Source organism: Peromyscus californicus, unplaced genomic scaffold (genome assembly GCF_007827085.1).
Source record: "Peromyscus californicus insignis strain IS unplaced genomic scaffold, ASM782708v3 Scaffold_10__1_contigs__length_136768540, whole genome shotgun sequence".
NCBI lineage: Eukaryota > Metazoa > Chordata > Mammalia > Rodentia > Cricetidae > Peromyscus > Peromyscus californicus.
Window position 1 is genome coordinate 100,505,637 of NW_026294391.1, and position 72,089 is coordinate 100,577,725.

General features: G+C 41.9%; 2 protein-coding genes and 1 pseudogene across 3 annotated transcripts; 2 read left to right on the top strand and 1 right to left on the bottom strand.

The window, feature by feature from the left end:
• Positions 1-5,914: 5,914 nt before the first annotated feature.
• On the top strand, positions 5,915-13,693 carry Pgrmc1 (progesterone receptor membrane component 1). Its single transcript, XM_052738122.1, has 3 exons — positions 5,915-6,342; positions 9,612-9,767; positions 12,358-13,693. The coding sequence occupies exons 1-3, from the start codon at positions 6,015-6,017 to the stop codon at positions 12,459-12,461; spliced, it is 588 nt and encodes a 195-aa protein (XP_052594082.1). The 5' UTR covers positions 5,915-6,014; the 3' UTR covers positions 12,462-13,693.
• Positions 13,694-16,020: 2,327 nt separating this feature from the next.
• On the bottom strand, positions 16,021-54,976 carry LOC128110292 (A-kinase anchor protein 17B). Of its 2 annotated transcripts, XM_052738120.1 has the most exons (7): positions 54,588-54,976; positions 46,407-46,508; positions 34,803-35,571; positions 29,840-29,970; positions 22,996-23,230; positions 22,546-22,614; positions 16,021-20,267 (listed from the first exon to the last, which is right to left on the bottom strand). In XM_052738120.1, the coding sequence occupies exons 3-7, from the start codon at positions 35,553-35,555 to the stop codon at positions 18,624-18,626; spliced, it is 2,832 nt and encodes a 943-aa protein (XP_052594080.1). In that variant the 5' UTR covers positions 35,556-35,571; positions 46,407-46,508; positions 54,588-54,976; the 3' UTR covers positions 16,021-18,623. The 2 variants fall into 2 exon arrangements, with proteins under 2 accessions (XP_052594080.1, XP_052594081.1); XM_052738121.1 differs by lacking the exon at positions 22,546-22,614.
• LOC128113511 (riboflavin kinase-like) lies at positions 30,433-34,792 on the top strand (annotated as a pseudogene).
• Positions 54,977-72,089: the final 17,113 nt, after the last annotated feature.

Below are 72,089 nucleotides of genomic sequence, written 5' to 3' on the forward strand. Positions count from 1 at the left end.
TTGTACCCAAACTTTGGAGGGAATAGAGATTTTAAGAAGTCTCCTTTTCTGCAGATTCTGTTGATCCTTACTAAAGATTGAAACACAAGTTCCCTAGAGACTCCATCTTTATCTACCTGATAAAAATTAAGTCTACCCAAATGTGTTTTTCTATATAAAATCTCTGTAGGTCACCTTTGCCCAACTGCGTGCCCACCTCCCCCTTACTATGTCTATGACATGCCTCTGCCATGAATTCTTTCTTTGAAAGGTAAGAGCTTTGCATCGCTAGCCAGGACACAGAGCCTCACAAGGAGCTGGAGCTCAACAGAGACTAGCCACGTGGAAAGAGTTGGGCACATCCTTTTGGGTCTCCATCATGGAGGCAACCATCACTGCTCCTGCCTAGAGACTTAATACCTAGTTGGAAGCTGCACCATTTTGTTTTCTGTTCTTTACATTGTAAACTTTTCTTTTGCCTTTTTTACAATAATGAAAATAATTTATGCCCACTCATAAAGAATAAAGCAAAAATTACCATAATCTCATGCTCAAAGACAACTATTATTAGCTTTTAGGTGTATCTCTCTCAGCTTTGTCCCCTTCTATATGTGTGTATGACATAACGCAATGTCACAGTCAGATAAATTCGATTCCACAAATATTTACCGAGTACCTACTATATTTCTGGTATTGTCCTAGTTTTTAAATTTTAATAATTTTATTTTATGTGTATGAGTATATAGACTTGCATGTATGTCTACACACCACTTGTATGCCTGGTGCTGAAAGAGGCCAGGTGAGGGCATTGGATACCCTGGTTGTAAGCCACCATGTGGGCTCTGGAAATCCGACCTGGATTGTCTGGAAGAGCAGCCAGTGGTCTTAACCACTGAGCCATCTCTTCAGTCCCCAGGTACTGTTCTAAATACCGGAGAGACAGAAGTAAAGAAAATAGACACAATACCTGTTCTTGAATAATTCATATTTAAGTCAAAGAAATTAACAAAAATGAGAAATGATACTTATATTATTAGTAAGCAGTAAACGTGATGAGGTAAAGTAAAATGGAAGCCAGGGGTAATGGAGGACATTTCTAATTCCAGCTCTCTAGAGACTGAGGCAGAAGGATAAAGAGTACAAGATCGGTCCGGGTTAAATAATGAGTTCCAGGCCAGCCTTGGCTACATAGTAAGACTCTGTTCTAAAATGAATGAATGAATGAATGAATGGGGAAAAGAGATGAGTGGAAGGGAATATTTCCTGAGTGGAAAGTGAGGGTGTGGCCTGTGATGGAATCTGGAGAAGAGTATTCCAGGCAATAGGAATCATAAGTAGGATCTCTGACTTAAAACTATGCCAAGTTGTTTAAAGGCTACTGGGGAGGCCACTGTAGCTGGTGCACATGCATCAGGGAAGGGAGTGGGAAGTAAGGGCCTAAAGCTCTGCACGTAAGAGTAGGGAGGATTGAGCAGATTCTCCTAAGTCTTGCAGGATATTGCTAGGACTTTTTTTTCCCTATGAGATGAATAAACATTTGGGGATGTTTAGGTGGTTCCCATGTTTTCCATATCATATATCATGCTTTGTAATTTTCCTACATCAATATGTGTCCAGATTTTGGAATATGTCCCTAGGAAAAATCCCTAGAAGTTACTGTCTTTGTAAAATGTTAAGAATGATTTGAAGATTTTGTTGCATATTGCCAAGGGGCTTTCTAGAAAACCTATACCCAGTTACAACGTGAGTGAGTTCAATAAACATTTGAGCGCCTACTACATAGTCTAGGGACTTGAAGTAGGTTAGGGAACAAAACCAATCTTGCATTCTAGCAATGTCCTTCTTGCCAGCATGTGTCAGAATACTTGTCATGCTATATGCCTGCCAACTCCAAGTATTTCCATTTTTAAAAACTCCAAGGGGAGAGAAAAGAATGTACAAAATAATTTGAATGGTGAAAATGATACACTGCTCCTTTGGATTTGATTTGTACTGTGGTTGAATTGTTTCCTATACATTTTCTAACTAATCAGCCAATTGTCCTAGCTTTCTTGAAAAATCCTTTAGAACCATGGAAGATGATTTAAAGGAGGCAGTTTGAAATGACTAAAAGACTTAACATGTATTTTGGGTCAAGTACATAGTATCTAGGGATTGCTTTCCAGCCACAAGTTCATACAATGGAAGTCTGATGTTATGAGGATTGTTTTAAAGCAACAAGCTTCCTTGGTTATGTCTAGGTAACTTGAGAACTGCCACCCTAGATTACGCCTGTCCATCTATCACCGATTTGAACAAAAGCCAGAAAGGTTAGGCACTTTTGAACAACCTCAGTGTCCCCATGTTACTAGTTGCCCACTTCATTTAACATTAAATCAAAGCATGCATATTTTTTAAACTGTATCACTTGAGGTTTTAGAGTGTAGATTTTCTATCCTCCACATAAAGCAAAACTTTCTTTCCTGGTTTTGGAAAGATGGCTCCAAGGTTAAGAGCACTTGCTGTTCTTCCAGATGACCCCAGTTTAGTTCCCAACATGCACATCCATCTGTTGCGCCAGTTCCAATGTTATCTGCTGCTCTCTGTGGGTACCAGGCATGCAAATGGTGTACATCCATAAATGTGGGCAAAACACTCATACACATAAAATAAAATAAATATTTTCTTTTAAATTTAAAAACTTCCTTGCTTTAATCCGTTCCCTTTCTAGAAGGACGTTGATCTGAATATCGAATCTCTAGCCCTCCATACAATTTCTACACCTTTAATAGTAGTTACCTTGGAGAAAGGAGAATGAAGACTGACAAGAGGGGATTTAATTTTCTTCTATGGTTTTCCACAGTTTGAACTTGAGCAGTCTTGTTATACAGCCCAGGCTAGTCTTGAACTCAGATCCTCCTGTTTCTACCTAAAGACTGCTGGGATTAAAGGTATGTGACACCAAGACTGATCCATAATTTCTAACCTCAAACAAATATAAATTCAAAAAGTTCTAGCAGGAGTTGTCTGGGGTGCCTAATGGCTTCCTTTTTTATTTTAAAAATGGTATTTGTATTCGAAAAGAGTAAATCAGTATTTTGTTATTTGAAATTGCTTCCAATATGGTAAAATAAAATTTGTGTGTGCCTGAGTTTCATTTTTGTTATTGCTTTCACTCTGTACATTTAGGTACTTCTTAAGTTTGTCATAGTGAACATGTATAAGCATTCTTTCTTTTTTAAAATAAACCATTTTCCCCAATGCTTAACATGACATGTGCAGCTGGTTGTCATGGTGCAGCACTCCAGAGGCAGAAGGCAGAGGCAGGCAGATCTCTGAGTTCGAGGCCAACCTGGTCTGCAGAGCAAATTCCATGACAGCCAGGGCTACACAGAAAAACCCTGTCTTGAACAACAAAGAAAGAAAGAAGGGTAGGGGAGAAAGGTGACGTGTGCACCTTGTGAAAAGTTAAGAATAACGTTGTTTGTTTTCAGGCTTCCCTTTACACATTTTTAAGGATGTCATCAAATTCACACGGTATATAGTTTTGCAACCTATTTTTTCTCCTAAGACTGAAATGTAAATAATTTCCCATGATGTGATGATGTTTGAATGGTCCAACTATGATTTTATCACAATACAAAGTGAATTAATTGGCCACTTTTTTGAAGTTAGACATTTGGGTTGTTTCCAGAGTTTCAATATTAAAAATGAATGTGTGATGAAAATCTTCCTAATGAAATCTTTGTCATCATTCTAAGCAGGATGAATTCCTAGAAACGGGATTACTAGGACAAAAATTGTATTTCTAGAAGTGGGTTTCACGAACAGGAAACACTTACGGATAACAAAAGTTGATGCTAACGTCTACTCTGTCACTAAGGTATGGTATGGGAGTATCCCCACTTTCTTTCCAGCATGTTGTCCTTTTCTGCTCTTTACACCCTTCATATAAAAAGGCGGTAGGTAACAATGTTGTCTCCATGTTTCCTTTTAATTACTAGCAAAACTGAACATTTTTCATATGCTTCTTCACCACTGACATTCCTTCATTTTGACTAGAGGATTTGACTAAGTATTTTCTTTTCTTTTTTTTTGCCATATGTATGCATGTGTGACATGTTTACAAGTATACATGTATTATGTAGGTGGTGCATTTGTATGGATGCCAGAGGTTGAAATGTAGTTTCTGCCTCAATTACTCCCTACCTTAAATATTGAGACAAAGGATAGTCTAGCTAACCTGTCTCCTACTCCTCAGCTCTGGGATTAAAGACCAGCTGCCCAACCTTCCATCCTGGCTCTTATACGGGTACTGGGGATTGGAAATCTGGTCCTCACACTTGTATGCCCAGGGTTTTGCCTTCTAAGCCACTTCCTCAGCCCCTTAAAGATTTTATCAATTAAAATGAGCACTTAAAGATAGAAATTTTGCCTTATTAGTTTCAAATAAAAAGTATTTTTCCCACATTTGTTATTTTTTTTTAAATGTCTTAGCTGCTCATGGTTCTTTTTAAAAGGGGTAATTGGATTCTAACCATAGCTGAGTGCTCCCAGTTTGAGCTTGTTTCATGATGATTAAGTTGAAGCCTTTTGACAAAAGATCTGGAGGGGCCGGTTCAGCTAATCCTAAATTTAGCTCTGGGGAAAAAATGTGTGGGCTGGATATAAAGATTGTTTCCCTCACTACACTTTAAGAAGATGAGGGTGGGGTAAACAAGGGATTAAAGCAGTCTTTGCCAAAATTTTTGAGAATTTAGACAATTCTCTGTACAAATCTCTTGCATGGTGGTGGTGGTGGTGGTGGTGGTGATGGTGGTGGTGGTGGTGGTGGTGAACTATGTACAAGTCAGCAGAACTCTATGGAAAAGTACTGCTCTGGTCTGTAGATGTGTGCATGGCTTGGTTTTAATTATTCTTCTCCTCCTCTTTCTTCTGTTACCCTTTCCAAGTAACAATAAAAAGGGCAGCCAGATTAGTTCTCTGAAGAGTAGGGACAACCCTTGTTCCATAGAGGCCTGTTCCCATGCATCCTGTTAGCACATCAGAGGCCTAGGTATCTAGGAAGATAAAGGCTAGGGTCCTTCCAAACTCCAGCATTTGTCAGGGGTTATACTCAGGGTTGCTATGACTGCCAAGGATAGCCTGGACAGACTTCAAATAGAAGCATGTTGCCAAGCAAAGAGACATTATTCTGGTATTTTTATAAGGAAAAAAAAAAGCTCAACAAGAGAATGCCATTTGCTGATGCCTTGTGACTAAGCGTAATCGATGGCTACAAAAGGAAAAAAAAAATAAGAACAAACGCAAAATCTGGCCCCAGATTTTAAAGAATTGACAGGCCTCTGACATGAGTGGCTGTCCTTTGGGTGTGAGCCCGTAGCTTTTAGGCAAGAAATGGAGGACCATCCCAAAATGGATATTCTTAACTGAAAACGGAGGTCTGTAAGGTGGGAAAGGAGTTGAAGGCATGATTTTTCAGACAGCTCCCTGGTCCTGAGGGTATGGCCAGGGGAGGCTGTATGAGGGGCTTTGAAATGGGAGAGAAGAAAGAAAAACGCGGCCCCATTTTTAACAGACGTCATTTGCAGTGAGGAGCAGGCCTTAGAGGCCTTCAGAGGCAAGGCTCTCCCAGGGGGTCGGCAGGAAGCTACCCACTGTACCCACCCAGGAGACTTCGCTGTGTGGCGGTGAGCTGCAGTAAGCTCCGAGGGAGCCATGAAATTGAGGCAGGGGGCCAGCAGGTACAACTGAGAGGTGGGCTAGGCTTTGTGACCTAGCCTTTCAGAAGCGGGGGGGGGGGGGGGGGGGGAGCCAAGACCCCGAGGCTACGTAGAGGGCTTAAGCAGAGGCCGAGCCTACCAGCGAAGGGCGGGGTGCTTAGGTGGCTGCGAAGGGCGTGGCGTGGAGGCCCCGCCCCCTCACGGCCCCGCCTCCCCGCGAGGCTTTTCTTCCTCCGCCACCGAACGCCGCACGCCACTGTTCGCCGAGAGGGAGGAGAAAGCGGAGTGTTCCGGAGCTCTGCCTAGTTGGGCCCAACCTTTGCTCCAGAGATCATGGCTGCCGAGGATGTGGTGGCGACGGGCGCCGACCCTAGCGAGCTGGAGGGCGGCGGGCTGCTGCACGAGATCTTCACGTCGCCTCTCAACCTGCTGCTGCTCGGCCTCTGCATCTTCCTGCTCTACAAGATCGTACGCGGGGACCAGCCCGGAGCCAGTGGCGACAACGACGACGACGAGCCACCCCCGCTGCCCCGCCTCAAGCGGCGCGACTTCACCCCTGCCGAGCTGAGGCGTTTCGATGGCGTCCAGGACCCGCGCATTCTTATGGCCATCAATGGCAAGGTGTTCGACGTAACCAAAGGCCGCAAGTTCTACGGGCCGGGTACGGAGACAGGGCCAGGGACCCCGGGAGACAAAAGAGGGTCCGCGGGCGTGGAGTGGGGCAGGGCAGAGGCAGAGGGAGGTGGGACGCCCCAGAGGGAGGACGGAGGGAAGGCGGGCGGCTCCCCGAGCGGACGAGGGCTAGAGGCGCTGGGGGGGGGGGGGTACATACGGTGGGGGGATGGGGTGCCCGGGAACGTTGAGGCTTGGAAGCCGCGGGTGGGAGGGACAGGGAGGCTTGAAGGCCCGGGATGCTGGGGAAGTTTTCGAAGGTAGCAGGGCTTTGGCGGGTGTTGGGGGGGGTGGTGTCCTGGAAAAAGGGGGAGTCTTCGGACTTAGAAGGAAATGAAGGTGTCTCCAGAGAGGCCCAGACTCTTGAGAAGACGTGGAGGCCGATGACGCCGGAGGAGCCATGGTGGAATGTAAGGGTGTGTAGACAGAAAGTGGAGAAGGGGATTAGTGTTAGGTAGAAGCATTGTTCCTGGCAGAGAATGTGTGTGTGTGTGTGTGTGTGTGTGCGCGCGCGCGTGTGTGTGTTGTACACTGTGTGCATGCGCGGTGAGTGCGTGTTTGGTGTGCACCGTTTGTCTGGTTGGGGGGGGCGCTTGGAATGTGACGTGTGTTTGGTATGTGTATGTACGTGCTGTGCTGTGTTGGGTGGACTGAGACTGGAAGATGAACAAGCGAACCAGCTTGATGGAGAGGAGACTACGGATGCCTTAAAAGCAGAATGTGGGGCACCATAGTAACGTGGCAAGCTGATCAGAAACACCATATTTAGTGTATAGTGGGGTGGGGAGACTGAGAGGTAAAAATTTTTAAATAAAAATAAAAGAAATCAGGAGTGGGAGGGAGAAGTGGGAGGGTCCTGAGAAACAATAGGGTAAGGCTGTGAAGCCCGATGGGTGGGGGGATTTCAGGAAAAGCCAACCAGAGGGAAAACAAGGAATGGACGACTGCGGAAGTGTTGGAAAGAGCCCCCAGAGATGAGGTTTTTCCAACCCGGATTGCCTGTCACAATCACCTGATGCTTGTGAAAAACACAGATTCCTGGCCTGACCAACCATAGCCACAGTTACACGGGGGGGGGGGGGGGGGGGGGGGGGGGGGGCGGGGGGGGGGGGTGCAAAAAAAATCTACATTTTAATACTGTGCTGTAAGCGAAATTGGGAATCATCCAGATTTGGGAAGCTCTGCTTTCTAGAACATTTGGAGAGGAAGAAGAGGTTTTAGCTCCTCCAATATGGATTCCTCTAAGCACTAGGAACTCAGGGGGTGTGTTCGCATGCTCATTGGTCTAAGAAAGAGAAGAATAGCCAGGACTAATCCAAACCAGACATACCCACTCCTTTAAGTCTCCAGAGTCCAGACAATCAAAATCACATGTTTCTTGGTGAACCCTCACCCTTCCTTTTTGCTTTCAGACATTTTAGAAAATCGATTTTCTGTAAGCATGTAACTGCAAAATGATATGAAAACTACATATTATTTGTCACTATAGCAGTACATTATCAATATACAATCATGTAAATACCTGTATTATTGAGCTAAACCATAAAGCAGTCAGAACAAATGCGTGGGGTATCGACATGTGGTTGTGGTTTGCAAAGTCATCACGAGGAGCCTCGGTGCTTTCAGAGAGCACAGCTGGGAGTCAAGCGGCCTCCATTCTAAACCAGGTAGGTTGTAGTTTGCAGAGTCATCATGAGGGACATCGATGTCTGCACACGAATAACTACAACTGGAAGTCAACCAGCATTCTACATTCTAGAATGTCACTGACCAGCTGTGTGACCTGGTACAATGCATAGTTGTCTCGGGGCCTGTTTTCCCTTGGAAAAATAGGCAAGCACAGCCCCGTGTGAGGTTTCCGAGTCCCTGCTCTCCTTAATGATGGGGCTCAGGAACAGTGACAATATATATCATAGTGGAAATATTTTCTGTTACAGAGTACACCTAAAAATTATTCATTTGAGTGCCTGGTACTATGGGCACAGTACTGTTGTAGGCAAGTAACAATGAATGAAACACACACATCTCTGCTCAGCAAGCATCATCTAGTTAGTATGCTTTGTGGTTAACAAAATATATTCTCCAAAGATATTAATATTTGCCTTAGATCTTGGTTAAGTATGCATTAGCAGTCCAGGGACCATAATTTCTAAAATGGTGGAGTCCAAACCAAAATAATTTGTTTTCAAGCATTAGATGCTTCTATTTCCATTAGCAGTATACATTTGTGAAAAGCATGTGAAGCTATTTCTTTTAACTTAACCTCTAGTGGCAGCATGTAATGATAACTAAAAACGGCCCATGTTTTAGAATCTTAATTGCATTTACAAGTTGACCATAAGGGCTTGAAGTATATCTCAGCAGTAGAGTGCTTGCCTAGAATATACAAAGCTCCAATCCTACCCAAAAAAAAGGTCATAAAATTTATCTAATATGTAAGAAAAACAGTTGGGTTGCTTAAGGTTTCAGATGACCACACCATAATGAAACAAAATTAATTCTCCTAGTTGGTATAATAAAGTACACTGAATTCTTTTCATTTGCTTGTGTAATATTTAAGTAAGTCTAAACAATTAGGTGAATACAAAATGATCCACTGCTCTCAGACAAAAGCTTGGTATGATATTATACATAAGAGCATTTTCCAGGTTTTATAGGATTATTTGGAGGCACTGATGGCAGCCTTTTTTCAGTGAAAATTTTAGTTTTTTCACAACTCTTTGTGCTTATCTTTATGTTTATACTTAAAAACAGTACCTAAACTCATTTCCTTTGTTTTTAGTTCTTATTTTTTGACAGTGAAGGTTATATAACATGTGGATAGACTTTTGAACCACTGATATTTGTAAAATTATTTCTCCTGCAGATGTCTCAGGGCTTGAATCTTACGACCAAAGATCATTTAAAACATATCAGAATACATTGATAAGGAAATGTTTTCTTTACACTTTAGTGGTTAAGAAACTTTGACTGGCTTGGCTCAAGCACCTAGAATAGAGCCAACCTGTAGATTCAAAGTCCTCAAGCCGAATTCTGACTCATCTACACATTTTTATTGAATTTTCCTTATTGAAGTGATGGTAAATCTTTCAGTGTCCCTTATGTAATGATCAAAGTGTCAGTATACAGCTTAAGAGTAGAATTTGACATTTAAAAGGAGGCTTTCAGTGCTGAGAGCAAGGAAGCCATCTTCTGTATTTAAGCCACAGAGAAATGTCTAGTAAAGAATCTATCTTTGGTTTCATTTTGTTTTTAAAGAGGGGCCATATGGGGTCTTTGCCGGAAGAGATGCTTCCAGGGGCCTTGCCACATTTTGCCTGGATAAAGAAGCACTGAAGGATGAGTATGATGACCTTTCTGACCTGACTCCTACCCAGCAGGAGACCCTGAGTGACTGGGAATCTCAGTTCACTTGTAAGCATTTCTTTATATTTTGTCTGGATCAAATTTCTACCTGTAGTGCAGATTCATGATCAAACAATAGTTATTACTAAGCACCCTGAAACTTGAGTGCATTTTGATAGGCTCCTGAATCTTGGATTGATCAGGTTTGTGGCATAAAGTAATGGTAGCAGTGCTGAGTCATTCGCTGCTATGATGGCACACCAATTTTTAGCTTGTCCTCTGCAGAAACTTGGACTTCTGATGGTGATGTGTAAGTTTTTGCATAAAGGTATAGCGATTCCATATTGGGTGTGTAGGGAAAGGACAGTGGCCCTCTTGCCTACAGGAAGAGAGATTTTCATAAGCCCTCTCTTGGAGCACTTACTGCTTAAAAGCAGCCCACAGCTCTGTTGAAGAATGGGAGACTTGTATTCTTCCAAACAGCTTCTCATTGAACCTGATTTAGCCTAACTATAAATTAGGTCTCATCTATAAATGCTGCTTATAATCTGCCCGGCAACAATGGTGCTTGCATTGTTTTTAAAGAAACACTGGTTTCAGGCTCATGCTGTGTGGGGGAGGGGGTAAAGTCTTTAGAAATAAGGTAGAAATAAAGAGTTAAATTCAAATTATGAGAATGCAGGGATTGGCTTCAGTTGAACCTCAGTCCCAAGGGTTAAATTATCATTTTAAGATTACTTAATTGCCACAGATTTGAACTATAATAATCCTTGCCAGATTTTCTGAAATGTACGTGAAGACCATGACCACTTTGTTTGAGGGAGCTATTTTGAGGTGGAGGGAAGATTTTTATTTACTGACCCCCACAATCAGTTAAATAGTACATACTCTTTTGGCTATATCCAACCATATTTTTTATTTCAGAATAACCTGATCAGAGTTCTTCGTTAATAATTAGCCAGATGTGACACTACCTTTTGAGTTTGGATCTCGAGCAGACCAAGTATAGCTTTCAAGTCAGGACGCAAATCTTTGGACTTTGAAAACAACCCAGCTACCTAACATTGTCACTAACATTTGCGTCCCAAGATGCCTTTGTAATCCTAGTCTTCTATATGAAACTAATGAGTTATAATTTATAATCCTCAAAGCTCTGTGTTCTAGAGCTTTCTAGCATCAGTGGAAAACAGGTGATAATTTTCTTTATGCCCACCACCCCTTTCATCTAGGACTAGCCCCAAGATCCTGTTGTGACACCTCGGCTGTACTCAGTCTTTGTGGATTCCCCATAAGCAGGTTTCCCAGGTGCCACTTGGCTTTTATTTATCTTGCACAGTCCCAAGCCGCCGCCACCCCCTCTATGCTCTCTTCAAATAGGGAAGTTTCAGTTGTTCCCAATGATTATTTCACATAAAAGCAGCTTTAGTTACCTGTTGAGAGAGGTTAGTTACTCCTCTCCTTCCTTCCCATTTCAGAAAGGAAATGTGCATTAACCCTGTATTCACTTGGTTATAATGGAGCTTGCTGGTTCTGATTCCACACCTAACTCTCTTGTCTCCAACATCTTCAGTCCCTTCCTAGTCCCTTGCCATACCTTTAACTACCCATAGCTTTTTCCCATGCTGGGAAGTCTGTCTCCTGCTGTCCGTACCATTACTGTCTAACACATTCTCCAAGTTGCCCCTAAGCACTGCTTCCACTTTCTGTCCCCCCTTCCTCCACAGCTAGACAGGACTGGATTCTTGTCCAGGGATCATTTCCCATCTGTGGGTCTCCTGTCATGTGGCCCTCCAGAGTGGCTCCCTTTTGGCAGTCCTCATTTTAAAGGTTTACAGGCTGCCCAGTTGCCGTTTCATTAACGGATGTTTCCAGTTTGGGTTTGGTTTTTGGTTTTTTTGAAGCTATCTCATATCCTTACCTTTAATTCCTAAGGACCTTACCCTACTTCGTGGTCTGGTTCATTCACATCTGGGTCTGCATACCAGACCCCTGGCCAGCCTTCTCAACTGCTCTTCCTGAAACCTGCCCTTCCTATCTTGGTGATAACGTCGCTGCCGGAGTACTATTTTGCTGTGTCATTCTTTCCCTTATAAACTTTTGGAACCTTTGCCACTTATAAAAGTTCAGGTTTCTCAGGCTGGCTTTTCAGGTCTTTCATAATATTCCCCCACACTGATCAGCCAGACTTATCTCCTATTTCCAAATGCCAATTCAACTCCTGATGACTTGTTCTTACTGGCTTCCCAGATATGCCCAGGCTTGCCTGTGTACCTTTGGATGTGTTTTCTTTTTTCTGGAACTATCTCTCACTCAAAGTTCGTCCATACATTTTCCAAAGCATGTTTTTCTCCCATGAAGTGCTGCTCTACAGCCCCCTAATTCATAGTGTGGTCTTACTACAAATACTCCTTACAGAGTGCTCAGTTCATTTTGATACTACCAGACATTGCTTGCTGCTTTATATTTCTGTATTCGGGACAAAACTCTTCATTGCATTTTTGGCAAAGAGTATGATACAATTCTTTTATATCCTTCAAGACACCTAACATGTTGCTGAGTATGTTGTTTGGACCTCTTGTAAATGCTTTAAAATGTAGTGGGGGTTTGTGTGTGTAAAGCATGAGAATGACCATTTTTGCTTTCTTCTCTACCCTTCCAGTCAAGTATCATCATGTGGGCAAACTGCTGAAGGAAGGGGAGGAACCTACTGTGTACTCAGATGATGAAGAACCAAAAGATGAGAATGCTCGGAAAAATGATTGAAGCATTCAGTGGGAGCATATCTATTTTTGTATTTTGCAAAATCATTTGTAACATTCCAGTCTGTCTTTAAAACATGGTGATTTCAATATTTAGAAACGTTTTGAACTTGCTGTAAATTTTTTTAATTAACATCACTAGTGACACTGATAAAATTGTCTTAGAATGCATGTTTGTGTCACAAATCCAGAAAGTGAACTACAGTGCTGTCCTGCAAATGTTAATGCTGTTTTGCTTCTATCCGTAGTTAGAACAAGCTGAATTTCAATTTGATTTTCCTGAGAGAGAGCGAATACTTGGCTATTTCCACAAACTGGTCAAAATGGTAAATGTCCACAAACTGGTCAAAATGGTCAATGTACTAAGAATGAAGGATCAACTTTGAGTCATGCTGTTCTATGAAAACAAGCCCATTTTACTCAATTGACTTAACTGCATGATTTTTGTTTTATCTACCTCTAAAGCAAATCTGCAGTGTTCCAAAAACTATGGTATTGATTCTAGAGAGAAGTCCAGTAACAAAATGAAAATTCCTTGTTGGGCTTAGTTGAGACAAACACATTTCCAGTGTTTCTGGCCTGATGTAACTGTCCTTTTCTTCATGTGGACACTCTCAACACATACAGTAACTATCACACACGCACAGTAACTGACAGCTGGGACTAAAACAGCATCTGAACATTCAAAGTAGAGCTTTGCAAAAAAAAAAAAAAAAAAAAAGCCCGTAAATTACATGAAGATCGTGGGTCTGGCTTCCCAGTTCTGTTGCTTGTAGCAGGGCAATGGTTATGTGGTTATTTGACCAAATGGGAAATTTGAGAGGAACATACAGGGCAAGAACAGGTGTGTGCTTTTCAAAAAGCCTTCACCGTCATCTCTGAAGAATGAGAAAACACTACATGGCATTAGCTGAGTGATTTTTAAAGGAAAACACATTCCTAAGGTAACAGTTGAATCCTTATGTTGTTACAAAATTGTAGTCACTTCAAAAGTAGTAGTCAAGTGTCTAGGTCTCGGATAATACTCTTTGGTTATTACTAAACCTAGCTTAAGTAGATTCTACAGTTGTATAAATTTGTAAAAGTATTATATGAACAACTAGTGAGGTTTCAAACTCTCGTAATTGTAGTTAAATAGTCATTGTATTTTCTTGTGAGCCGTGTTTAATGGTTTTACCTCAAATCAGAAACAAAATGAAGTGCTTGGGTCAGTTAATAAAAAGATTTTGCCCAGTAGAGTGTGGCTAGCTTATTTGAATATTTTAAACCCAAGAGCTGGGGGGTAGGGGGTAGTGCTTGCAATGGCTGGCTATGGACATGCCGAGGCTACCGCACTCAGGAACTCCCAGCAGCTGTGCTGACCTGCTCATCGGCCAAAGTTCAAGAACCAATTGAAGAGAAGCTCCTGATCCCACGCTATCTGAGGAGCTATTGGTAGTTGATGGCCAGTAAGGTGGGCATAGCCAATTTTCTTTGAAGGTGTGACCACTAATAGATTACTCATGCTCCGGCACCTTACACCCACACACATACAGGCAGCACTAATTAGATGGAGTGGGCTATTTTTTTAAAGACTAGGGGACATGTTCGAGAGGGTCCAGGAGAGTTGAAGTTTAGATATGGTCATAACACACTGTTATGTGTTTATATGTGTCAAATTCTCAAAAAGATAAATTGTAAGAAATTTAATAAATCATATTTAGTCATGTGACTTTAGCTTAACATTGAGTTTAACTTTTGGGTGTTAGGCTTCTGTGTGTACAAAGAGGAACAACTATGTAACCCTAGCACTGGGAAACTGAGGCAAGAAAAGTTAAAGGCCTGCCTGAACTGCATAGAAGGAGGGAAATAGAAAAGAAAGGAAACAAGTTGAAAAATAGTGAGCTGAACTATATTGTGACTTGTCAAATTCTGCCTCTGAGTCAGCTTTCTAAACTGAAGACTATAACAATGTTATTAAGAAATGTTACTACTGGAGGCACTGGGGTTACCAAATGTTAAAGGAGTTTAGGGGGTTTATGGCAGGAGTATTTGGCTTTTGTTTTCCTAAATATTTTTATTCTTTGGGAATTTCATACACGCCATGTGTTTTGATCATATTCACACACACACCCCACTTTACCCATAACTCCTATCAGACTAACTCCTATCCCTTCCCCAAAATATGCCCTCTTCAAAAACAAGTTCAACTTATGCTACCCATAGGCAAGGGGCCATTAACTAGAATGTGGTCGACCTACCAAGGGACATGAGTTGCTTGGTTTTTTATTCAGAATAAGCATCCACACAGTCCTTAATGTTTCAGAAAGAGCTTGTGAAACCCAACAAGGAACATTACAGCTCTAAAGTGCACAGAGTTAAAGGCACAGTCTATCTTCATTATATAATACTTGGAAGAAGTTTGCTATTTTATGTACAAATACAGTTAACTCTTGAATGATCAAAGACAAATTTTGGGCCTAAGCTCCTTGGACTAGACTCCCCATTCCACATCCATTTCTTTGTGGACATCTATAAACTTTAAGTTTCACACACAACTGAGGGAATAGGATGAAATGGAATTCTCTAGAATCAATTTTGCTACCATTGAACAGCACTGATAAAACATACTATGCCAAATATGGTGGCATACACATGTATTCCCAGCACTTGGGAAACTGAGGCAGGAGGACCAGGATTTCAAAGCCAGCCTGAGCTACAAGTAAGATCCTGTCTCTAAAAAATGTGTGTTTATCCTTAAACAGGACATCTATATTAACCCCACCCACCATCACCACTAAGGTTCTGGGGTCATCACTTAAGAGAAGGCAGAGAGAACCTAAGAGCCAAAGGATGGGGAAGAATGCTGGGAAATGCTGTCTTCTGGACATGCCCTGGCCATCACTCCCCCATGCACTCAAGCAGCTCTGCTTACCTGCGCAAGGTCAAGCCAGTCAAAATTCCAGGATAGATGGTAGAGGTGATCTCCAGGCCCCACCCTATACTGAGGAGCTATTAACAGTGGATAGTTGCTTGGGAAGGGGGAATCATTCTTTGAGGGTGTGGTCACTGGTAGGTTTCCCACAGTCCAGTGGGTGGCCGATTCACATATGCGCAGCACTAACTAGACTTAGTGAGTTCTCAAAAAACAAAAAGACATTAAATTGGAAGGGAGTGAATTAGGGAGGAAAACGAGGGGAGATGGAGAGAAGTGGGGGGGGGGGCAGATTAGAACATATTTCATTATATACCTGTATGAAATTCTCAATAATTTTAGATGTACCTAGAGGAGGATAATTTTGAGTCTAAATATGATTTTGGTTTATCCAAAATGAAAAAGAAACTGTTTTTTTTGTTCTATCAACTCTGAGTCAGTTCCTATCATAAAGGAGAGGTAGAATTAAAATATTGAAATGGGTTGGAAATGTTATGGGTGTGCATTGATCTAGCCAGTCAATAGTCACTATTGACAATTTTATTTTTTAATATATGAAAATTAAATATGCATTTCTCTAACAATGCAAATAAGCAAATAGAGCGACATTAGTGCAACATATACTACAGATAGAAACTTCTCCCCAAAGTGGAATCAATCACCATTTATTTTAAAATCAACACATTAAACAGTTTTGCAACAAAAACACATTGATTTGGTTGTGTTTTCAAATTACCTAGGTTACATGGCTTTCTACCTGAGAAATTCAAACAAATGAACAAAGTACATTTACAGGCTTTTCCTTTACAGGATTAGCAGCACATACAAGGAAAGCATACGAAGACTCCTATTTAACTAAAAACAACTCAGGCCCTTGTTTGATAAGACAAAAAGAAGATACGAGAAAATACTTTCCACAACTTAACAACAATATCCAGAAGAAAAGTAGTCGTAACAGTTTGTCCCATTACATTCTTTACTAAGCCGCCGAATGACAAGCACAAAGCTAGCGATTACGTTTCTTGTGTAAGGCCTACACCGAAAAGAGGTTGACACCAATCTACAATGCATTACCACAGACAGATACGAAACTCCGGGGTTCAGCAAAAGTGGCCCCAGGAGAGCATTCAGCAAACAAATCGAACAGGACAAAAGTGCTGCATCTATTACAGAAAAAACTCTGCACATGCTGCTGAACTCTGCAATTTTATTTTTATTTTTTTACTGAGCAAAAATGCCTAAAACCTCTCAAGAAAAATTATCAAATGAGGGAAGAAGTTGAGTGGGTTTTGTTTGTTTGTTTGTTTGTTTGAAAACAATCAGCTGTTTTCTATTACAAACCCATAATGTATTTCGTTTCAATGGAATAAAATGGTGGGGGGGGGTTGGCAGATTTTTATTGGAGGAGAATAATATGTTGCCAGAAAACTGTCTGACAAAATATGAGCTGTAATTTCGAAGGCTACTTTGGGCAACAGTACTTTGAACATGAATAGTCATGAAGTCATTGCTAGTCCTCAAAAACAAAACAAAAAAAGGCACTCTCAACCCGTGAGCAATCTTTTGGATTGGACAAGTCAAACCTAGTTTTAACAGTGAAACCAATCACTGGCTTGAAAGTGGGATTCAACATGAGAGGCAGCACAATATTCATTTGTTTTTATATTAGTGATACATGTGGATCTGTAACACTCCTTTCTGAACTTTGAAGTGGTTGAACAAACCTCTCTTCAAATAGGAATATGCAGATCAATGAAACAACCTGTGGCTTTTACTTCAGGTACATCATAAGATTTTGTAACCGCTTTAGACACAAGGCTGCTCAAGAGGCAGTTTATGGGCACACAATGTGACACACGATGGTAAGTAACCCCACTGACTGGCATCCTGCCTGCCTCCACTAGCAGATGTGTTCCTGCAGAATGTCAAATGGAGACTGAAATGAAATTGCTGCCCTTCACTGCGTCTGTGGATTCCAAACAACTATTCCTGTTGCAGGCAGTCTCTAATTGCACGAATCACCAATCGCCAGGTCAGGTATAGCTTTGCTGGGAAAATGAAGGTCAACTAACTGCCCTGAGGTCCTGAATCCAAGGTAAGGCAGAAAGAGTCGGCCAAGCTTTCTACAGAACGTGCACTGTACTAAGGGGTAAGTCTTCAGGAATCTACAAATATCTCAATTTAAAAACGTATTTAAGAAGTCCAAAATGAGTCAGCAAAAAGATAAATTGCTTATTTAACATTGTTTACAAATTCTGCACACATACAATTTTTCCACAGCTAGAAAACTATGGACTTTTCTTAATTCTTCCTAACTCCGTGGCATTGTTAAGGACAGAGGAGGCACTTGCTACTGTTTTACAAAAGTCAGTTTGGGGGATATTCAGTGACTTTTTACAAACTGATGTCACCCAACCCTGAGTGAAAGGATTACATAGCCTGAAATAGAATACTGTCAAAACTTTTCTTCCCAAGTGCCATTATTGATGCTCCAGGATTTTTTGATATTTCCTTTTGCAAATCCCCCTGATTTTATAAATTCTATCCTGGTGCTTTATTTTTGTATGGAAAGATATGGGGTTCATAAAACAAACAAGAAAAATTCTAATGGTCCCATCTATTTACCCATCAAAGGGTAATCGGCCCTTTTAGATTCTTCCTCTTCGAGTACTGTGAACATATTCATTTCCTTCGGGTGGGTATTCATGAAATTCTAAAGCCATGAAATCTATTATAGGTTCTAGCCTCTGGATCTCTCCTTTATCTAGAATTGTTATGAAGTAAAATTCAGGAAAGTTTGTTACCATACATAATGCTTCTGACCAAATCTACGAACACATCAAACGATGCCCATTTGTCCACCATTGTCCTCTTTGAAAACAGATGACGCATGATGTTATGACAGCAAAAGAGCCACTGAAGGTTAGTCAGCCTTCTTAATGCTAGTCTGCTCCTTTACTGGTACCAAATTAAAGCTTGAAATACAATCTGTCCTCCGATCATGAAGTTTTGCAATGACATTGTTTCACCAAGCTTCAGAACCGGCAGGTTTTTTATTTCCAAAGCTTGCTGGCATACCTGCTGTCATTTTGATCCACACTTGAAACTTTGGCAAGAGGAACAAGCTTTGGCACTTGACCCTCTTCTAGTTCTTACTCTGTGGTTGCTAACAACATAGCTATATTTGGTTTGAAGTTTTTCTTTTCGTCAGTTGTTTCTTGTAAATAAGGGTGTTCCTGATCAAAGTGGCCGTCAGAACATTTTAAAATACAAAGAGCCAGAGTAGCTGTCTCCCAAGTAGCTTCCATACTCAATGTGCTCCTGGTTGTCATCATGACTGACATAATAATTACCAGAATCAAGCATGTAATCTTCAGAACTTTCATATCTTTTAAACCTTCTGACATCCTGGTTATATTCCGACTTCCAAGGATTCTGCCTTTTTCTGGAGAAGTATCCCAAATAGAAAGCTCTAGCACGTTTTGGTGGCATTAATGGCATATGAAAGGGTCTGTATTTCACATTCTGGCCAAACGCACCGCTGGTGACCCTCCTCCTCTTTCTTGCGATGCTCTCTAATTCATCACTGGAACTCGATTCATGGTAGTAGCCTTCGTCAAACATGGATTTGGGGGCTATTTTTTCTCTGGGTTTGCTTGTGTTCTTGTCAACTCGAACGGAATCACATTCATCCTCAAGCCATGAATATCTCAGTTCATACTTGGACCTTTTACCTGGAGCCCTACCTTTGCGTTTAGAGGATTTTTCCTCACTATCATGCTTGCACTCTGAATACAAGGTCTGCTGACTTGGCCTAGATTTCTGCTTGCAAGTCATGATTTTGTCAGTACCAAGAGGTCTTTTTTCAGGGGAGCTACTATAAACAGCCACAGACCTTTCTTCCTCCTCTTCGTTTATGCTAAGAGTTTCACTGAAGCACTCGGAATCACTACTAATCTCCTCCAAGAAGTCTGCCAATGGCAAACCTACGTCTACTGACCTTAACGACGAGGAAACTGGACTTTTTCTTGTGTGTTGAGAATCTTTGACTCTGTGGTTATGAATCTTTTCCACGGGATAGCTTTCTCCATCCGTTGGGGACAGGTGATCTTCAGTCTCACTTGCTATGTCCTGGCAATGGTTTTTTAATTTCTTAGTAAATTCTTTGGCATAATTGACCTTCCCTGTCTTTTCTGACTTGTTCTCAGGATCCTTCATATACACCTTTGGCCAGTGCTGCTCTTGATCCTGTTCTTTCCCTTCCAGGCTCTCCACTTCACTCAGACTAGTTGAGTGGCACCTCTGCTTTCTCAAATTAATCTGAAACCCATCCCCCTTGGCGTAGACGTCTCTCTGCCACTGACATGTGCTTGTGAGGTGACTTGCTTCAAAGCAGAATCGGGCATATTCTGGAGTCTGATAATAGTTTAAGAGATAGTCAATAAATTCATCTGTTTCATAGATCTTCTGTTTCCTGCCATGGTTTATCACAACTTGTCTAGAAGAATGTGATTCATTAGAACTTCTGTGGTCTTCTTTTTCAAGGGATTGGTCAGGATTCATTGTACTCTGCAAGGAATTCTGGTCAGAAAACGAACTGTGATCACACCCATCAGTCAGCACTTTCCCAGTTTCATCTTTTCTGGTTGAGTATCTTATTTGTTTCATCCCGGGGCTGTGTGAAGATTTCTGTAACTGGGCCTTAGTTCTTTTCTTTGCTTTTTGTTTTTGTTTCCTGTTAGACTTGGGAACCTGATAACTTGGCCTTTCTTCCTGATCCAGAGGATGCACAGTGTTTAGTTCTTCTTCCTCTGGAGCTTTCAATGCAGTCCCCGGGGCGTGATGAGCTTCAGGCTTCATAACATCAACCTCCTGTGGGTTACACTGTGTGGATCCCTTGAAAGAAAAAAGATTCAATGATCTCTCATGAAAACCCAAACAGGGCCAGCAAGATGGCGCAGCAGGTAAAGGTGCCTGCTGCTAACCCTGACGACCTGAGTTCCAACTTAGAGACCCACAGTGAGAGGGAAGAAAACCGACTTCAGTTCTCTGAAGTTGTCCTCTGACCTCCACACACATTCACACACAAAATAAATAAGTGTAAACAAAATTCAACACAAAGAGATTGAAATTGTCCAAGAACTGAGCCGGTGTTGCTCTAAAGAAACCCAGACTAGGTCCAAATTAGGAATAATACCAGTACTAAATTAAATGTCTTGATCTAATATGAGCTGTTTTTACTAAATCTGTGACCATTCTTATGGCATGGCATTTAAAGTACCTTGCTCTTTTTAACCCAGACTCAGAAGGACAAACATGGTATGTACTCACTCATACTAGATATAAAGCAAAGGATAACCAGCCTACAACCCACAGCTCCAGAGAAGCTAGCTAACAAGGAGGACCCTAAGAGGGATGCATCGATAACCCTGGGAAGGGGAAATAGATGAGATCTCCACGAGTAAACTGGGGGTGGGGAGGGTAATGGATGGCGAAGAATGGAGGATGAGACCATAAGGAAATGGGAGGTTCGAGCTGGAACAGGGACAGAGTGGGAGAGCAAGGAAAGAGATACCATGATAAATGAAGACATCATGGGAATAGAAAAAAACAAGGTACTGGGGAAGTTCCCAGGAATCCACAAGGATGACCCCACCTTAGACTACTAGCAATAGTGAAGAGGGTGTCTGAACTGGCCTACTCCGGTAATCAGATTAGTGAATACCCTAACTGTCATCATAGAGCCTTCATTCCGTTACTGATGGAAGCAGATACAGAGATCCATGGCCAGGTGCCAGGCCGAGCTCCAGGAGTCCAATTGATGAGAGAGAAGAGGGATTCTATAAGCAAGGGACATCAAGATCATGATGGGAAAACATACAGAGATGACCAGCCACACTAGTGGAAATGCATGAATTGCGGACCAATAGCTGTGGAGCCCCCACGGGACTGGACTGGGCCCTTTGGATATGCAAGACAGTTGTTTAGCTTGAACTGTTTGGGGGGCCCTCAGGCAGGGGGTTCGGGATCTGTCCTTGGTGCATGAGCGAGCTTTTTGGAGCCCAGTGCCTAGGGTGTGATACCTTGTGCAGCCTTGGGGAGGGGCTTGGACCTGCCTCAACTGAATGTACCAGGCTCTGCTGACTCCCCATGGGAGACCTTGACTTGGAAGAGGTGGGTTGCGGGTGAAGGCTGGGGGACAGGAAGAGGGAGGAGGGGGCAGATCTGTGGTTGGTATGTAAAATGAATAGAAAATTTCTTAATACTAAAAAACTGACAAGCCTACTGTTTTAGGTTTTACAATAGGTGCTAGAGAAACCAAGAGGAATAAGGAATGCTCTGTAGCCCTCACAGGAAACCCTAGCACAAGAAAAGACACATGGGTGAAATGTGTCCAGCAAGGTCCACTGAAACAATAAACTGCCCCTCCATTTCGTATTCCAATCATTTTTCTATGGATTGCAAGTTGAGGATGCCTCAGAATTGAGCCTCATTAAGATGGAAGATAGGGGACCAGAGATACAGTTTAGTAGTATAACACTTGCACCTTACAAAGTCAGAAAAGTAAGGCAAAACACCAAGTAGAAAATATAGCTGTGCCCACAGATTTGCCTGTGGTCAAGTCTGATGCAATGTGTTCTGCAGAGCTGAGGAGTAGGGGAACAACAGCCTGCATCCCCATCCCCAGGAAGGTTTGCTGTCACACGTCAAGTCACAGCACCCCCTATTAACCTGTAATCAGTGTAAGTATTAATGGGTTCTAGAATTAGGTTCTATACCCATTTAAAGAGGTGGATTCTACAAAAAGAGTCCCACTTGGATGTCATTAAGATAAACTAAAATCCAATCTAGCTGGGCTTGCTACCAATAATCCAAGTGTGAGATTATTTTTTCTGATCCTGCTTTCACTAAGTTTAGCTATCTATAGTAACAAGCAGGAGATCAACATGGCAAATAGACATAAAATTCACTTGATAGAATAGCAACAGCTGTCATCCTTCCTATTTAAAACACTGCATATGGACTTCTAAACAAACACTTCCAAAACATCTCTGGCTTTTATTCCAAGGTATCTGATTCTGGCTATCTCTAGGAGCCCATAAAGGGAGAGAACTGTCTTAGATAAATGAAAATCTGTGAAGAAGGTAATCTGTGAGTTAAAAAAATCCCTTACCAGATAGTTCAGGACAAGGCTAATATGAGCCTGACAAGGCTCGAGGTTCTTCTCCCTTTTCACCCAAACCTGTTACAGATGGATGGATGAATACAGTTAATAGAAGGCCACAGATCTAACAGCCACACCATGCCCACCCTTTGATTCCCCCTGCCATTTCCCCATCATATCCATTAGGAACTCAGAAAAGAAGATGAAGTAGCTAAAGTGTTCTGAACGCCATCCTGAAGTTTAGAAGCATGAGCTGAGGGCACAATTGAGTCAGCGCTGTCTTAGAGACTGGTTCTGGAAATCCATGACGGGGGTTATGTGGGAGCCATTGATTTAAAGGAAACCCTATGAATGCCTCAAGTCTGCCCCACAGTGGAACAGTACTTAAAGCCAAAGGTCGGGGCTCAGAAAGACTAGTACCCACCAAAACTGAAGAGAATAATTGAAAAACAGCCTTACTGCAATTTTCTTCAGGAGTACCCGGAGCAAACGCAGGGCCTCAACACGCCTCTGAGCCAGCAAGTACTTCCTCTCCTCCCACTCCTCTGAAGAATCCAGCTCCTGACGAGCCTCAGCCTTGGCTTTCACCTTCTCCTTTCTTTGCCGGTGTCTGTCTCTTTCCTTCAGAGCTCGCCTCCTGTCCCTGGCCTTCTTTCTCTTCTCTTGAGCTTTTCTTACTTCGTCTTTTCTTTTTCTGGACAAAAATTAAGATTCATCATTCATTCAAGCAATAATTATTAGCCATTGAGTCTCACTCCCATCCCCCACCCTGGAGAATGAATCATTTAGGTTTCTAGAAACCTATGACTGGTAGGTAACCTTGGGGCCTATAACTGACAATTCATGGTAAAATAATAATAACCAGGGGCTAGGGAGAGAGCTCAATCAGTAATGTGATTGCCTTATAAGTACAAGGACCTACTTGTACACAAGATTCTTCCTCAAAAAAACAGATGGACAGCATCAGAGGAATGACACCTGAGGTCCTCTGGCACACACACACACACACACACACACACACACACACACACACACACCCCTGTACAAGCACATACATAAAAAAAAATAAAACATATGCCCCCTAAAATCCATAAAACTTCAGTCAAGGGAAAAGACACAATTTTCTCGGTAAAATACAAATGTGTAAAGGATACCTTAGAAACAGGGAAGGAAGGAAGGAAGGATGGGTGGATGGAAGGAAGGGAGGAAGGAAGGATGGGTGGATGGAAGGAAGGGAGGAAGGAAGGAGAGGAACGAGAGCTTTGGCCCTTTTCCGTAATGCCGTGAAGGAGAACAGGCAAGAAAATGAACAGCAGATTCTCTTCTGAAGGCAGAAAAAAGGGAGATGGTCTGAAATCACAAAACTAGGACAGCTGAAAAGCTCAGAAAAACAAACAATGGATGAAACCAGTCCACCCAGCTCCCTGGAGTCTCAGACACAGCAAGCTCTGATAAAACAGGGAAGGCAGTCACAGCCACACGAGAAGGCTACAGTTCTCCCGAGCCTTAAATCCAGGTGGAGGATTTAGTGTGACAGTGATTCCTCCTGGAAGATAGAGCTGCCATGGCCCATCCTTTGGAAGGCTACAGTCAAGTGTCATCTTGAGTGGAGGCCTACCATTTGAGATTGACATGCCACGCTGAGAAGTTCAGGCAGGACAAGGCTCAGACTGGGAAGAACATAGTGGTGGGTGGGCCCCACCCTTTGTGGCAATGCAAAAAGGGGAAACCCCTAAAGTGAATGCAGATCCAATGAACATCTGGCCTTGACAGGTATGTGCTCAACCCCTGCTTGTACAGTATGAAGATAGGAGACTTCAACTCTGATATGAGGACCCAGGAAGAAGCTGCTCCAAGAAGTTACCATTATTTTTACTCATTTAATTAATGTATACGGATGTTTTGTCTGCATGTATGTCTGTGTACCATGTGTATGCTTGGTGCCTTTCAAGGTCAGAAAAGGTGTCATATTCCCTGGGACTGGAGTTATAGACAGGTATGAGCTGCCACATGGGACCTGGGAATTAAACCTAGAACATCTTGAAAAGGAGACAGTGCTCTAGACCACTCAGTCATCTCTCCAGTCCCTTCATTTAAAAAAAAAAACTAACTTTTTTTGCTCTTTTTATATACATATGTATTTATTTATATATAGTTATATATATATATAGTTATATATATATATTTCTTCTTGATTGTAAGAGAGCCTGGAGAATAGAAGAAAAGCTTTTCCAGCTTTGTATCTGAAGGAGTTAATATGTAGAATATATAAAGAACTTTTAAAATTAGCCATCAAAAATCAAATTATCCAATTAATAAGTGAACAAATGAATTAGACAGTTCCCAAAAGGAGAACAAATAGAAAATAGCTATATGAAACAATGTCTAATAGCCAGCATCATTCAAATCAGAAATACACTAAGAGTCGGATAAACAGCTCAACAGTTAAGAGTACTGGCTACTCTTGCAGAGGATCCAGGTTCAGTTCCTCATACCCATAAGGCAGCTCACAAGGGTCTGTAACTGCAGCTCAAGAAGACCTGACATCCTTTATGGTCTCTACAGGTATTAGGCACGCACATAGTACATATAAATACATGTAGTCAAATAAAAAAATTAAAATGCATCTTAAAACTACACTAAGATTCCATTTTACCTCTGTCAGAATAGATGTTATAAAGAAAACAAATAAATGCTACAGAGGATACAGAGACTAAAAGGAACCCTATAAAATAAAATAAATTCAGTTAGACCCTCATGAAAATGTAGGAAGAAATGAAGAGCAATTAGCTGGATCAGGATTTAGCCAAAGGACAAAGGACTATTTGTATAAATAGGATGTGTGGCTTGGAATTTGAGATAGAATAGTATCTTGCTGGGTGGTGGTGGCACACGCCTTTAATTCCAGCATTTGGGAGGCAGAGCCAGGCAGATCTCTGTGAGTTTGAAGACAGCCTGGTCTATAGAGAGAGATACAGGACAGGCACCAGAAAAAAAAACCTACACAGAGAAACCCTGTCTCAAAAACAAAACAAACAAACAAAAAGAATAGTATCTTAAAGTGGCTGAAGCTCTGGCCAGATTTCCTGGGTGTGACTAGCCAAAAACATGAGGGACGTGTAGAATGGTTGTTGGGATTCTGACCTCACTCCTGCACATGCGCAGTTCAGGGTCCTGCATCTTACGTCATCATCAGCGGGTGCTGGCGACTGTGTATGTGAGGCATGGTCATGCAACCTGTACCTTAAAAGCCTGATGCAGACCCCACACTCTCTCTCTGCTCTCTCTGCTCTGCTCTCTCCCCTGCCTCACCATCTTTCTCTCTTCCCAGGCCTGGCTTTCCTCTTTCTCCTCCCTCCCCTTCCCTCCTAATAAAGCTCTAAAAACTAACACTGGGTTCTGTCATGATCGTGACCTTTCCATGTGGTTACCAGCGCCACCATCAGTGATGTTTATCATCATTCCATTGGTGTTGTGACTCAGATAGGAAATTCCGCTCACTCAGTGTCCGGGGCTGAGCATTGTTGGAAACCTACACCGAGGACCTGTGACTGCCTGATCCGAATCCAATTTTTTTCATTTTCCTAGCCCCTGGACCCGCACACCACACATGCCGCCAAGATTGGTGAGTCCCCCACCATTTCCCGCGACTGCAGCCTGAGCTATATTCTTTGCACTGGACCTCGGCTGCATACCATTGACACATTTAATCTTGGCGAAGTATTAGATGTTGTCTGGGCCCCTGGGGGGTCCTCCGGTACTTACGCCCCAGCCCTTGCCCTTTTCATGATGATGATTGGGTAATATGTGCTGTTAATGCCAGTCCACAGACTGCCTATTCTCAAGGACGCTTGAAATAGGAGCCTGGGATCCCATTCGTTAATTTACTTTTTATTTTTCTCTCTCAGCGCTGCAGCCATGGGACAGGGGCTTCCTTCTCGTGGTTCCATTCCTCCTCTAACAAATGCCTTAAATATCCCCAGATACCAGTAAATTTGGCTGTTTCAACCCCAATATTTCACGGGAATTATTTAACTTCTGCCAGCGAATGGGCAAATGAAAAGTGTTACCTTATCCCCAAGCTTTCTACCGAAGCTCTGAACCTCACCCCCACCCCATCTCCACTTCTGACTCTTTCTCTGCCGTGTACAGCCACTACTGTCTATCTGACTTCCGCTCTCCACTCTCCAGTATTGTTTGGGCTGCTTCTGCCCAACCATGTCTCTCACTTTAACTCACCTTAACTCCACCCACTCATTCTCAGGCTGCCCTGAGAAGCACAGACGGGTGGGTCTGAAAGCAGGCTAGGATCCATGTAAGTTTATGATCAAAACACACATGGAAATCACAGTAATAAGGATGGCTCTATAGCCAGAGATCAGTTTATAGTCTGCTTCCTAGCGGGTCTTTCTAAAGCTGTCCTCAAGCCAGCAGACATCAAGGAAAAAAAATTCAAAACATGGAGTAAAATCCATCTCTTGTCTCCCAGAGCTCCCCAACATAAGGCTAAAACTTAAGCATCTGAAGAGCAAAGCTCCTGACTCCACAGGTGGAAGTTTCAGCTGTGGCATTTAAGGTGTACCAGGGGAGAGAGAAAAAAAAACCCAAAAACAGAATTGCCAAGTGCTGGCACATGCTGGCTCCCAAAAGCCTCTGGGTCCCTGTTTTAAGTGTGTGTGTGTGTGGGGGGGGGGGGTTAGTGCGTGCCCTGCCAGGCCATTAGTTGAGCCTTGTTCAGAGTGCCACCTAGAGAGACAACTGGTCAGCTGACTGCACCCAGGCACCAAGGGGCAGGGGGACAGACAAAGACCTCCAGCAGACCTAGGCTTGGCCACAGGCTTGTTCGCAGGGAACCCAGAACGCAGCATGGAAGCGATCCGTTTCCTTCCTTCTGTACACCAGAGCCACTAACCTGGTCCTGGGAGTTTTGGGGTCTCACCTCTACTTGTTTCCCTATTGTTGGGGTAGGGAGGACAGCCTTACCACCATCCCCAGACTTAATTGCACTTTCAGAGTTACTTAATGGGAAAATATTTTCCAGCTAAGGTCGGAGCTTTCATTTCATTGCTCTCTCCATGTGCCTCACTCCAGACCTGTCAGAAGTGCTTCTCCTCATGCACACAGACAGGGCTGTAGTGGGTAGCCATTCCAGCTTTGACCTGGAAGTGCCACCCCCATTGAGGCTTCGGTAACTGTCACGCCTACAAGGCAGAGCCGAGAGAGGACCCTGAAGACCCGAGATCTGGATGCGCCAGCTCTCTTGGTTCCTGGATCCTGGACACTGGAGGGAGACTGAGTAGAGTTCTCCAGAGAACACCGCTGGACTGCGCTACACCTTTCCCAGACCCTGTAACCTATCCCTTTACTTGTAAGTTACCCCACAAAATAAACCTCCCTTTTAACTACATGGAGTTTCCTTAATATTTAAACCAATACAGGGCTCGATCTCTGCCTTGTCCCTAATTCCAAAAAATGAGTTCTCACCCCACAAACTTTTCTCTTCCCAGTTCCCTCTTCTAATTAACTGCTCAGCTAATGGTCACAGGATCACCACAAAACTGGAGTCCAAAGATCATCAAGTAAGAAACTGTAACAGCTAAAAGGTATTTACACTCCCAGACCAAAAAGTATCTGGGTTCTACAAAAACAGACTTTAATATAACCATCTATTACTACTAAATGTTTTCAACAACTGATCACCTGTGTCTCCTGGATGCTGAACTAGTAAAGGAAAGAGGTGCCTTAAAATAATCTGTCTCTGATAAAGCTTAAAAACATGTCCCAATCTCTCTGTCTCTCTCATTAACACTAACCAATATAAGCAGAGTACAAACACTACAATGGTCACTAATTTTCTCATGGCTACTTCTTAACATGTTCAAAATTTTTCCCAAGCTCCAGAAACCAGCTTAACTCCATCTGGACAGGTTGGATCTACTTCAGGCTTTTCCTGTCTCACCAGCATCCTGTCAGACACAAAAGCGGTCAGAGTGCCAAGCCAAGAGGGATGGACGGCTCCAGGGCAGCAGAACAGCCCACCATCCCAGGACACCTGTCTACCTCAGAAAGCCCCCTTCCCTACCCCTCCTAAGAGCCAACTGATGCCCACCAAGTCAGCTGGAAGCAGGTTTTCTGGGATAAACGACGCCCCTATTCCTATCCACTTGCTTTTTATAATAAGCAAAAAGTCTGGAATGTTGGGATTCTGCCCTCACTTCTACACATGTGCAGTTCAGGGTCTTGTGTCTTACGTCATCAGCAGGTGCTGGCGACTACGTACACATGGCATGGTCATGAAACCTGCGCCTTAAAAGCTGGATGCAGACCCCATGCTCTCTCTCTGCTCTGCTCCCTCCTCCACCCTACCATCTTTCTCTCTCCCCAGGCCTGGCTCTCCTCTTTCTCCTCCCCACTTTCCCTCCTAATAAAGCTCTAAAATCTAACACTGGGTTCTGTCGTGACCGTGACCTTTCCATGCAGTAACCAGCACCACCACCAGCACTGTTTGTCATCCTTTCAACGGTGTCCTTAATTTTTTTTAAATGGTATGATTTACATAAAATAGGAGGGGCCAGAAGGTTAAAAAATGGTTCTCAGAGCCCTATAAGGCTGGTATCTGTCCTTTCTTGGCAAATGTTTGGCAATGGTCTAACTAGGCAAATATTCAGCTAGGCTCAAGCTCCAAGATGGGTAACTAATGTTAAGACTGAAGAAACAAAATGGAAGTACCTCAAATTCACAGAAAGAATTCTGGCCAACAAGAAAAAATGTTCCCAACAAGTCCACGATTCTGGGTTACTTTGATTCTTGGTCATTTTAGAAAAAGAAAGCTTTACCGGAACTATTTTTTTTATTTTAAATTGGTAGGTTAGATAATATTGGTAAAGTAATACAATTTCTAACTGAATATGTTAGGATTATCACTACAAACTTTTGGATCTGACTATAGCCCATAAACACACAGGTGAGACGCTTGCCTATCAAGTACAAGGCCCTAGGTTCAAACCCCAGCACTGAAGTTCCTCGGTCTCTCTTTAAATCTCTTTCCCCCAGACTTCTTAATCTGGCCAGTCTCATTATCCCTTATTACTTGTTCTTGATTCTGGGCATGCCTTTCTGGTTTCTTGTTTTCATCTATTTTATTGCCTGCACTTTCCAAGACTGTCTTTGATGGAGTTTTCCATTTGTGTCAAAGCCTGCCCTTACCTCCGTGTTATCTATCAAATCTAGCTATTCACCAAAATGAAGTAATCCAAAAGTCAAAAGGAAAAACCTCTTCATTGTTAAAACTCAGTCTACTTACCTTTCAGCTACTTCTTCTTCTCTCTTCTTTTCTTTTTTCCTTTCTTCCTCCAGCTCTTGTAATTTTAGCCTTTCCTGATTCCTCCTCTGTATAGCTCCTTCACTGAAATGCTGCGTTGTATCAAACATAACCTGCCCCCAAAACAGATGAAAGATTTCTTAGAAAGTCTTGTCAGTGGACCGGATGGATCCCAGATGAGAGAGAGGAAGCTAAGATGGCACACAGCAAGTCAAAATCAAGGAATTCAAAATGCCCTTTGAATCCCAGCCACACTGCCCTACTGCTTATGTGCCAGGAGCTGAACAGAACTTGGAGGCACTAGGATGTTCTTTGGCAAACCTTTCAAATGGTAGATCAAATTACCATCTTAATTTTATACAATTAAACTTAACTGTATAGCAGTATTTCTCGTTAGTTTTTAATTTAATTTTTGACAATGTCATACATATTTGTACTGTATTGTGAACATAGTCATCTCTTTGCTCTCTTATTACCCTCCCACTCCAACAAACACCACTTCCTCCCCAACTAGTGCCCTGCCTACTTTCATGTCTTAATTTTTTTTTGTGTAGGAACTTACTTTACATACGACCATGGGTAGCATCACAGGGCTGTCTAGGGACAGGTCAGAAACATATTACCTCTAATAAGCCATACAAATCAACTAGATTGATGTGTTGTTGTTTTTTAAGTCAGCAGCGATAAAAATAATGAACATGGCAAGGAATGGGGTAGGCAGAAAAGAGACAAGAAAACTAACCTAATGAGAAATCAGATTATCAAACTACATTTCATATCTTGAAATGTAATAAGTGAGATAAATAGATATGCTTATAGACTAGAACAGAGGCAGATGTTATGTTAACTCGTCAGTATATAGGAAGTCTCTAGTTTGATGCCCACCATGAATAATAAAAAAAAATAAAGAGAAGGAGAACTAGTCATTGAAATGTACACAAGGGGACTAGAGATGTAGCCCAGTGGTAGAGTACTTGCTTGGCATTAGCAAAATCCTGGGTTGTATTCCCAGTGCCGCAAAAAATAAATAAGTAGATATGCATGAAAACAATACATTCCCAGCCATGGTTCCTTTTAACACAAGTAGCTACACACACACACACACACACACACACACACACACACACACACACACACGCACTAGAAACTGAAAGTGCAAATTCATGCCAAAGACTGGTTTAGAGAAGAATTTAGCTGTGTCTTTTCCATTGCTGAGTTGGGGCTTCAGGATGATAATCGATGTGCCTCCTAGAGATAGCTACTCGGGTCAGCATGTGCTGATGCCTGTGCTGCTGGTGCAATCCTGCTAGTGTACAACCAACCCGGAAATGCAGAGTTCTTGCTTGAGTACCCAAGCTGGTCCAGGGGACTGAGCTTATTGGTTCCATGGGATATATGAATCAGGCCATGTTCCCAGCGATGGTTCACAATAAACCTGCTGGAAACCTGCTGAAGGCCTAAAGGCTGCTGTACTTCTGCCTAGGCCAAGTGATGCAAGGCTTCTGCTGTAGCTCCAAGCAGCTGGGTGTTGCCACAGCTAATTTTTCCAGAACAAATTTCCAGTTTATGATCATTTCTCTGATGTTGGAAGTGGGAATGCTCATAAGATGGTGATGAATATGAGGCTGGAGCCCATAGCGCAAGACTGTGACAAAATCCATAGAAGCACATATCGTGCATACCTTCAAAGAGGACTTTTATGAGCAAATCCTCAACGTGGTCATTGTTGCCTACCTCGGCCCAGAAAAGAACTTTGGTTCTTTAGCATCACTTATTTCGGTAACTCATGAGATTGAAGAAACAACTAAAAGACTAGATTTACCAGAATATTTACTACTCAAAGACGAACATTTCTTCCAGGTTTCTAAAAACAAAATTATGAATGGCCATGGATGAAAAATGACCTTACTTCTTCATCCACTGTTTTCTAGTATTTCGCTGTTCATAAACTATGTAGTCTCATCTTGATTGTATTTTAAAAGGCAAACATTTTTCTATAGCTGTGAATTAAACAATATGATGTAGTTACTCTACTGTGCTTCAGTTGCTAAGTTCAATGCATCCTACTATACTACTAAAATATTCATTTAAAATTAAGATGTGTTTAATGTGATAAGTTGACTAAAATGAATCACTAGAAATATAGTAAGTGCATTATAATGAAAATAAGATGATGTATACAAAAAGTATGTCAATGATTTGAGACAAGAACCAAAATTATTATGGTGAAATATGAGTGTATATGTACTTGTATAGCATACACTGCTAACCAGAGGAAGCCTGAAAAGTAAATGTATTAACAGAAGTTTGATAATTTATTCTAAGCCTAAGAAGGAAAACGCAAGACTGTAATTTTTGCTATCTTGTGCATTAATATATAATTACAGGTAAGAGGACTTATTACAGGCAAGAGGACTTTCGTGAATTTTGCTTTCCTGATTTCCCCTGTGAGGGCAGTTCACTGTACTGTCTCCGTGTCTGTGTGGTGCGTCCTCAATTCCAAGTGGCCTAGATTCCCTCTGCCTATCAGGGGTTTTTGTTTGTTTGTTAAAGACAGGTGTTTTTCTGCTCTGCAGACCTTGTTTTTGTGTTTTATAATACACCTTTTTCCTTTTCAAAACAGTAGACATTCTTTTCCTTCAATACTGTTCTTCTCTTTGGTTCATTCTAGCTTGAAAAGGCTGTCAGTTTTTCCCATTAGGAATAACCTGCGACTGCACATTTAAGAAAATGCGTCTATACCCTTCTATTCCATCACAATAGGAATCGTGATTAAGTGTGTGCCTGCACTGCACTCTTATGGTTCTGCAGGACTTAAATGAGCACACAGGCCAGGTGTTGTGACACGTGCCTGAAAACACAGCATTTAGGAGACTCAAGCAGGAAGACTGCAAGCTTGAGTTTCAGGCCTGCTGGTCTCAAAACAAAAGAAATAAAATTAAATAAATACATAAGTGAAAACAGCCATCCATTTATATGTACCTGCTTATTAACACAAGTTAGTTATTTCTCCCCTAAAAATATTAATAACCAATTAAATTCTGAAACAACTAGAAGGTTGTTTGGTTTTTTTAAATACAATTATATGTTCCAGCAACCCTAAGCTATCCCGACTGTATATGCCCAATATAATTTAATGCTAGACTAGAGAGTGTTTTGTCACTTGAGATTAAAAAGTTTTAGTTAAATATCTTGTGTTTTTCTTCCTACTAACTATAACTTTTAGCCAATTGGGTTCTTTGGTTTATATAGGCAGAAATCTTGGGATATTTAGGAGCTGCATCAGATAGTTCCCTATATTCTTGTTCATTTCAGCAACAGATTTTCTGGTGGGGAAGCAGAATGGGAGGGTAGAGTTGAAGTATATAGAAGGTAATTTTAAAGGTATCACATTATAAATCATTTCTGAGATGCAAAAGTAAATTATAATTACTGATGGAAATAAGCACTTAAAATCTGTAGAATAACATTAAAACTTAGAGAACAGGAACGAAGTCATGGAGAAATTTGGATGGATTTATATATATAAATACAATATAAACTTTGACTATATATATATATATGTACATGTTTGGTTTTGTACCTATGTATTTTAAATATACAAGAAGTGAAAAAGCAATAAAATGCATTATCATAAGTTCATACACCAAAAAGTAAAACAATACACCCAAATTTCTCCATGGAACCTAAGGCTTTGTGGATGCTAAGCAAGCACTCCACCAGCCCACTTATATCCACAGTACCAGATACTGCTTTCTTGGAGACTTGAAGTCCCACAGAGTCCAAGTTGCTTTTGAATTTCTGATCCCCCTGCTTCCATATCGTAAGTGCTGAGATAAAAGACATATACTTCCATGTCTAGCTAAAAAAAAAGTGTTTAATGTTATAAATCCCATATCTAAAAGAAGGCTCACTTATTAGTGGCTTTGTGTGACAAATTTAGAACTCAAACCCAGAATGGATAAAGCAGCTTTATGCTTGTTCTTAACTATGTTCTCATTTAGCATGTGACACTTTGGTTATTTTATTTTATGTGTATGAGTATTTTGCTTGCATGTATATCTGTGCACCACCTGTATGCTTGGGAATCACAGAGGCCATAAGAGAGCTTCAGATCCCCTGGAACTGTATTACAGATATTTGTGAACCACCATGTGGGTGCTCGGAACCAAACCTGGGTCCTGGGTCCTCTGCAAGAGCATCCAATGCTCTTAAATGCTGAGAAGACATCTCTCCAGCTCCAGTGTTTTGATATTTTATTGGCACCTTATATTTTGTTAAATATTTTGTTTTTTTAAATAGTATATTGTTTAGGTGTTAGCTAACTGTGTACATTTTCAGTTTTTATATTGTGCTTATATATTATAAAAAATTACAGCAGTTCCATTTTGATAAGTCTAAATGTTTCCAGGCCTTGAAACAAATCTTGATGAATGCAAATAAACTAGGAAGATGACCAAAGCAATCCCAGACATCACTGAAGTGACATGTCTAGATAGACAGGCTGCTTTTGAAAGCAAAGCACACAGGCCTTTAGGATTTTGGTCCAAGGGAATGAGGAGGGAGAGAACTGCTTGCCTTGTGGTTTCAGACTTCACGACTCCCTCTCACAGCAGCTTGTCAAGTATAATAAGCATATGAAATAGTCCTGTGGGAGGCATGAATAATCTTTTAATGCCCTCCCAAAGCTTGGGCAGAGACCCACGTGCTACGAACCATCACTTGAAAATCCCAGCGAGTGGGCTACCTGATTTCAGAAGATTGGGTGTTCACATTAAGATGGCTTTTCTTCCTAAACATGCATGTATAAATGATAGCATGCATCTCTGCAGCACCAACTAATCCGACCCTAGTGGAATGTAAAGACATTTAATTTCGATGCTTCTTTCCAACTTGGGCTCAGGCTCACTGGAACAATGGAAACTGGAGTCTGGACCCTGCTTACCTTAATGTTACACGCCAAAGCTTTGCCATCATCTCCTTTAAGCATCAGCTTCATTCCTCGAAGGGATTCCATGGCTCTGATAAAGTCAGTTGACTCCTGGTATTGGATAAAGGCTTCAAATGTTTGCAAGCCGAAGTTAAAACCTCCAAAGCTCCCACCTGTCATCACTTCTCTGTAGGGGTCAAGCATGGGGATATCCACATTCTTGATCTTCCCAAAACTCTCAAAAACTACTCGAAGGATCTCTTCACAGGGCTTCTCTCCACTGGAACCTTTCGGTGCAAACCACTTACAGGGCAAGCCTTCAAAATAGATGGAATCTGGGCTCTTATCATGGTCTTGTTCTTCAGCTCCCGCAACCACTGAGGCCTCTTTCTCTTTGGGGAAGTGTTCCCACTCTCCCTGGGCATCTGTAGCCACTACTTTTAAGTCAGTTTTCAAGCCATTTAGCTTGATGATCTTCCCATGTAGCTTCGCTTTCAGGATCTGAACCAAACTTCGGGTTTCAGCCTCACCCTCAAATCGGATGAAGTCTTTTGTACTCTTGGAGAGTCGCACTGTGGTAAACTGGTCAGGGCAAATCAGACTTTTCAGTTGGTCAAGAACTTCCCAGTTAGAGAAGGGCCTCACAGGTTCTATACATTCTGGGAGCAATACGTTGATCATTAATTTTGCTATGGGCTTGAGGTAGAGGTGCTGAGCAGCACAGAGCTCTGTTGCCTCAGAGTTATCATAAACCACTGTGACTGTCATGGTGTCCTCACACCACCTTAGAGGACAAAAGAGAAAAATTTAATACAGATGGAGCAAAACACAGATTTGAACTGTGAAATGGTGTTAGCATTGCTAGACTTAGATCCAACTGATAGAGGGAAAATATACTATGAGTAGAATTAAAATAGTATCTTATAGCTCTTGAATCTAATAAGCCATTATAGTAGGGTTGTGGGATGTAAGATTAACCAAAAGAGCCAATGGCATGCCTATACGCCAGTAGCAAACAAGCTGAATTAGAGATTTAAAGCATGAGGCCAACCCAAGTATGGTGGCTCATGCTACAATCCTAGCACTCAGGAAATAGAGGTACAGGGACTGCTACTACTTTGAGTCCATCTTGACCGAATGAGACCCTGTCTTAACTACTCCTTTCCTCCAACAATAACAATAACAAAAAAACATGATGCATTTACATTAGCACCAAATCCATGAAATTCTTAGGTAGAAATCTAACAAAATATACATAAGATCTTATAAAAGAAACTACAAAACTCTGATGAAAAATATTCTAGAACTAAGTATTGCAGTAGATCCATAAGAAGGCTCAATATGTTAGTTCTTTCTGACTAGATCTGTATATTAAACATAATCCCAATAAAAAGCTCAACAAGTTATGTTCTGGATCAAATATAAAATCTAAGTCCAGTGCATGGTGGTGCATGCCTTTAATCTCAGCACTCTAGAAGCAGAGGCAGGCAGAACTCTGTGAGTTCAAGGCCATCCTGATTCACACAGAATTCTAGGCCAGCTAGAGCTGTATAATGAGACCATATCAAAAATAAATTTCTAAAGTTTATAATGAAATACAAAATATATATTTTGTATTTCCATATAAACCCAAAATAACCAACTCAGTATTGAAGGATAGTGGGGAAATGTTAGAGTGACACTCTCTGACTTCAAAAATGATATAACACCACAGTCATTAAGATAAGATGACACTCATCAAAGAAAAGACAAATAGATTTAGGGAACAGGATAGAAAACTCAGAATAGATTCACATATAATCTATGGATGTATGAAGAAATTAGCCAAGATAATCTTTTCAATGAATAGTGCTGGAATAATAGACATTCAAATGCTCTAATCTAAGTATGGACCAAACTAGGCTGGAGAGATGGTTCAGATGTTACCAGCACACATTGCTCTTGCAGGGGACCCAGGTTTGGTTTCCAGTTCAGTTGGCTAAAAATAGCCTGTGACTCCAACTCCAAAAGATATGACACCTCTCTGGCCTCCATAGGCAACTGGACTCCTGTATACATATTCCCACACATACATACACATAACTAATAACAAAATTTAAAGGGGCCAGTCAAATAGGTTTGGGGATGTAGCTGAGAGACAGAGCATTTTCATACCATGTGTATGCCCTAAATTTGATCTCAACAACAACAGAAAAATGGACAAGATATCTTAACAGACATCTCCCCCAAAATTATACTGATGACAAAAAGAATTTTAAATAGTGACTCTCATAGATTAATTTCAAAGTCTTGGTTACATTCTTCTAAATAGCATTAATAGAGATTGATTTTTTGGGCTGGAGGGATAGCTCAGCCGTTAAAGGCTAGGCTCACAACCAAAAATATAAAAGATTAATTTTTTGTGGTGCTGGGGAATAAACCCAAGTCCTTGTACATGCTAGACTAGTACTCTACCACTGAACTACATCCCAGACCTTGAATTAGATATTCAGAAATCATTAAAATGACCTAGAATCGGGAGTGCTTTAGGGAAATATGAATGACTATAAAGAAAAACTTAATTTTCCCCAAAAGACCTATTATCAATGAATATTTTAAATTTTATTACTTTATGTGTATGGGTGTTTCACCTGCATATATAGTACCATGTGTGTACAGTACCCATGGATCCCAGAAGAGAGAGTTAGATCCCCTGGAACTGTAGTTACAAACAGTTGTGAGCCATCATGTAGGTCCTGAGAATCAAATCTGGGTCCTCTGGAAAAGCAGCCAGTCCTCTTAACTGGAGCCATTTCTGCAGCTCTGTCAATCACTTTTTATATGGCCTCTGAGAATTTCAGCTAAAGCAATTAAGCAAGAGAAAAAGATAAATATCCAGTAGTAAAGGAGGAAGTCAAACCACCCATTTGCAGATAACATTATAATATATACAGAAAAGCCTAAAGATTCTACTAAATTCTACCCAGAAATATGTTAAAATTGATAGACAGGTTACAGAATACAAAATCAATATACAAAAGTTAGTACCGGGGGCTAGAGAGATGGCTTAGCAATTCAGAGCACTGGCTGCTCTTGTAGAGGACCAGGAGTTTGGGTCTCAGCACCTACATGGCAGCTCACAACCATCTGCAACTCCAGTTACAGGAGTTCTCGTATTCTTTTCTGGGCTCCACTAACATGCATGCAAAACACTCGCACACATAAAATAAAAATAAATAAATCTTTTTTATTTTTGAGATAAGGGCTCACTATGTATGTCAGGTTGGCATGGAATTCATTATGTAGACCAGACTGGCCTTGAACTCCTTGAACTCACAGAGATCCTGTCCCTGCCTCCTGAGTGCTGGGATTGAAGAGTATACCAACACATCTGGCTTACATTTCTATACAACAATGAACTAAATGAAAAAGAAATCAAGAAGATGATCCCATTTGCAACACCTATAAAGATACCTAGAAATTAATTTAACCACAGAGGTTAAAGAACTCTATAATAAAATCTATAAAACACTGGTAAAAGAAATTGAAACAGAGAGAGAGAGAGACAGAGAGAGAGAGACAGAGACAGAGACAGAGACAGAGACAAAGATAGACAACAGTCTGGAATGATGAACAACAGCCTGGAATGATGCCTGGACTAGAAGAATCCATACTGTGACATAGCTATACTATTCAATACAATCTATTGATTCAATGCAACATCTATCAAAATACTAGTGACATCATTCACAGAAACAAGAGAAAACACTCTTAAAACTTGTATGGAACTGCAAAAAAGCCTGAATTGCCAAAGTAATTCTGAGCAAAAGCTAACACAACAAAGCTGGAGGCATAATAATGTCTGACTTCAAAACATGCCACATGAAACTACTGTAGCCAAAATAGCATGGTACTAGCATAAAAACAGACATATTGACCAATGCAACAGAATAAAGAACCCAGAAATAACTAAAGAACTTTTAAAAAGCACCAAGAATATTGGAGACGTGTCTTCAAAAAATGGTGCTTGAAGAAATATATATATATGTATATATATATATAATATATTGTATGATATATTAACATTATATTGTCTACTATATATGATTGAAACTAGACCGCATACAAAAATCAACTTTAAATAGAGCAAGAGACTTACATATAAGGCATGAAACTACTGGGAGAAATCATAGGGGAAAACACTTTAGGGTACTGATTTAGGTAAAACAGCATGGAGGCTCCGGAAAACACTAGAAATAGAAACAGAACTAGACTATGACCCAGAAGTCTCCTAACTGGGCATATGTCCAAAGGAAATGAAGTCAGTATGTCAAAAAGACATCAACACCCCCATGGTTACTGTAGCATTATTCACAATAATCAAGGTATGGCATTAACTGGGATGCTCATAGATGAGTGAATGGATAAAGAAAATGTAGTATATAAGCACAATGGAATATTATTGAACCCTAAAAAGAATAAGATCCTATCATTTCCACAACATGGATGGAGCTAAGAAATATTTTGTTATAATAAGCCAGGAACGTAGTGACAAGTATTGCAGGGCCTTCCACAAGGAAACTAAAGACTTGTTTTCCTAGAAAAAGAGAAGAACAAAGGAAGAGGGACTGGGGACTCCGGTTGGTGTGCATACAGAACAGCTGGCTAGGCAAAATAATTGCTACTGTTCAGAGATAAGAAAAAAAAATAATTGTATATTTCAAAATAGCCAGTAGGTCAGGTTTTAAATATTCTCCACCCAAAGAAATGATGCATATCTGAGGAGATGGACATATCAGATACTCTGACTTGATCATTACATTGCACACATATATTGCAATGTCAATTTGTGTTCCGTGAATATATATATGTTTTAATTTTAAAATTATATGCCAATTAAAATTTTTAACTTTTTAAATGTCCCCCTTTCAAACTGTCACAACTCAGATTCTCAAATTCCAATCTTCCTATGACAGCAATAACAAAAACAGTTGTTCTTATACCTTCTCCAGTTAGTCAGAGTCTTTAGATCTTAAAATGAAATGCATGTAGATATTTCATCTTAAATTACTTTCCATGAATAGAGGACTAATTTTCAATTACTGTCAAGGACCTGGTGCATACCAAGTAGTCATGTATTTGCATATATCATAGTTTCAGTGCTATAGTGACGCCCTGGGCAATTAGTGTAACACCTGGCACATAGCTACAAACAATCAATTCCATTGTGGCACCTGTTCCTTAAGGATGCCTCAGACATGATGGGGGTGGAGAAAAAGAGAGGAAGAAGGAGACAGAGGTGCACAAAGAGAAATAGAGGCAGAGAGACCAAAAGAGACACAGAGAGGCACACACACACACACACACACACACACACACACACACACACACACACACACACTTGCTGATAAGAAATTCAAGAAATTTTCTACTCACTCCTCATGCTATCCACAGAACCCCCCCTCCTCCCTCCTCCCACCCCCCAGCCCTCTTTCCCAAGCCACCCTGCATCCCCACATCCCCCAAATCAAGGTCTCCCATGGGGAGTCAGCAGAGCCCAGCACATTGAGCCTAGGCAGGTCCAAGCCCCTCCCCACTGCACCAAGGCTGAGCAAGGTGTCACACCACAGGCACTGGATTCCCAGAAGCCTGCCCATGCACCAGGGACGGATCCCGATCCCCCTGCCTGGGTGCCCCCCAAACAGTTTGAGCCAAACAACCGTCTTTCGTGTCCAGAGGGCCTAGTCCAGTCCCATGGGGGCTCCACAGCCACCAGTCCACAGTAAAGATCTCTATTTTTAACCCTGTTTAAATCAAATAAACATATCTAAGCATTATATCCCAGCCTTTAATCACAGCACTTGGGAGGCAAAGGCAGGCGGATCTCTGTGAGTTCGAGGCCAGCCTGATCTACAGAGTGAGATCCAGGTCAAGCTCCAAAGCTACGCAGAGAAACCCTGTCTCGAAAAACAAACAAAAAAATACAGATACCAAGACAAGTGGAATGTCTTTAATCAAGTTATTAGGCTATTTATAATACTTAAAACTTTATAATACTTAAAACTGACTCTAAAAGCCAAATTTGCATTCCAATTTTGTGCTTAAAGAAGCTGGTGATTCTGAATATTACAGGATTAACCTACTACTTTCCAATTGCATTTAAGTCAGCTCAGTAAGATGAAATCCATGCTTGGTACTGTTAATCTGGGCCAGGAACCTGTAGTTGGGGGACAACTTACTACTGTTTGCTAAGCCAACACAGCAGTAAACTGTCTCCTAAGTTCTTATCTTTATACCCATAGATTAATGCACTTCTCAACCTTCATCAGAGAAGCTTCTTTATGCAGTAGATGGGTATTAATGCAGAGACCTACAAGTAGTTAACATGCAGGAAAGAAAATGGTGTGTTCAGCTCTAAATGGTATATCTGCATTATACCCTCTTCTCCCAAGGCTCAAAATCATCGTGGAAAAGGAGTGGAAAGACTGTAAAAGCTAGATGTCGTGGATATCTGCAGTGAAACAATACTTTCTGAACATGACAGCTTTATCGAATACATGAAGTCACAACCACTGTGACAGTACACATAAAATCTGCATACGATCAAGCCAGACAAAATCCCAGCATGGAGTGTAGAGGGAGTCAGAGCCATCATTAGCTCCCTTAGCTGAGGAGCTAATAGCAATTGATAGCTGCTGGGAGAAGGTGAGTTGTTTACTTAAGGGATGGCCCCTGAGAGGCTGCTCATGCTCCAGTAGGTGCTTCTACATCTATGCACATACTGGCAGAACTAAGCAGACTCAATTGGCTTATAAAAAACACAAAGTTGGGAAGGAATAATGGTGGGAGAGTTTGAGGAAGAAATCAGACGGGAAAGGTACAAGGTAGATTTGATGATTCACTTTTTTAAAACATAAAGATTAAATTTAAAAATAAATTCGTTAAACAGAAAAGAAGCCTTGCTTCAATTGATAGTAATAGAATTAATTAATACTATTCTCATCATTTTCATCAATCACTATCATAACTCATAGACCAGTTACTCAAAAAAGATTTGAGTCTAGTATAAACCATATCCTCATACAAAGAATGTTGTAATTAGAATCTCCATGAATTATCAAAAGTTGAAATCTAAATTTTTTTTAACTATTCTCATTGTTCTAATATGCTTTTCTGTTGTTATGATGAAATATAGGTGGAAAGGGTTGGCTTACACTTCCAGGTCACAGTCCATCATTGAGTTAAGTCAGGGCAGAAACTCTAGCAAGAACTCAAGCAGAAACCATGGAATAATGCTGATTACTAGTTTGCTCATTTGCTTCACTCAGCTAGCTGTTTTTTACATAGCCCAGGACTACCTGCCTAGGGAATGGTACCATGCACAGAGGGCTGGGCCCTCCTACATTAATTAGTAATCGAGACAATGCTCCACATACATGCCCACAGGCCAGTCTGATCAAGCCAATTCTTTAACGGATGTTCCATCTTCCTGGGTGACTCTAGGTTGTGTTGATTTGACAATCAAAATCACCTAGGACACTCTTTCCCTTACCAACTTGACACATGAACACATCACTGTTAAATCATAATATTTCCTTTCTTGTTTGTCTCCAAGAGCTCATGTTAATATCATAATATAAAATACAGTACAACTTTAAAAGTTCTCTAGTCTTTAAAAATTCCAGTGCTTTAAAAGTTCAAGGTCTCTTTTCTGTGGGCTCTTATAAAATTCAAAACAAGTTAAAAAAAACTTATTACAAAAGGGAAGAACCAGAGCATAGGAGCAATCATGCTTAAACAAGACCAAAATCCACAGTGCAGCTCAATGTTTGATATCTGGAACTCACTCGTGATCTTCTGGGCTTCAAAGGGCTTGGGTAACCCCACTTAAGCTCTGCTATCTATAAAACACATACCTTGTCTCGTAGACTTAGCCAGGCTCCACTTCCCACTTCCCACTGCCCTTGGAGAACATCCTAGAATTCTGGAATCTCTAGTATTCTGGGGTCTCCCCTGCATCTGAGGCTTAACCTTCACCAGTGGCCTCTCAGAGCCTTTCTGGAGTAACGCCAAACCTGCCAGAAGGCACCAAGCCTCAGCTGCTCTCCATGGCCCATTCATGCCAGTACCATACAGGTGACTCTTACACATTGACAAGTTCAGCTGTCAGCTTGAGATGCCAACTTGGCTCCCCTGAATCACAGCTTTTGTGTTCTGACTGTGAGAAAATACTTGCCAGAAGATTTCACGTCAATTATGCTGATCTCTTGTTAATCACAGCTGATTCTTCAGCTCCAGCTGACGAGCATCCATTGTCTCCGTGAAACAGGTTTCACATTAGTGGTGCTGGACTCTTGTTAATCACAGCTGATTCTTCAGCCCCGGCTGACGAGCAACCACAGATTCTTAATCCAAAATATCACACAAATTGCCTCAATAGTCTTTGCTTCCTTCTGAAACTTCACAATCCAAGCCTCCATTGTCTGCATGTCTCTCAATATTCTTATCTTCCAAGCTCCCACTAGACCAGCCCACTAAGCCCTGGGCACTCAATGTTTGTTTGTTTTCAGTTTAAAGTGCCCAAATCCTCCTCAATCCTCCAACAAAATAGTCCAAAGGCATAAAAAGCCATATGGTCAGGTTCATAACAGCTGCAACACCATTCCTGGTGCCAGTATGTGTTCTAGTTAGCTTTTCTGATGTTGTGATAAAACTCTGATGAAAAACAATTTGTGGAGGAAAGGGTTTATTCAGCTTACACTTCCAGGTCATCATCATGCAAAGTCAGGGCAGGAACTTAAATCAGCTGTGTCATGTTTTCATTTGTGAGCTAATAAAATGAAGTCATTTTATTTATTAAAATAAAAACCTTATGATTGCTCCACCATGCTTACACAGCATGTATTCTACAAGTATCTTTTTTGTTGTTATTTGTTTTGGTTTTTTGATACAGGGTTTCTCTATGTAGTCCTGGCTGTCCCAGCACTCTGTAGACTAGGCTGGCCTCGAACTCCCAGAGATCCACCTGCCTCTGGCTCCCGAGTGCTGGGATTAAAGGCGTGTGCCCCACACCTGGCTTTACCAGTATCCTGTGTCCAGACCTTTACTAGAACTTTTCACACACATGCTTCCAGCATTAGAACAATCCTAGGAGAGTACCAGGAAACACGGCTGCTTTCTCTACTCATCAAGCCATCTGATCTTCTACCATCTTGTCTGCTCTTCCCTGCTTCTCTACCTAGGAGCAAAGCTGCCTAGATAACAGTGAATATGAGCTTAGGGCTGAGGAGACAGACTAGAGATGTTCACGGCCCAAGGCCAACTCAACAAATTCTGGGGTCAGCATCCAAAGTCACCCCAGTAGTTTCCCTCAGTTCAGGACAGACTAGAGAAATTCATCCAGTACTTCATGGAATTATATATAATTTTTTAGTGTAATTGGCTTTGAAAGATTAAAAGCACTTGTGTCACAGGAAAATTACACGTCAACAGCCACTTCTTGGTTTTTCTCACTCTTAGTCATTTGCTGTCAGAATATTAGAAAGGCCATTTGAATGAAGAACATACAAAAAGTAGCAGCAGGAAAAAAATGGGACAATCTACACAACTCAAATCCTCTCTGAAAGTGGTTTTTTGTTGCCTTTCTTCTCCAGGCTTTTGAATCTTAAGGTTGTCATTTTGAAAGTACCTAAGACATATTCAATTCTACCAACACATTATGGAAGTCAGCAGGACAGCCAACATCTATTTGGGTCAAGCCAACCTAGCCCCATCTCCAATCTTCTGGCAAATACAGAGTCCCCAGTAAACCTTGATCAAATACAAATATTCCACAGCTTTTCAGTCAAAATGCTCACATATCCAGACACATCATTAAACCTATACATCATTTCAAAAACTGAGACTGGCCATGTGCTCTGATCTTTGAATAATGTAAAAAATCACATCATTAAACTGTGCGGCACTCAATTTTGCAATAGCAGCCAATTTATGACCTTCTGTGGAATTCCCAGATTCTGGTGGTTTGAAAGAACTCATCTAAGACACAGTGGATTTCTGGACAGAAAAGAAAGGGATTTTAGAGACCTGTAGCCATTCAGGAATGACAGATTTTCAACAATGAAATTCTAAGAGAGAATCTCTTCTCTTCTATCACTACTCAGACTCAGCTGCAAGGCAGAGTTCAGTGTGGGGAAGTGCTGTGGGATGTTCTGTATGGCAAATGTGTTGCTCTGATTGGTCAATAAATAAAACACTGATTGGCCAGTGGCTAGGCAGGAAGTATAGGCGGGACAAGGAGGAGAATAAATCTGGGAAGTGGAAGGCTGAGTCAGAGAGACACTGCCAGCCGCCATGATGACAAACAGCATGTGAAGATGCCGGTAAGCCACAAGCCATGTGGCAAGGTATAGATTAATGGAAATGGATTAATTTAAGCTGTAAGTACAGTTAGCAAGAAGCCTGCCACGGCCATACAGTTTGTAAGCAATATAAGTCTCTGTGTTTACTTGGTTGGGTCTGAGGGGCTGTGGGACTGGCAGGTGAGAGAGATTTGTCCTGACTGTGGGCCAGGCAGGAAAACTCTAGCTACAGGGAACTATAATCTTTCAACAAAGAAAACTGACCAAGCATGGTGGCACAGGCCTTGACATCTCAAGGATCTGGAGGTAGACACAGAATGATCTCTAGTTCAAGGCCAGCATAGGATATATAACAAGATCCTGTCTCAAAACCAAACCCAAACAAAAGGGGATAGGAGGGAATGGAAAGAAGGGAGGGAATCCACGAAAGGAGAAAATCAGACTCATTAATTTGTTTCAGGCAAATTAATTTCCTGTTTTCCTTATGCACAAAACCCTGGGCCCCATTCCTAGCATCACATATATCAGCCATGGGGACCATAAGCCTGTAATCCCAGCACTCAGGAGAGACATGAGGGTCAGAAGTTCAAGGCCATCCTTGAATACATAGGGAATTTGAGGCCATTTGAGGCCAGCCTGGGATACATGACACCACATCTCAAAAACAACCAATAAATAAGTAGATAAACAAGCAATCAAACAAATAAATGCTGTGTTTACATGACTCTGCATGCTACTGTATATGAGAGTGAGCCCGTGGCAGCAAGGGAGGAAGCTAGTTAAAAACTATATGCACAAAGTACCTGACAGACCTGTCTAACAAGTCCTTTGGTCGTTTTCCCTTTCTTTATTGGGAAACACCTTTTCCCAAACACCCCCAGTCAAGAAAGCTGCTTTCTACCTTGGATTAATTTACCACAATGCTGCAGACTTACTGCTTTCTCTTATACACATCGGGGGGGGGGGGGGGGAGGCCATCGGGGATTTAAAGGAATGTGGCTGAGTATCTGCCAGGCTCTTGCTTCACTCCTTGAATAATCTGAATATTATTTGTGGGAAATGCTTATCACGACATTGCCAGTGTTTTGCAGCTTCTAGCTTCAGTCTGAAAATTACCAGCAAAATTCCTGCCTACCAGTCGCCACCTAGAGGGGAAAAGCAACCTATACACCAGGGTGTACTCGTGGGTTTCTGAGACCATGTCTCCCAACCTTTTTAAAATCCCAAGGTGACATTATTTGAATCCAAGTCCCATGAAATAGGATATATTACCCAATACCTTATGTGGGAAATGTGTCAAAGAAGGAAATGTCACAGAGGCCACGATTCATGGGAACTCTTCATGGTGAGCACTGTGCTGTGGCATCCTACAGCGGGAACACTGTCAGAAAGAAACAGGTACAAAGTTAAAAGTGAATGAAGTAATTGACAAATAAGTAACACAACTGTTTATCGTGTTCATCAGGGGCAGCTTGTTAGGTTTACACAGTTGTACCCACACATTGCCACTCTTCAAGCTTTGTACCTGCATGGCTAACAATTCCAGATATTGATATGTAAAAATTATATACAGAGAGGTTCTATATGGGATTACTATAGCTTTGGTTAATGTTCTAGTTAGCATTGACTGTCAACTTGTTATAACCTACAGTCCTCTTTGGGAAAGGCTCAATTGAGGAGTTGCCTAGATCATGTTGACCTATGGGTATGTCTGTGGGGGCTTGTCTTAAATAGTAATTGATGTAGGAGAGCCCAGCCCATTGCAGGCAGTACCATCCCTAGGCAATAGGTCTAGGGCTATGCAAGAAAGCTAGCTAAACATGAGCTTGTGAGTGAGCTAGCAAGTGATATTCCTTTATGGTATCTGCTTCAGATTCCTGCCTTGGAATCCTGCCTTAACTTCTCTCAATAACAGATTGGGACCTGGCAATAAGCCAAATACACCTCTTCCTCCCCCTAAATTGCTTTCTATCATAGTGTCTCATCGAGCAACAGAATGAAACCAGTGCAGTTAGCTTTCCCTTCTCTTTGGGGATTTGTGTTTTTCTTTTCTCCTGATAGAGTCTCCCTATGTAGCCCTGGTTAGCCTAGAATTCACTATGCAGCCCAGGCTGGCTTTGAGCTCACCATCCTCCTGCCTCACCCTCTTAACTACTGGAATTACAGGCCAGAGCCATCACGCCTGGCTCCTTTTTTTTTCTCCTGAAAGAATATTACCTGTTTTAAAAGAGTGTTACTCTAGACTATTATTATAAGAATGAACACTTAGCATGAAAAGCTCTGTACAAATCTTTTAAAAATTGTTTCTTCAAAATCTACTAGGTCAAGGGTCAGGAATAATCACATACAGCTACATTACCTATTGTCAAATTGGTCTCCTGGAGCATCAAGCCAAAGAATCAGGCCATCAGCAGAATTACCATGCCTGATCTCTTTCCAGCCCGACTCACACTGGAACATTATCATTTTAGGTATGATGTCTATGCTAGTATATTTTGGCACCCCGAAGCACCTTTAATTTGCATTTAATTTTATGTGGGCTGAAACTCTGCCAACCTGAGATTCATGTTCAACTGCCTATTCATTGTCTCCAGTGGAATTTTGCCTTGGCATCGCAGCCAAACAAGTACACCCGAACTCTTAATTCCCATCCCCAAACCTGCCCTCCACTTCACACTTGCTCCTTCCCACCCAGTAATTTTCATTTCCTGAGTATAGGCACCTCCACCCCAGGGATCAGGCTGGAAACCTAGGAGTTACCCTCCCTTCCTCTCCATTTCAATCCCTTCACTTCTAATACATATTCCAAACCCATTTCCCCGCTGCTGCTACCTCCTAATCTAATCCGTCTAATCCAGCATCACCCTAACCTGAATCATTTTAGAAGCTTCCTAACTAGCCTTTCTACTTCCATGCTTACCCTAAAGAAGTGCCAATGTGATTTAAAAACAAAACTTTTGCATATTTTTTGAGACAGGTATGCACACTGTAACCCAGATTGGCCTAAAATTCATAATGTAACCCAGGCTGGCCTCAAACTCACAGCAATCCTCCTGCTCACAGTAATACCTCTTGGGTGCTGGGATTAGGTATGTGCCACTATGCCTGACTTAAAACACCCTAAGTCAAATCATGTCAGATATCTGCTAAACACTCTCCAGTGGCTTGAAAAGAAATCTATACTTCTTACCTTTGAAATATGGCCTCAACCTGCTTCCTTCAATTCGTGTCCCCTCCTGAATTTCCTCTCCATCCCAGTTCCACTGGCCTCTTTACTGGACCCAAGTGCATTAGGTATACTGTTTAGGGCTTTTGTACTGTCTCTTCTATAGAACATGTTTCCCCTAAGCAAGATTTCTTCATGCCTGGCTCCTTTTTTTTTCGAATTTGACTCAATGTCCATTCTCCTCCTCAGAGATGCTATCAAAAGCACACTGTCCTCCTAACATCAGTGCTCCCCAGTCATAGTGGGTACTCATCGGCTTGAGTTTGTACCCCTTTCCTTCCTTCCCTCAACTCTAAGTTTCAGCAGAGCAAGAATTGCATGTCTGCTTCCCCAGTGTCACCTCGGAGTCTGCAACAGCTGGAAGGCAGGGGAAACTCAATAAGCCTAAAGCTAAGTTAACAGAAACCTTGCCTGACAACTCTTTCCCAAAGCTATTACTTCTGTATTTAGAATGCTGATACCAGCATCTCAGGGCCAATAGTGCAATGGTAATTCGGGCTAGCACGCTCTTTTTGACTAGACCTACTAACCCTAATGAACACTGAGAGTAATTCAGGTGTCCCTACCAATCTCCTACTCAGTTAGACACACTGGGGGCTATAGTGATGAGTCTTAATGAGTTCACCCTCAAAGAATTGGGTCTAAAGAGAGAAGAATTAGGACAAATAACTGGAATCTGATGCAGAAAAGGCCATAAGAGGACTAGAACACTTTGTGCCACAGATTAGCAATGATACAATTAACATTTGTTCATATGAAATGAATGTTAGATTTGAGAATATGCTCTGTAGGTTTTAAATGTGCCACTATTGCGCCCTTAAAGAGCAATGGTATTTGTATAAGAACGATTTTAGTTGTCATAACAATTGCCCTAGGGAAGAACATCATCACTACTTGGGAAACAGAGGGCCACTAATGCTAAATGCCCTGCAGTTCCTGGACAGACTTGCATAATGTTACCTAGTGCCAACACAAACGTGGTTTATACCTCTCTAGAACATAGAGTGCTCTCAGGGCTAGAAAGATGGTTCAGTGGGTAAAGCATACAAGTGGTAACCACACCAGTGTGAGGATGTGAGTTCAGATCCCCATAATCCATGTATGCCTGGACAAGTACCTTATGTCTATAACCCCAATGTTCCCATGGTGAGATGGGAGATAGAGGCAAGAGAGTCCTCAAAAGCTCAAAGACCAGCTAGTCTGACAAATGCAATAGTAAACACCGTGAGATTCTGTCTTAAAACAAGGTAGAAGCTCAGGACTGACACCCTAGGTTGTCCTCCCACTGCCTCACATGTGCTACGGCATGTATATGCTCTCCTCTCATACACATGAGCAAACACATATGTCATACACATAAACACACAAAAGATTTAAACCTTTCAGAGATTTTTAGATTAACGATTTTAACATGCTATTCTTTAAGATTTTTTTTGATTTTTTGAGGTTATAATATAATTACATCATTCCCCCTTCCCTTTCCTCCTTCCAAACTAGCATGCTATTTTTAATTGTTTTTCTTCTGTTTTTACCCTGAACTGTTTTTTTAATATTTTGACCCAAATCCTATATTCATTCAGGATGCAGCAGAAAGAAAACCAGAGTCTAAGAAAAGAATAGAGAACAAAGATTCAACAGAATGTGTCATAATATAACCAGGCCTGAGGAAAGAAGCTGCCTATGGATGATGCTCATTTCCTGACAGGCCTCTCTTCCACAACAATCTCTAAAATGCTTTGATTATGTTCATTTCACATAGGCAGTGCTGTGGGAGGTCGGCTGACAAACTCCTGATTACATGGTAAGGCAAGAAAATAATCATGAATTGGAAACTTCCTAGGTGGGGCTTGTTTCCCTTGGGCAGGAGTCCAGGGACTACGGGGCCACCAGGAATGAAATGCAGAGACTGGACAGGAGAAACAGCACTCAGCTCCCCCCAGCTACAGGAGTCCATTCTGGAAAGCTCAGTCTTTTGTGGGTGAAATAACCCAGACCTTCTAGAACTTCAAGATGAGCTAAAGATCTTGGTTTTTTACCAAGATCTTCAGCTTTTCAGTGCTGACCTTCCCTCAATTCAATGGCTTTTTCAAGTAGTATAGCCTGCCAGGCGTGGTAGCTCACACCCTTAATCCCAATACTTAGAAGGCAGAGGCAGTGGATCTCGGTGAGTTCAAGCCTAGCCTGGTCTACATGCTAAGGCTCTGTATCAAAAATAAAACAAAACATGGGGTTGGGGATTTAGCTCAGTGGTAGAGCACTTGCCTAGCAAGTGCAAGGCCCTGGGTTCGGTCCTCAGCTCCAAAAAATAGATAGATAGATAGATAGATAGATAGATAGATAGATAGATAGATAGATAGATAGATAAAACAAAAATCAAGTAGTATAGGCTAAAGCCTACTCATTGAGGCCTGGATTTAATACAAGGCTTCTAGCTTCCTCTTCTTGTACACTAGACCCAAGAATCTGCTCAACTGTATACATTTAGCACTCCCTAAGGGTTTAAGGAATATCAAAAACAATAATTAAGTATACTCACACCTGAATAAGACCCTCAAAAAATGAGGAGAGACACAGGCTCAGGGACCCAGGGAGGTCACACCAGGTAACTGGCTCTACTGTTGTCATAGTCCTCCTTGTTCAAAGAGTCTCGACATGCCAGGCTGAAGAGACGGCTCAGAAAGTGGGTAAAGCATTTGCATGCAAGAGTGAGGACCTGAGTTCAGATCTCCAGAACCCACATAAAGCCAGGTGTGGCGGCACATGTAGTGAGCGAATCCCTGGAAGTTCCTAGGCTAGCGCCTGGCATGTCCAGGGCTGAACAACAAAAAGACTATCTCAAACAAGTTGGAGGTGAGGACAAATAACTGAGGTTGTCTTCTGTGCTCCACACACACACACGTTCACACACAAGATAAATAATTTCTCAGCATCCTCAATTTATTACTGTAGCAAATCACAAATTCCCCTCGAAGCACTAAAAACAAGACCCTCCCCACCTCAGCAGCTGTAACCTACATCATACCCCAATGCTCTGCTCACTTCCCCTGTTTAGTTGAGCCAGTCTTCCTTGAGGTGATGCAGAGCCCCTCACCAAATAGCCCCTCCCAATACAAATTTTACCCACCCTTCAAAGCCTTCTTCACAAAACCTTTACTGTGACAGAAAACAATAACAGCCACTATTACCTTTGAGCACAAGTAATTCTAGGTTTAAATCCCACCTCTGCCACTGAGTAGCTAGGGGATTTTCTTGGGTTTGTTACCTAAATTCTTTGCACTGTAGAAGATCCATGTGGAGTATCCCTTATCCAAAATGTTTGCGATCACAAATGTCTATATATAAAGTGAGACCCAAGTAGAAACACAGAACTCATTCATGTTTCACATGCATGTTTTATGCGTATCCTCAGGGTAATTTTATACAATGTTTTTAATGCAGCTTCATTTTACAGCAGCCTTATCATAGAAGGGCATATGTGGACTTTACCACTTGTGGCATAATGACAGTATTCAAACAGTTACAGATTTTGGAGTGTTTTAGATTTCAGGTTTTTGGATTCAAGATATTCAAACCTCTAATAGTGACTAGCACCTACCTCACAGGGATTTTCCTCCTTTTTATCTTTTACATGTGTATAAGACAGGGTTTCATGTAGCTCAGGCTAGCCTCCAACTATCTAGCCAAGGATGACCTTAACTCTTCTGTGTCTATCTTCTGAATACTGGATTAATAGACATGAGCCACCATGCCCACTTTTTCCTCATATATATATATATATATATATATATATATATATATATATATATACACATACATACATACATTTATATACATATATATATGATTTTTGAAGAATCACATAAAATGATGCAAATCAAGACTTAGCCCCAAGTAAGCATTCAACTAATATGAGCCCTTATTATTATTATGGCTACTCAATTTTCACTGGCCATCCTTCTTTATGTGCCCCAGTTCTTACACTGCCTCTTCTGAGAAATACCCATCTGGATTCCATGCCGTCTGTGTTTGCTCCAACTGTGGCCAGGTATTAGCCTGCCTCCATCTGCAACTGAGCTTAAAAGCTTCTTTAAAGACCATGAGTATGTTGGAAGCAAAAATTTTTTAAAAAAATCCTCTGTAGACCTGAATGGACATTCAATCAGTATTCTTAAACTCCTACCGCCTCTAAAAGAAGTCAACAAAAACCCTTTTCTCAGCTACTGATAGTTAATGGCTTCAGGGGGGAGAACAGTCAGTTTTCTTTAAGGGTCTACCATGTTCCAGTGGAAGGTCCCCCACCCATGAATATATAGGCAGCACAAACTAGACTATATGGGTTTTTTTTTTAAAGAGGACATGATGTTGCAGGAGATCTGAGAAGAATTAGGGGAAAGAATGGGGCTAAATACGATTAAAATACTTTGTATGCATGTATGAAATTCTCAAAGGATTAATAAAATATTATTTATTTTAAAGGATTCTATAATTATAATTAAAGTAAGACTGTTTTTCCATCCTGAAAAACAAAAGTTCCTTTCTCTGGCAAAGGCAGGGATGCATGCTGGGAAAATAAATGCATAGCAAGTCTCAGCAGAAAGCTGCCCCTCTCTCTCTTTCTCTCTCTCTCTTTGTGTGTGTGTCTCTGTCTCTGTCTCTCTCTGTCTCTGTCTCTCTCTCTTTGTGTGTGTGTCTCTGTCTCTGTCTCTGTCTCTGTCTGTCTCTCTGTCTGTCTGTCTCTCTCTCTCTCTCTCACACACACACACACACACACCATCACCACCATTTTCTATTGCTTGATCTTCAAATCCACATTTCCTAAGCTCCAAGCCTCACCATTTCTCTAATGCTGGAGATGACAAACGAAGCCAGTAAAAGGCTACACTTTACCTGAATGTATGCTAGCAAAAACAGACAAATGGACCACACTTCAGGTGTGATCTTTGGTTAAGAATCAATGGGAAACCTTGGGTCCACCTACTGCAGAAGATGGTCTCTGCATGCCCTACCCTCTACCTTATGATTCCCGGTCAAGTCAGCCCCATCCATCCTCTCATGTGTAGCAGCTGGTATTCCCTGGGCACCAGTGCCTGGAGGCTTATTCCACTCTTCTGTGTGCTTTACAAGAACTGAAGTAAAAAATACTTTCATGTAAGTTACCTCATGCTTCAAGTTACTCCATCCTTTTGCGAGGACACAGTCCACACATAGGAATAAAAAAAAAAAAAACAGAGCACAGAAAATGTGGCTACTAGAATCTCACATGCTTAAAATTCCTTTTTTTAAAAAAAATGAATTTGAGTGATTCCCAACTACATTTTCTTAAGGTCATCACTATCAATTATACTGCACAACCTTAACATTCTTTCAACAGTATGGGGTTTCAAAGTCAGATCCGAGGCAGAAAGAACACCAAGCAAAATGGGCACGATCTTTGAGACCCTATGGCAAATAATAAGGCCCTGGTGTTCCCCATGCTAACTTCCAGAGTTCCAATCAACACAAATAACCCCTTAGAGTCAGTGGCATTCAAAAGTGCTCAGGTAGAAATTGGATTCAAATAAAATCACAATAAGCAGGTGATAAATGTAAAGAAGGCACCAGTCCCAATGACTAACATGCTCAGGGGTAGCAGTATCCACAGCATGAGTCTTCTCTGACCCTCCTGCCCATCTACCCAAGCTCAAGACTTGCACTCCAAAGGCTTTGAGGGTGAGTCTGCTTTCTTGGTCAAATTTGAAGCAATTTAATTACACCCACGCTAGAACCTCAAGCTTAGATTCAAGCTCCCAAAGCCAAGGACCTGGTGGTCATTAGAGGGCAGAGGCGACAGACCATGGCTAGTGGTTAACTGGATGAATGCCGCAGGAACAGGCCAGTAGGGAGGACATCCTTCAGCTTTCCTAAGCAATCTAGTGCACCCTAAGGGAAAGCTTCCAGTGACCTCGGCTGCAGCATCAGCCACAGCGCCCCCTAGTGCGGCACCAAGAACCGAGCGAGCAGCTTGACAGATTCAAGGGGAAAGCCTAGGAACATCTCTAGAAAACCCGACTCCAGCTAGATAAGAGCAGGCCTGGCTACCCGGGTCCTCCAAGAAGCCCCTCCCCAGTCCCCATTCAGGGTCCCGCGCGGCCCTGCCTGCCAGGCACCCATGACTCTGGTAGGCCAGGGCGGCCAGCCAACCGGGACGCAGAAGGACGCGGCCGCCTGCTAGATTAGCAGAGCTGGGGCATTTACCGGGCGCCTCGGCAGCCGCTCTACCTCCGCGCTTGGCTCCGCTGGGATAGCGGAACCGCCACTGCTCCTGCCACCGCCTCCCTCCAGTCGCCGCAGTGTCAACCATCAACGCTCCTGGTCGCTCTCTGTGACTGCTGCGGGCGAGGCCAGCTGTTGAATGGCTCAGGTCGCGACACTGAGGCGTCCTCACCGCATCCAAGACGGCGACGCAGGCGCGCGTGCCCGTGCCAACGCCCCGTGCGCCCCTATCCCCGCTGCAGGCCCAGTGAGCTCCCTGGAGGATGCTTCCTGGATCCTGACTGGGGGGCTGCAGGCTGCGGGCTCACACGCCTGCCAGCTCGCTCCCCTCGGTGGGCTCTTGCGCGGAACCAATTGCCTCCCCTCGTGAGCTCCGCCCCCTTCGCTGCCATCCTTCAACTTGCCGGCAGAACCAATAGCAACCACCGACTAGACCCGCCCCTTGGAGTTCCCCAGGGCCAATCGCCTTCTCCTGAGCAAACATTAATGTAACCCCCGCCCCTCCCGTGCAGCAAGCTGGAGCCAAAGTTAATACCACTGCAAGGTTCTGACCAGCCCAAGGTTTTGTCAGGTTACTCACCCCCCACCCCAATTATGGGATTTAGAGACTGTAAACACCACCACCACCACCACCACCACCACCACCACCACGTTATTTCTTTCAAAGAAATTAGTATAGGAAAGCTAGCCAAGACTGTGGAGATGCAAGAATGAGGACCCAGATCAGATCCCTGACACAGATGTACAAGCTGGGATGTGGCAGGGTGAATCTGTAATCCCATTGCTCAGGGAATAGGAATAGGGGAGGAGGTGGAGATAAGAGGCTTCCTGGACCTTGCTGGTCAGCCAGTATAGCCAGTTGGTGAGTTTCAGGTTCAGTGAGAGACCCTGTCTCACAAAATAAGGTACAGAGCAATGAGGAAGACACCCGACACTGACCTCTGGCCTCCACACACTTGCACACATGCACACAATTTTTTTATAAAGAGAGGAAAAACAGCCTGGAAAGAGAGTTAGCCACCATTATAGCTGAGAACCAGCCACTCACTTGACCAGATCTTACCCATCAAATAGTCAGCAAGGGCCTGAAAGAATGTGCACTGGTTGTGTGTTTATTTTCTTTGAGTTGTCCATTGTCCCAGTACAGGAGCTTGCTGGGAAACTTTCAGGGACCAGTCACCAAGACTCTGTGGCTCTGTGATGGCCACTTGGGTCTCTGGCTTGAGGATAAGAATGCCGACCTTGCCTGTCCTCCGTGGTGATCTAACAATTTAGAGACTATTCTCCTGGCCCACTGTTCCAGACTCTGTTGTTCAAAGACACAAATGAAGGGTCTTCTCTGAATGTAAGTCAATTGCTGTAAATCTTTGGAAAGTAGACACCAAGAACTGATTTGCCCTCCCTCCTTAGCCCCATGCACGGAGAAGACCAGGGAGTCACAGCCCTTGCCTAGAGGACCTTTCCTAGAGTTCTCCAAATTGGCATTCACTTTCTCGAATGACAAGTCACAAAGCTGACACTCATTAGATTTACTGTCAACTCCTTCCCTGGGGGAGGTTCTCGAAGCAGCAGCTGTCACGGGGCTGTTTTCTGCTTGATTACCTGGTGTGGGGGGTTAATGTTAATTTCACTCTCTTCTGTCAAGATCCCTGCTGCTCATTCTGTCCTAAATAAATCTTCACCTCTTCTTGATGTTCAGACTCCCATCCTCTTTACACAATTACCACAGAGCAACTGGCCAACTTGCCTCTAAACTTTTATGCTCCTGGCTAGGAAGGCTCCCAACACTCCTTTCCTTGTCCATTTCACAGAAGAAGCCATAACTCTGGCTCTAAAATATAATGGGGTCCCCACACTGCATCCCAACTTAAAGGCCCACCAGAGCTGCTAATGTTTTCCACTCCCCTCTTGCCCCCACTGCTCTTAGAGTAAGGTCTCAACTAACCCAAAATTCCTGCTCTTTCTCCAGTGAGCTATATTCTCTCTCATGCCTTTTATACAAAGTCTAGACTAACTTGATTCCCTATCCTCTTCTGCCTGACCTACAACTCATGGGTGTATCTTTTTATTCACTATGCACACTCACCATGTGTCAAATACTTGGAGGTGTAAGATGTGTAAGATTAAAATAATATATAAGATTAGTAGTTGTCTATCCACATGTCTTAGGCATGGAATACATTCTGTGCATTGCTTTTCTTGTAAGATTACAAATGTATAAGAGTGGATGCCTCCGCCAGGAGCTCCTGAGAAGAGTGTAAGTAATAGCCCTGCTTCCTTAGCATCGGCAAACAGACATCAAGGCTGTTAATTGGTTTTGGTTGTTGGGGGCTGGAAATTAAATTCAGGACTTCACACATGCCAGCCAACCACCCAGCTACACACACACACACACACACACACACACACACACACACACACACACACACCAGTTCCTTTGGACTTCAGATAAGACCAAATGAATGAGAGGTTGGGGGAAATGAATAGCACGAAGTTTGCCAATTTGGAGGCTAGAGATTATGGCCTTTTTCTTTCATATTCAGTTTAAATTTTAAAACTCAACTTATTAAAATGTTGTGTGTGTTGCTTTTTTTTTCCTCTTTTTTGTGTATCATATCAAATAAGAAACTGATAGCATCTTGTAGCTGTTAATGGTCCAAAGAACAAGCACATGAACAAGAGTGTATGTTGTCAAAATGAACCAATTGCAATCTTGAAATTACAGAGCTTTTGGTATTAAATAGGATTTTAAAATTAATTTTATCAAACTCAGGTGCCTGAACTGCCACTGTGGGGTAGATTTTCATGTTCCTTACAAAGTTCTTATTCTTTGGCCTCTACAAGCATGCTTTGCTCTTACTGTTAAAACAAATGAAGTCTACACAGCTGAGTTCACCACCTCTGGGGTAATTTGTGATTTCCCCAGATGTTCCCCTGTCCATTCTTTTCTTCTCCATAGTTTGGAATGTCCTTTTTCCAAATTCGAATCCCATTTAGAAGAATCACATAGTAACATTAGCTAATTATTAACATTTGCATAAGGAAAGAAACATGGCTTTATGGGAAAATTTTAAAAGTACTTGTACTGAATTGCAATTTTCGAAGTGTTTTACTTCTTTTAGCATATTTTATCCACATAATAACTTAGGGAAATACCTTGCTTTTCATTTTACAGGGGGAAAAGCTACCATTCTTTATGGTATTTGAACTATTGTTCTGCCATTAATCTTGGGACGTGTGACCATGCCATTCTAGAATTCAGTGTCTCTCCAAGTATCATTTGTCTATAATCTGTTCCCTCCTGCTTCCTGAGCTAGGAAGACACTGTGGCGTGGGGGTGATTAGAGATTTTAATGCGGACAGGAAGTCATTCTGGTATCAACTGTACTTCTAGATAGGACATGTACTGGTAGAATGCCAATGCAGACATCACAGAAACAGTGAAAAGCAGGAGAGAAAATGGGAATCTCAGACAAGAAGCTCTAAACTCAAAACTCACCTGTCCCACTTCAGATCTGATCCCAAAACTACAGCTTGTTTGCTCTACTGACCTAAGAGTCTTCTAAGCAAACTTTGATTAAAGAGTGCTTTGGCAAACTATTTGATCATCTTCAGGCAATAGTAACCAAAATAAATTGTATTTAGCTATCTGTTGAGCATCCCCTGTTTCTTCTGTGTAGCGATGAGGACAGATCAAGGCCTGAGCAGCTGTGAGATGGCTCAGTGGGTAAAGATGCCTGAATGACCTGAATTCAATCACAGGACTCACATGGTGGAAGGACAGAACCGACTTCCACGAGCTGTCATTTGACCTACACACACACACACACACACACACACACACACACACACACACACACGAAAAAGTTTTTTTAAAAAAAAAGACACTGTGGCCTAAAGTCTTCATTTGGAAGGAATATCAGTAGGTCAATGTTACTTTATCTAAGTCTCCAGGCCATAGGCCCTTCCTCCTCCACATTCATTTGTTTACTGAGAAGGCTGTAGGAGCCTTAAGATGCAGCTCATTAAACACAATGTATTCGCTTAATCTTACTGAGAAAATACAGGCTTTATGCTGAATATAAAAGTAATCCATGATACCAGGTGAGAAGTGATTTTCAAACTGGTTGGGCCAGAAACTGAAAGCTAATTCCTAAAATAATAACCCTACTTAATAGTCTGTTCTTTTGAGAGTGATTAAAAACATGTTTAATTATAGTGGAATCAGTTCTGGCTTATACACATTTAATCACTTTGCAGTAAATGGCTCTAAAGCCAGAAAAAATAACGCTAACCTACTTCACTGAGTTTTTACAAGGATTACTTAATTAATATTAAGGTTTTCACAAGTCTTCTTTAACAGTGGCCTTAGAACTCTAGAGACTCAACTTTTAGCCAGGTTCTGCCTGCAGAGGCTGTGTGGCCTACAGTGATTCATTTAACTTCTCTGGGCTCGGTTTCTTCAATTGTAAAATGGGGAAGAATTGGGTCTTTACTTTTGAGGCTACCATTCTAATACTCTAGAACTCACCATCATCATATACTTTTCAATAAATGAAAACTGCAAAAATCTTTTCTCGTGCCCCAATCTGGGATTCCTGAAAATTTTTCCAGACTGTCTCATCATCCCTAGACACAGTCAGTTGAACATGCTGACCTCAGCAAAAGTGTCAAATTAAGAATAGAGTACAATGACAAGTTAGGTGTGGTGGGAACACTCAGGAGGCTGAGATAAGAGGATCAAAGGTTTGAGTTGCATAGCAAGGGTGAGTCTCAAAAAGATGCTAACACTAATCTCATCCCCATCCCTCAAAAAAAATTACAGAGAACAGAAGGCAGTGTCATGAAGATACAAAAAGAAAGGAGAGCAGAGTCTAGACTTACATTCATCAACGAGTGAGCAGAGGCATTGCTTATTATGCAGGTGCACACTTCCTCCTTCCCAGCCATTTTTCTGTGCTTTTCTTTGCCAAAGATTTCCTTAATATGTCTCTTCTCTAAAATGGATCAGAGAGCCTCACTACCAGCTCCAGAAACACGATGACTATTAATAAAAGGACTGGAGCCGGGCGGTGGTGGCGCACGCCTTTAATCCCAGCACTCGGGGGGCAGAGCCAGGCGGATCTCTGTGAGTTCGAGGCCAGCCTGGGCTACCAAGTGAGTCCCAGGAAAGGCGCAAAGCTACACAGAGAAACCCTGTCTCGAAAAAAAAAAAAAAAAAGGACTGGAAAAGAGATTTTTTAAGAAAATTACATTATATTGGGTAGAAAGAAATATGTAATTTAAAGTAAGCTAAAAATAATACAATATACCAAAATGTCAACAGTGCTGATATCTAGACAGTAGACTGCCCCTGTCACTTTAGCATTTTAAAGACATACTTTAATGGAAACTAGTGATGAGACCTGTGGTTCCAGTTACCTAAGAAGCTGAGGTGGGAGAATCAAGTGAGGAGAGGAATTTGAGGCCAGCCTGAGCAATACTGCAAAATCCTCTCACTAATAAACAGATAAATAAAACAAAAAGTAATGGGCATGTATCTGTTTACTAATCAGAACAAACACATATATCATGTTTATATTGATATATTTTTATTTTAAATATTGTGTAAATGTGTATTTGTCTTTAAGAAAAGGAAATAGAATGATCCCCAGACATTACTGACTAATGCCACTGCTTTTGCTTACACTTCAGAACTTGACAGTAAGATCCTATTGCTGAAGACATCACATACCTGAGTCATAGAACATGGAAAAATCAAGGTGGTACAGACCTGGAATCTTCATCCCCTACTGGTTAGCTTTTATAGTGCTAGAGGTGCTATGCAAGCTGCCGGAGGAGAAAAGGAATTATCAGTTATATCCAGCTGCGAATCCTTCAAGCTACACTAAAGACTGGCCTGGCAATCCATGCCTGCTCATGCACTAGTGGCATGAGCATTGTGGAAGCAACCATCCACTATAAATACAATTTCTAATGGGATTTAAGTCCTACTCCGCAAGATAAAATCCATGTCTGGCACTATTATTGGACCAAGAAATTATGACTAGACAAGTCATAGGCCCTAGGAGAGAACCTACTACTATTATGCTGCTAAATTGACAAATTTTAAACTCTGACTCCTAATACCTTATCATTATACCCATAAAATAATGCATCTCTCAACCCTCATCAGAGAAGTTTCTATTTGCAGTAGATAGTGAAGAGCACAAAGACCTGTAACTGACCAAGGTGCAGAGTATAAAAAGGGACTGCAGAATGTTCAGCCCTAAAGGAAATATATATAGAACCCCTCTCCTGCCAAGGCTCAGAAATCATCGTGGAAGAGAGTCAGAAAGAGTGTAAGAGCCAGAGGTGGTGGATGAGTACAAGGAAACAGTGTCTCCTGGATACAGCAAGGGCAGTTGCACATAGGAGCTCACAGCATTTGCAACAGCATGCACAAAACCTGTGCAAACCCAAGTCAGACCAAATTCCAGCATAGAGAGAGAAGTGGGGTACATAAACCATCCCTAGCTGTGTTGGCAATTGTTAGCTGCTGAGAGAGAGGGGGAGTTTCTCTAAGAGTATAGCCCCTGGTAAATCAGCAATACTCCAGTGAAAGATCATACAGCCAAGAAAATTAATTGGTCTAGAAGGAATTTTTTAAGGGACACAAAGTAAAGTTCAATAGGTAGAAAAGGGGATATATATGAGAAGAGTTGGAGAAGGGGGTGAATATAAAGATATGATCAAAATACATTGTACAAAACTCTCAAAGAATTAATTTTAAAAGGATGACCTCCAGTGATCTCTGCTTCCTATTATTCACCCACTTGTGAAATCACCTCTTAAATGTAAGCTGAATCTATTGGCTTACTTCCAATCATAAAATACAGTAAAAACATGTGAGCCATTTCTTTCAAAATTAGGTTATTAAGACCATTGACCTTTGTCTACTCTCCTCCTCCTTCTTCCTATGATTCTTTGGCAAACTGTGCACAGATTCTTCACACACACACACACACACACACACACACACACACACACACACACACGTGAGATAATGAATGTGTCATGTTTAAAGATGCCAAATTTTGAGATATAGATCAGTAATACAGCAACCAGTCTTCCATCTCCATTACCACTGCACCCTGCTTGAAGTCTCAGATTCTGCATAACAAGTGCTCCCTTCCATGGATTCCCTCCCCAGACTGCTCAGGCTTTAGCTTCCAGCATCAGCACTCCCACACATGGACACCCTCTTCATCCCACTCAGACTCTGAGAACCCAGGCCACGGGGCTGTCTTTGTCAGTCTCCTCACTAGACTGCCACTCCACAGGGATACCTTCATCAACCTGCTTGACTCTAACTCCTAGGAGCACCCTCAACAAAAATACCCTTCTCTCTGCTTACTCTCCGACATTCTAACCTAGATACCTCTCCCTGCTCCCGCCACTGTCCATTGCAGATGGCTTACTTGCTCTGCCTCACCTCACCTAATGGCTTTAGGACTGAATTGTCCAAGAAAGAAGGGGAATTGCCTGTGTGTGTGTGCTTTTAGTTTTGATGTATGTGATATATAAGACCCTCTGAGGATCTTAACATCTGTTAACACTAGTAACCCTCACTCTCTCGTTGTCTTGTCTCTAGGGAACTGATTGATTTTCCTTTCTAGTATTGTTCCTAGGTCTCTTCCAAAGGAAATGTCAATGCCATAATTTTCTAAAACATACCTCCTGAGCTTTATTGACATATCTAAACAAGGAGCATTCCTTCCCTTGAAATACAAATCTCTTTCATGCTCACTGATAGCCATAGAGTTTATGTTCTTGGTCTGGATGGAAGTTGTAATATAGAGAAGTATAAAAAGGAAAAGAGCGGGGACTGAGATGGCTCAGCAGTTAAGAGCACTGGCTGATCTTCCAGATGATCTAGTTCAATTCCCAGTGCCAACATGACAGCTCACAACTGTCTGGAAATCCAGTTCCAGGGGATCCAACATCCTCACACAGACATACATGTAGGCAAAACACCAATGCACATTAAATAAAATAAATAAAAATAAATATTTTTAAAAAGAAAGGGGACATTTGTTTACAAAGACTGCCAATGCTCAATCCAACAGTTTGTGATGAATGTTTTAATTGTGCAACCACAGGAATTTTTTTCAAAAAGAGTTACCTTGCCCTGTGTTACAGTCTGATCACCAACAACATGACTTAGAAGGAGCTCAATGTTTCTCAGCCCATCATCTAGTTGGCAGGTTACAGTCTATGCTGGAGAGTGTGTTGACTCCACCTGACGCTCTGAGCACACTGGCCTTTTGTTTCAGTCCCTTAGGGTAATACTTACTAGCAATATTCATCAAGCATATTGTGTGGCTCTCTTCACTCAGTCTTCATAATGGCATTATGAGTTTGATATTTCTGCCCTTATATAACACATAAGGAAGACCTGTGCCTCTCTAGGTGTGACTCCAGGGTGAGTGATAAAACTGAGGCTGCACTACAAGTCTCCTGATGCCAGACCATGGAATCTTATCACAGTCTTGTACTATTTCTGAGAACTTGTTTTTATAATCTTTGAATGTCCTCCCTCAGTGGACCTAGAATACAGAAAAACCTCTGTCCCAGTCTGCCTGGCAGGCTATCTCTGTCCAGGCCAAGCCAGCTCTTTATAAGTGATTTGCACTTGGGTTTCCATGCAGCTCTTTATTGTGTCATCAAAATATCATCTTTTTAAAAATGTCTGGGGGAATACAAAGACTAGTATGCTTACTAGAGTATAAATGAAAATAAACTGGCATGCTCATTAAAAGAAAATATCTGCAATCTCCACAGTGACACTGTGTTGACTGATGATTGTCCTGTTTACTGACCTCTAAAAAGATAAACTAGATGCTGTGGAAACAAATTCAATGAGCTTCAAGGAGGATTGCTTGAATAAATTGCAGTGCTAGCAAACAAAATAGATGTTCAATGTTTTAAAGACGTGAAGCAGATTGATATGTGCTGATGAATATCTTCTAAGTCATATCATTAAAAGAATACAAGCTCCCAGGATCAAGCCCTCTGGATAAGTGAGACAGTTGATTGGCTTGAACTGTTTGGAAGGCATCCAGGCAGTGGGACCGGGTCCTGTACTCAGTGCATGAGTTGGCTGTTTGAAACCTGGGGCTTATACAGGGACAATTGGCTCAGCCTGGGAGGAGGGGACTGGACCTGCCTGGACTGAGTCTACCAGGCTGAACTCAATCCTCAGGGGAGTCTTTGCCCTGGAGGAGATGGGAATTGGGGGGGGGGGGCTGGGGGGAAGGCAGGGGAGGGGGAGGGGACGCGAAGGGGGAGAACAAGGGAATCCGTGGCTGATATGTAGAATTAAATTAAATTATAAAATAAATAAAAAAATTAAATAAAATAAAGTCTAGAATAAAAAAAGAATACAAATAGAGATTTGAAGAAGACTATGAGCATCATCCTATCATTTGTCCAATGCACACATACATACACAATTGCATCAATGCTTGTATTGCATAGGGTAGTGGACTGTCTATGGAGGGATCCATGAAACACAAATAGTGGATGCTTCAGTGGAGCAAGCGGTTGGCAAAGGTGGGGAGGAGAATGACTTTCCACCAACTACCCCTTCTCATCATTCGTTGATACCTTTTGGATTTTGATGTGCTAGTATTTTCTGTTACAATATTTTCTGTTATAACATTGTATAGCGTTTGGCAGTCTTTAGAGAATTTATACCACATATGAGTTTATGGAACATACATGCAACCCAAGGCGGTAATCTTATGCCATTTTCACGGAGACTTCAAACTGCTTCCAAACTGCAATCTCCTCTTTTTTTTTTCAGCTTCCCCTCTGCCTCTCCACTGCCTACAAGCTCCTGCCACACCTTACAGAAGATCAATCTCCTCTTTCTCTCGCTCCTGGCAGCAGGGCCTCCAGCCCCGCTCTCTCACTCCCTTCTAATTAATGTAACTAGGCATTGTGCTCCCATAATTACAGGGTTTGTCAGTGAAATCAATAGTTGCCTCCCTTGTGACAATGACATTTTAGCTCCATCAATCTCCCCAGAGCCCAGTGGCTTCTCTGAGCCAAGAAAACTCCCAAGATGATTAACATGTGTATTTGTTCTCACTCACCTTAATGTATGAGTATACATTAAGCAGATTCTCAATGCACATAGTTTTATATAGCCAAATCATGAGTATCTGGATACAGAATGATAGCCAGGTATATATGTTTTAATGGTTATATCAAGGTAAACTTTACATACCACAAAATCCACTATGTATGATTCTGTGACTTATAGTAAATACAAAAAAAACTATGCAAGCTCAAATGTATGTGTTTGTGTTAGTCTTAAAACTCTAACTTAAAATATCCAAATATCCAAAATCATAATATATTTCTGATACCACCCAGTTTGTCTCATTTGATCTTAACTTGAAAGTATTTCATACTCTATTCATTAATTCTAGAAGTATTGTGTCTCTAGAACCATAATAGCATGAGTCAGGGATGGTGGCACATACCTGTAATCTAGCATTTGGGAGGTGCAAGCAGGAGGATCAGGAGTTCAAGGCCAGCCTGGACTACGTATAGAGACCTTTCTCAAAAATAAAAATAAAAATCCTGGAATTTAGCTCTGCCTCTGCCTTTCACCTGTCACATAGCTTGCACAGATCTTATAGATTGCATTCCCTAGCTCAATTAGCTGACTTTTAAGGGCCCCTTTAAGACTTACATGAACGGGTTCTTTTTCCTTGTTTTGAAAAGGGGTATCCCAGGTTGGTTGGCCTAGAATTCATGGCAATTCTCCTACCTTGGCCCCCCAGAATGCTGAGAGTACAGACATGAGCCACCATACCTGTCTAAAACCAAACACACACACACACAGAGAGAGAGAGAGAGAGAGAGAGAGAGAGAGAGAGAGAGAGAGAGAGAGAGAGAGAGAGAGAGAGAGCCTCTGCTCTCAAGCATTGCTGATGTCCTGGAAATCAGTCAACATCCATCAATCAATTTACCCAGCTACACCTGACAACGGGATATGGCCTTGATTTGAGGGTGAGTCTAGATATAAGATAAGAAACATGAACTCTTGCCTTTACATTTCTTTCTCAGATTTTAGCACAATTAACCAAGAAAATCGTTTTTTTTTCTGTCCAAAGAAGGACTTCAGCTTACCAGTCAATAATGCACATCATTATTATTACCCTTATTATTGTATTATTCTAGCATATGTTAACAAGAAGGGAAGGTGTCATGAATTGTAGCAGATGGAACCGCATAGGCACTGCTTCCTGCTTTTGACAAGACAAAAAAAAAAAAATTGCACTAAAATTAGCCCCGATTCCCCAAGGATTTGAGCCAGGGAAAGCAATTTAAGTTCTCATCTTGTTTTTCTAGCAATCAGTATGTAACCATTAAACAATTGGTGACAAAGAGAGTGCACTTTATGTGTCTGTGTGATGAGACCAGAAAATGGTCTCTGCTATCAACTATAGTGGCACTTGGTCTCATCAGAGTCGGAAGAGGCAAGTCAGAAAGAATTTTGCAGTGCTAAACGTGATATTCTGAACTAAACATGAAAATCCCCAAATATTCAGATTGATGTGGAATCTCTGCCAAATATTGTCATACTTTTATTAGTTATTATGCCTAGCTTTAAAAGGCTAGATATTTTTCAGTAATTTTCACTGTAAGAATGTTTCCTCTAAAATGGCAGAAAATCATGCCCAAAGCTATTTGTCACTTTTTTTTTTTGACACAGGGTCTCTCTACATCTTGCTCTGTAGACCAGGCTAGCCTCAAACTCACAGAGAACCACCTGCCTCTGCTTCCTGAATGCTGGGGTTAAAGGCATGCGCCACCACCGCCCAGCAAATAGTTATTTACTATTATTTTTTAATGTTCCTGTATGTGTTGCCTAATGTGTGTCAATGAACATGTGTACCTGGCACCCACAGAAACCCGAAGAGGGAATCAGATCTCTGGAACCGGAGTTACAGACAGTTGTGAGCGGCCACATGGGTGCTGGGAATCAAACCTGTCACCCCTGGAAGAGCAGCAAGTGCTCTTAACCACTGAGCTATATCCCCAGACCCTATTTGTTGTGTTTTTGAAAGAGAGAACTTTGGTAATAATTAGAAACAATTGGGAGGATTACATAAAATACAAGAGTCCACAAAAGGGAATTTTATGCAGACATCAAAAATCACTTTTCAAGGGTTTTATTTGTTTGTTTTTGTTGTTGCTAATGTTTTATATTTTGGGGTTTTCTGGGATATAGCTTACTTACATCCCATAGTTTCTTTTTTTTCTGGTTTTTTGAGACAGGGTTTCTCTGTGTAGCTTTGCGCCTTTCCTGGAACTCACTCTGTAGACCAGGCTGGCCTCGGACTCACAGAGATCTGCCTGCCTCTGCCTCCTGAGTGCTGGGATTAAAGGCGTGCGCCACCACCGCCCAGCAACCATAGTTTCTTTTTAAACTGTAAAACTCCAAAAGACTTTTCGTGTATTTTCAACATTGAAGAAATATCCTGATGTGTTGGTTTATTTTGCACTGTTATTATGAACTGCCTGAGACAGGCTTCTTTTGACAAAAAAGAGGATTTTAGCCCAAAAGGATTTGGAGGCTAATGTCCAAAATCAGGCAGCACCATTGTTTTGGAATCTAGTGAGGACTTAACAAAGCATTATATCACAATGGTAGGAGCACATATGTGTTGAAGAGACCACGTCTTTAAACAGGAAACCAGGGGTCTGGATGGGATCAGGCTTACTGTTTATATAACAACCCTATAGTAGCAACTAATTCAGGATCTCCAAAGAACTACCTTGATCCAAGAAGCTCCTACCCAGGGAGGTGGAGGGATGGCTCAGTGGTTCAGAGGATTTTCTGCTTTGCCGGGGAACCTGAGTTCCTTTCCTAGCAATCACTGGGCAGGTTGTAACTGCATTATGTGACACTAGTACCAGGGTAATCCAATGCCTCGGACCTCTATGGGCACTTGCACATATATGCACATTTCCCCCACACAGACACATGTACATACTCATAATGAAATCTAATAAAATCAGGAAAGAGCCTCCCACCAAGCCCTGCCTCTCAAAGGTTCTACCACCTTGCACAACACCAACTAACCATACATCTTACACATGCAACACGCTTTTTCTCAAAAGAGAACTTGAACCTATCTGAGTCCATTAATGGTAACTCTTCATGATCAAAACTAACAAATTTATTTTTAAAAAAAGAAAGACTCAAAAGATTAGAAAAAGGGAAAACAACTCCCAAAGAAAACACAAAGAATTTGTAGATGTGGTGCTTTCAAAGAAAATGTCTCCCAAATGTCGTGGCACTAATTCGAGGTGTGGCCTTGTTGGAGGAAGTGTGTCACTGTGGAGGAAACCACACCCAGTGATACAGACTACTTCCTGTTGCCTGGGAGTCAAGATGTAGAACACTCAGATCCTTCTCTAGTACCACATCTGCCTGCATGCTGCATTGCTTCCCACCATGATGATAAAGACTAAACCTCTGTACTGTAAGCCAGCCCCAATTCAATGTTTTCCTTTATAAGAGTTGCCGTGGTCATGGTGTCTCTTCACAGCAATAGAAATCCTAACTATGACAGTATACATGAAGAAAGGTGTTCAACTTTGTAAATGAAAAAGGAAATTGAAATCAACACAATAAGGTACAATTTCTCTCGTCAGACTAGCAAAAAAATGAATCTACTACTGGCTAACATACACACACACACACACACACACACACACACACACACTCACACACACACACAAAGACGAACAAACAAAAAAACACATCAGTTAGGGCTATAAATTGTTACAACCATTTTAGAAAATAATCTGACACTAGTTTATTTAAGATTTGTTCATTTTCACTTTACGAACCTTAGTGTTTTGCCTGTGTACCTTATCACATGCATGTCTGGTGCCAGAATAGGCTGGAAAAATGACATCCGATTCCCTGAAACAGGAGTTACACATGTTTGTGACCTGCCATGTAGGTTCTAGGAACTGAATCCAGGTCCTCTATAAAAGCAATAAGTGCTCTTACCCACTGAGCCATCTCTCCACCCTGGTTTTTTTTAATTTACATTTTTTTCATTTTACATACCAACCCCTATTCCCCCTCACTCCCTTTCTCCTGCTCCCCCTTTCTCCTGCCAATCCCTTCCTCATAGGGAGTAAGGTCTCCCTTGGGTAGTCAACATAGGCTGGCATACCAAGTTGGAGCAGGACCAAGACACTCCCCACTGCATCACAGTTGAGTAAGGTATCGCATCATAGGGAGTGGGCTCTAAAAAGCCAGTTCATGTACCCAGGATAAAGCCTGGTCCCACTGCCAGGGGACCTACAAACACATCAAGCCACGCAGCTGTCATCCACATTCAGAGGGCCTAGTTTGGTTCCATGCAGGCTCCCCAGCTGTCAGTCCAGAGTCCGTGAGCTCCCACTAGCTTGGGTCAGCTGTCTCTGTGGTTTTTCCCATCATGATCCCGACCCCCCTCTTACTTCTATAATCCCTCCTCCCTCTCCAACTGAATTCCAGGAGCTTGGCCCAGTGCTTGGCTGTGGGTCTCTGCATCTGCTTCTATCAGTCACTGGATGTAGGTTCTATGATAACAGTTAGGGTAGACACCATTCGGAGTACAGAGGAAAGCTAATTCAAGCACTATCTCCACCCTTGCTGAGTCTTAGCTGGGGATCCCCTTATGAATTCCTAGGGATTTCCCTAGCTCCAGATTTCTCCCTAACCCCTTAATGGTTCACTTTGTCAAGGTATCTCTTTCACTACTCTCCCTCTCTGTCCCTCCCCCAACTCAGCCATCTCGAACCCTCATGTTCCCACCTCACATTCCCTCCCCTCTACTCCCCCCTCCCAGTTTACTATTTCTCCTTCCTGAGACATCCATGCGTATCCCACTTAGGGTCCTCCTCTTTACCTAGCTTCTCTGGGTTTGTGGATTATAGCCCGGTTATCTTTCGCTTTACGTCTAATATCCACTTATGAGTGAGTACATACCATGTTTGTCCTTCTGAGTCTGGGTTGCCTCACTCAGGATGATTTTTTCTAGTTCCATCTATTTGCCTACAAATTTCATGATGACATTGTTTTTTACTGCTGCATAATACTTTATTGTGTATATGTACCACATTTTCTTTATCCATTTCTCGGTTGAGGGACATCTAGGTTATTTCCAGGTTCTGGCTATTACAAAAAATTCCAGCCCGGTTTTAATTGAGAGCAAGTAACATTGGAGTAAACTAGCTTTGGGAATCTACCTTATACAATATAAAGGACTGGTTATCTAAGATTATATTATAAAACTTATTTTTGCCCAAATAGTAAGTTACAGAACAATGCATATAATTTGATATCATCTTCATACAAGCAACTGATCTTGGCATGAGATATGCATTCCTGCTTTTGGTCCTACCAACACTATGATTACAGGTAATAGTCTCACTCTCCAGAGAGGAAACTTGGCCTCAGAGTTGTACACACAGCTGCCAAGTTTCTATTCAGGTCCATATAGACCCCAATCCAACATGAATGAAAACTTTCAGGTTAGAATACCTGGAAACCCCTCAATGTGGGGGGATGGGGCAGCAATCTTTCGGTTTATCATTTTTTTTTATTGTTTTCGAGACAGGGTTTCTCTGTGTAGCTTTGGAGCCTACCCTGGAACTCACTCTATAGAGCAGGCTGGCCTCGAACTCACAGAGATCTGCCTGCTCCTGCCTCCCGAGTGCTGGGATTAAAGTTGTGCACCACCACTGCCTGGCGGTCTATCATTTTTGAAAGTTCTTCACATATCCCCAGGAGAAGTCATGCAACATTCAGTTCCCAAATAGGAACACAGCAGAACCAAATATGAGTTTCGAAGAAGTTACACTGTTTCTGCTAGTGGTGATAAGATATGCAATTGGAACTAAGCCAGGGGGGCAATCCCAGCATGTCTGCCCTTCTTTCTGTCATATTGAAATGGTATGTCTCTTTGCTATAATAGTGTATTGCTCCTACTGTGAGTGAAGACGTGCAGCTGAGATCAAATTGTCTGCCCAGAGGGAAATCCAAGGTGGAAAATCTGAAAGAGAAACCCCAGTAAAGCCATCATCTTACATATCGTTTTTCCTTTTTATAGGGGTATACTTCCTTGATGAATGTGGTCTATCAGAAGATATGGAGACACCCTGAAAATGGCTGACACACCACAGAATATGCCGCAATCCCTTCTAGTAGCACTGTGGTGGCTTGAATAAGAATGGCTCCTGTAGGTTCATATATTTAAGTGCTTAGGGAGTGGAATTATTTGAAATGATTAGGAGCTGTAGCTTTGTTGGTCAAAGTGTGTCACCGGGTGTGGGCTTTAAGGTTTCAAATGCTCAAGCCAGACCCAGTGCCATTCTCTCTTCCTGCTGCCTAAGGATCTGAATGCAGAACTCTCAGCTACTTTTGCAGCACCATGTCTGCCTGCATGCTGTCATGCTCCTCACCATGATAATGGACTAAACAGTTTCAGACTGTAAGCAAGCTGCAATGAAGTGCTTTCCTTTATAAGAGCTGCCATGGTCATGGTGTCTCTTCACAGCAGTCGAATACTGACTAAACATATAGAACACAATTGTAAAGAAATTGTGGCAGACGTTGTACTGTCACTGCTGAGAGTGATAAGATTGAAGTTCAGCTGGCTGCCCAGAAAGAGTGTGCACATAAGGCAAGAATGACACATAAAAGGCATGTCAGTGGCATCCTAAATGCTATTTTCTGACTTGGTAGGTAAATCGGTTGAAGGAGAGGATGAAACAGCAGTACTAGCTTGCTATTTCTTATGTCTGGATGGGGAGTCCTAGGGAAAAGAGTACAAATTAGATTTGAGCTACACAGCCCCTCCTGGGATCCAATAACTCAGAACTCGGGAGAGCAGTGGGATAATGAAGAGGGAGAAAACACAGAAGAAGTAATAGTGAGGGAACTGGGCACAAGAGAGGTGGTATGTGATGCAAAGTTCACCTGGCTAGTGAGGACTGTGTTCACAGGAGCGTGCAGAAAGCAGCTCAACTCAGAAGGGACTTGGGGTTGATATGGGGCTTTTGTGGTTTCAATAAGCCTCACTGTGGATCACGATCATTACTGAGGTAGGGGAGGGTCTGGGAGATTTAAATGACTTAAGCCAGTTTATGTCAATTTGGTGCATAATGTGCTAAATCAATGAAGAAGAGAGAAGAGAAGGCAGATAACGGGGCCTGCCTAGGTCACCTGACAGCAAATGTAGCAATTTTTGCGCCAAGTCAGGTTCCTAGGGAAATAATTTATAAAATGTAGTTCCAGCATGGAGCCAGCAACAGCGGCAATAATCGTTCTTCTGCAGTAACTGGTATCGCCCTGTTGTCCACTCCTTTGATGAACTGTCATTCAGGTATCAAGGCATTCTAGAAGCTCAGAAGCTCATC

Excerpts from the sequence above, each read along its gene's own strand:
- Pgrmc1 (XM_052738122.1), top strand. The coding sequence starts at position 6,015 with ATGGCTGCCGAGGATGTGGTGGCGACGGGCGCCGACCCTAGCGAGCTG. Across the intron at positions 6,343-9,611 it reads CCGCAAGTTCTACGGGCCGG|AGGGGCCATATGGGGTCTTT; the intron begins GTACGGAGACAG and ends TTGTTTTTAAAG. Across the intron at positions 9,768-12,357 it reads CTGGGAATCTCAGTTCACTT|TCAAGTATCATCATGTGGGC; the intron begins GTAAGCATTTCT and ends CTACCCTTCCAG.
- LOC128110292 (XM_052738120.1), bottom strand. The coding sequence starts at position 35,555 with ATGACAGTCACAGTGGTTTATGATAACTCTGAGGCAACAGAGCTCTGT. Across the intron at positions 23,231-29,839 it reads GAAGAAGAAGTAGCTGAAAG|AAAAAGAAAAGACGAAGTAA; the intron begins GTAAGTAGACTG and ends ATTTTTGTCCAG. Across the intron at positions 20,268-22,545 it reads GCCTTGTCCTGAACTATCTG|GGATCCACACAGTGTAACCC; the intron begins GTAAGGGATTTT and ends TTTTCTTTCAAG.